The sequence below is a fragment of the Cinclus cinclus genome, chromosome 7, assembly GCF_963662255.1.
Source record: "Cinclus cinclus chromosome 7, bCinCin1.1, whole genome shotgun sequence".
Lineage (NCBI taxonomy): Eukaryota > Metazoa > Chordata > Aves > Passeriformes > Cinclidae > Cinclus > Cinclus cinclus.
Window position 1 is genome coordinate 4,239,909 of NC_085052.1, and position 72,089 is coordinate 4,311,997.

General features: G+C 42.1%; 2 protein-coding genes across 13 annotated transcripts; both read right to left on the reverse strand.

Annotated features, from left to right (window-relative positions):
* Positions 1-866: 866 nt before the first annotated feature.
* HTRA1 (HtrA serine peptidase 1) lies at positions 867-31,620 on the reverse strand. Its single transcript, XM_062496177.1, has 9 exons — positions 31,042-31,620; positions 16,521-16,620; positions 15,979-16,183; positions 7,191-7,385; positions 6,463-6,495; positions 5,192-5,306; positions 4,910-4,967; positions 3,421-3,516; positions 867-1,035 (listed from the first exon to the last, which is right to left on the reverse strand). Exons 1-9 carry the CDS (start codon positions 31,484-31,486, stop codon positions 867-869), a joined length of 1,416 nt encoding a protein of 471 aa, XP_062352161.1. The 5' UTR covers positions 31,487-31,620.
* A 5,428-nt stretch (positions 31,621-37,048) lies between these two features.
* Positions 37,049-54,578, reverse strand: PLEKHA1 (pleckstrin homology domain containing A1). 12 transcript variants are annotated; one of them, XM_062496466.1, is made up of 12 exons: positions 54,437-54,578; positions 53,010-53,066; positions 52,256-52,301; positions 50,733-50,830; positions 48,242-48,373; positions 47,267-47,410; positions 46,316-46,384; positions 44,124-44,188; positions 43,229-43,292; positions 42,830-42,919; positions 41,654-41,728; positions 37,049-39,509 (listed from the first exon to the last, which is right to left on the reverse strand). In XM_062496466.1, the coding sequence occupies exons 1-12, from the start codon at positions 54,575-54,577 to the stop codon at positions 39,180-39,182; spliced, it is 1,311 nt and encodes a 436-aa protein (XP_062352450.1). In that variant the 5' UTR covers position 54,578; the 3' UTR covers positions 37,049-39,179. The 12 variants fall into 12 exon arrangements, with proteins under 12 accessions (XP_062352450.1, XP_062352452.1, XP_062352451.1 ...); XM_062496474.1 differs by having other exon boundaries at positions 39,162-39,509; positions 41,654-41,694; positions 50,766-50,830; XM_062496473.1 differs by having other exon boundaries at positions 39,162-39,509; positions 41,654-41,694; positions 48,242-48,364.
* Positions 54,579-72,089: the final 17,511 nt, after the last annotated feature.

Consider the following 72,089-nt stretch of genomic DNA (forward strand, 5'->3'; position numbering starts at 1 on the left):
TGGGAGCTGTGATCCACCATGTGGCAGTTTCTAGAGGGCAAACAGATTCCAGGCATTGGTGAAGTTGTAATTAAAACAGTAAGGAAAATGCATGAACATCTGGGAGACATAGGCAGGCAGTATGACAAATTCAACCCAGCCTTGCTGAGGAGAACTGATGCACAAAAGCACAAATATAAGGCATATACTGAAAAATAAGTCATGTGATTAAATGATGATTAAGAAGATATCATCAGGACATCCTCCCAGGCAGATGTGCCACTCAAAGAAAACCATTCCACAAGGGGAAGCAAAATGAGTCACTCACAAGAAGTACTGTTGAATTCTTTTAATAACACTAGGAAAATATCATAGTATTAAAGTCCTGCACGGGATCCTCGGGAGGTTATTTGGGTTGGGATTCCTTTTGTGTTTATAAACCAAACTTTATTTCCCAATTGTGTTTTCTTTTAAGCTGACTACTCCTTTACAATGGCATTTCCAGTTAAAACACAGCTAACCTATAAATACCTGAATGCCACAACACACATTGTGTGCGTGGGTTTTGTTTTGTTTAAGTCTTAGCAGAAATGACGGGAAATCTACACGGGGAAGCAAACATTGATTCGTTAAGCGGGGGATGTAAAAGCCAGTAAAGAATACATTGCATACATAATACAGAAGGAAAAAAATTATCATCTGGAGTATGTGAAATTACACTGATTTTGCACCTTAAACCTAGTAGAAGTTACTCTGTTGGCCAATACTAATCCACTGAACAAGCAGAATGTTGGTCAGAAGTCTAACGTTTCCTGTACCAGCACAGAGAGAATATAAGCAGTCCATTGCTGTTAAAAGAAAACATGAAATCCAGCTCATGTTTCTGGTTAGGGATCGATTTCCTCGGGAACTATTGTTAACATAACATCTTCGTTGCCCCTGCGCACAACCATGTGCAACGTACTGTCCTTTTTAATAATGTCACTGACATCACTGGCTGAGCTTATCGACTGTCCATTGATGCTTATAATCACATCGTTGTCCTTCAGGCCACCACTGAAAATACAAAGCAGTAATGTGTTATTATAATTGCAGTTTTATTTTTAGGGAGGAAAAAAAAATAAAAGATCGCTGGGTTATTTCTATCTCCCAACCACAACAGCAGTTGTGCAGACATGGCAGGAATGAGTAAAGCAATCAGGATTTATGAAGCAGTGAAGATTACAATAAAGTGCAGAAACCTCAGGGTCTGATGGATGTACAAGTTTGATGAATCCCATATTTCACTGTCTTCAAAGGAATCTGCTATTGCAAATAGCAATTAATTCTGCAATAAAGATCCTAGGTGTTGAATCCGTCTTCTGAAATAATTACAACAAAGCAGATTCATTTCAGAGGAGACATTTCCCAAGCTTTTGTTCCTGAATACACAGAGAAGCAACCTCAGTGGCAATGTGTGCTAACAAAGAATTTCAGTCCCTGTTCTCCATACAGAGCTTACTGGCAGCCACTTCACCCACCCTTCATGTTTTAAACCTGAGCAGAATAATGCAGCTGTCTAGTTTGGTCACCAAAAATCAAGCGTGTCCTTCCTCTGCTGCCCATAGCAGCCAAAATCCCTTTTTCTGACCTCAAAATCTGAACCTTCCTGACTCAAAGCAAGATGGGGCAGACCCAGGGCTGTGTCTATCCCCAGGCTGGCTGGAGCTGCTGCCAGCACCCAGAAATGGCTGGTGAGGGATGCCACAGACCACAACATCTTGCCCAGTCTTGCACAACGATCTGGCTCCAAGTTATGGAAAAATTAACCAAGACAGATCAGACATGATTCAACCCTTCACAAGCATAATCCTTCACAAAACCACAGACCACTCATCGGCCTCTTCCACCCACAAAAGGCGCCTGACAAGAGTGTCTCCTGCAAGCAGGATGCCCTTGGCCAATGTTTGCATTAAATTTGGTCACCTTCAGAAGGCATGGCTCAAAACATGATCATGGAGGAAGTCATTGCATGGTTTTTCATGCAGCCTCTCCATGTGACTCAGAGCCAGGATGGGTTGCTCCAGCTCTGCTCCAGTGCCCCACCAGCACATCTACACAACACCGTGCTGGAGAGCAGCAGAAGAAGGAAACCCCTGGGCAAGGGAGGACAGAGCCAACATGGGCTGTATTTTAACTGCCAGGCCAACCTTTGGATGAACAATCTTGTTTTGGGTCTGCCCAAATTAGAAGGTTACATTGTCCCACATTTCTTCTCCCTCTCTGAAGCCCCTCTCCTACTCTCTGCTATTGCCCACACTCCTAAAATTGCTTTTCTGCAGCTTCAGACTGAACCTGAACACCAAGGCAGCAACTCCAGCCCCACACTGAAGCAGCCAAATCATTCCCACACATCCCCTCATATTACAGACACTCACCAGTGCTCTGCCTGACCAGCACTGCCCACAAGGATCATCTACAAACACAGCAGTTCAGAGAGCACACTGGACAGCTATCCCTGTTTATCTCACAGCCAAACTGCCAAAAAGACACCATCCAACCACCCCTGCAGTCTTCCTAAGAGGTAATGCACGCCTGCCCCAAGCAGCTTTCTGCCTATGTCTTTGGTGCCACATAAGCCTCTTTGTTGCCACAAAGATTTACTCCTCTCTTAAATGATGGCTAGTTTCAGAAAATGGATAAGGTTTCCAATTTCCTGCCCTGGATTACTGAGCAGATTCCTATCAAACAAACCCCGAGAGGAAAGTGTCTCCAGCAAAAGGCAGCCAGACCAGTGCCAGTGACCACAGCCCAGCTGCCAGGCTTCAGCCAGACGTGGCACCAACCAGCAGGGCAGTTTCTGAGCAAATACTGACTAATAGGAAGAAGAAAAAAAAAATCAGTTGTCCCAAACTCAAAAGCTCTTCCAGTAATGTGAGTGCTGACAAAGCTCTCCCATGAAGAGTGTCTGCTGCCAAGAGAGGCTTTCAGCCCCGGGGTGTGCCAGGGGAGCTGCTGGGTTTGGCCAGTGCTGAGGTGGACAATTCTTCCAAGGTGCACCCAAAACTTCCCGCTCACTTTCCTGCAGAGTGACCACCGGGGCCGTGGGGAGTGTGCAGGAACAAAAGTCTTTATTCAGCACTGGCACTGGTACAACAGATGCCTTGGAAGCAGTTGCTGAGAAAAACGAAAAAGGAGTTTTCACACCCCCTGAATCCCTGCCTTTGGGCCTGGAAGGCTGACAGGGCTTCCCTGCAATACCCTGATACAGTTACAATATTGCCCATCAGGGACCAGACTGAAACCACAAACCCATTTCCAGCAGGCAACCTAATAGCAATCAGATGGTCATAACCCTGTTAATTTAGCATAATGAAGAAAGCCAGTTAAGCAGGGAGCAGTCTCCAATCGTTACCCCCTTGTCAGTGGCAGTGGTTTTGAGAAAAAAGTACTTCAACCTACGCTTCAGCTGGTGTTTCTGGAATAACTTCAATGACATAGGCCCCAGAGACAACATCAGGGAAGTCTTTATGGCGATCCTTCAACTCTCTAGCTTTGCTGAAAAATGAAGAAATAGCAAAAAAAAAAATAAAAAAATTGTCAAGACAGGAAAAAACCCCCCCACGCATTTTACTGAAGTCACTTAATAACCATGAGTTGAGGTGTTTTACACACATTGGCAATGTCACTTCAGCATTCATTTTAACCCTTAGATGTATATTTCAGGAAGTATTACACTTTTTGCATGCATGCTGCTTTTGAATGTCTATTTCTGGTAAAGGCAATAATTTCAGTAGATACATACAATTAAGAGTTCAAGCATTCCAAAGCTTCAGAACTAGCAGATTGTAGAATCACGGAATGGTTTGGGTCAGAAGGGACCTTAAATCCCATCCATTCCCACCCCTGCCATGGCAGGGACACCTCCCACTGTCCCAGGTGCTCCATCCCCAGTGTCCAACCTGGCCTTGGGCACTGCCAGGGATCCAGGGGATCCACAGCTGCTCTGGGAATTCCACCCTGTCCCAGGGCCTGCCCACCCTCACAGGGAAGATTTTTTTCCCTAATATCTCATCTAAACCCACTCTATCAGTTTGAAGCCATTCCCCCTTGCCCTTTTGGAAATAGTCCCTCTCCATCTTTCTTGCAGTTTCCTTTCAGGTACAGGAAGGTCACAATTTGGTCAAGCCCAAAGCTTCTCTTTTCCAGGCTGAACAATCCCAGTTCTCTCAGCCTTTCCTGATGGGAGAGGTGCTCAACCCCTCTGATCATCCTTGGGGCCTCCTCTGGACTGGCTCCAAAAGGTCCATGACCTTCCTGTGCTGGGGACACCAGAGCTGGATACACAACTCCAGGTGGGCTCTCCCCAGAGCTGATTAGAGGGAATCACCTCCTTCAGTCCTGAACACCTAAAAAACCCCAACCCCATGCATTACAATGCTTTGTTCTACTTGTGGATCCTGAACAGGGGAAAACCTCTGGTTATTTTTACAGGACGTGGCATTACCTGCTCATGAGTCTCTTATAGTCTGAGCATGAATAAGCAAGTCCACACAAAAGCTTCATTTGACATTAAGTGAATTGTTTAATGAAAATAATTTTATAGGAATGGAAGTAACCACATAGCTGACGTAAGCCATGAAAACATACAACATGGATATCACCCCAGGACAAAGTCACAGCCACTAGCTATTCTCTTCTGAAGCATTAAGGAGAAGAAAAAGCCAGGAGTTGTTTAGAACTAGCTCATAAGAGAGTCTAGAGGAGAGTCCCACCAAGTGGCAGACGCAGAGGAGAAGGTGACAAGGACTGGCTGCGAGTTGTCACCAGCACACACAGTGACACAAGGTGCTGGCTCAAACATCCCAGGTGCTGCTGCACATCGTGAGCTTGATCCAAATGCATGCAGAGACCAGCTCCAGAAAGGTGAGGAGCCACGTGGGTTACTTACCTGGGAGTTAGGGACATCATTCTTATGCCAATGTATTTCTTTTTGGTTACAGCTTTTCCTACAAAAAGGAAAATGGGTTGTGATTAGTTGCCCTGACCAAAAGAGCCTCGCAGGCTGTTGAGTTTCTGGTTTATCACTGTTTTCACAGAATCCAGAATGGTTTGGGTTGGAAGGGACGTTAAAGGTCACCTATTTCCACCCCCTTGCCAATGGGCACTAATGCCCCCCACTGGACCAGATTATTTCCATGTTTTCCTCTTTCAAAGCAGTGAAGTGCAGTACCTTTAGCTTGTCTGTCATGGGATTCAGTTAGGAACTTCTTTATTTTATCAGATGGGATAGCAAACGAGATGCCTGCTGTAACTTTTAATGTGTTAATTCCAATGACTTCACCATCCTGGAGAAATAAAAACAGCCATAATTAACAAAAATGGAACACCTCAAAGAGAAATGCATCATTTCTTCCAAGTAGTCACTAGGACAAATCCGCACTTTGTAGCTGGCCTTCAATTTTCTCTAAGTTTTAAGTGTAATTTTTTGAGTCTATTGATAAAACGCTACTTAGGAATTTTAGAAAATCAATGTGATTATTCATCTTGCTACAGAAGATAGCAAAACTGGGCAATTCTCATGATTGCAGATGAGCAACACATTCTGCAGGTAATCTGTGTTTATTTCAGCAAGCACCACATAAAGCATGGCACCGACTGCTCCTGAGCCACTATTACATAATAACATAAAGACAAATACAGTTTGCCAAAATCAAAAGTTTTCCTGGCAATATAACTCCAAGAGCTTTGGATGAAACATGATGTCATCTCTCGTGAAACCTCAGCAGTTTCTTTCTCTAGTTCATCCCAGATAAAAGCTGTCCAACTACAGGTTTTTCTAAAGTGAAGATTGATTAAGTGTGACTGAATGTGTGCTATGAATTGGGTGGGGGAAAAAATTGCCAGATCTCCTCCAAGGCAGAAACTCTGAGTAGTTCTGAGTTTCAGTCTGTGCCGTGCCTCCTGAGGACTCAACCCCACATACCCCCAGGAGACCTCAGAGCTCTCACACAATTTTGCAACCTGCTGCAGTTCATTCTACAGTATTGGCTAATAAACCCTAATATACTGAAAATACGTGGAATTTTTTGGTGTGATTCAAAATGAAAGGGTAGATAAATTTTAGAAATATTTAGCAGAGTTGGAGTGTGCAAAAGAAAAGAACTGCGAGCTGCAGGATAAACAGCAAGGGCAAACACCTCACTGCAAAATGTGCTTTTCCCTTTTTGCAAGGCTTGAGCAAAAAAACACATTACACTTGTTTGAAACTATGCAAACCATAAACATCCTAAATATTGAAATCCAAATGCAGCCTTTAGCCAACATAAACACAGACAACTGATTAGCAAGAACCATGTGAATTTTGTGTAGTCAGCCAGATTATCAAAAACTCCCAATCACATATCTGGTGGAGGGAGTTTGCTTTCTTCTTCATCTGGCTGGGGCATTTTTTAATTAAAAATCAATAAGCTCAACACCAAGAAAACTTAGAGAAACTCTTACCAGATTTACTAGGGGTCCTCCAGAGTTCCCATACTGAAAATAAACATAAGTTAAGAACACGTTTTAATATTTACCTCTTAAATTTGTTGCAAGCAAAATATAAAAGAAATTCTTGAAATATTTCTGTAGTACTGTTTCCATTGTCTAATAAATACACGCAATAGAACAGTCTTAAACAGTCAAACCCATAAACTTCACTTCAACATCACCCATTTTAGCTGAGCTTTGCAAATACTTAGTTTTTCTTCTCCTGCCAGAATAAGTTAAGAAAGCCAAGGTTTTCCTTTTGTTTTCTTAGTGCCACACTAGAAACTGAGAGGATTTTAGGACAGCTCTGGGAGCCGTTAGGGAAGATTTTTTATGAGGCCAAGATGTGAAGTACAAAAACTATTGTTTTGCCTTAATGCAGGAACAAAGTGGAATCCTTAAACTAAGCTTGGCTTCTTTTTCAGAAAACAAGATGGATTTCGAGAAGATGTTTATTTGCCAGAGAATATCGCCTCCTCCCTTGCAATCTGCAAGGATTTTGAAGTGAAGGCAGATATTGTGCCTGGTGTGGTTCCTTGGGGGGTTTCTAAGTAACAACCAAGTGCTGCTGCGGTGCTGATGTCCAGATTTACACAGAGAGAAATGCTCCCTGCTCCTGAGAAGGGCATCACAGGAGGAATTTTCAGAGGATCTGCTGGAGAAGCGCAAGGGCTGAATGCAGCAGCTCAGAGGGGACGTACATTGATGATGGCATCAGTCTGGATATAGTCCATGTCGGAATTGCGGAGCCCCAGCTCCTTGCCCCCGCGCTGCGTGGTGCTGACAATGCCCGTGGTCACCGTGTTCTGCAGGGAAAAGGGACTCCCAATGGCCACCACAAACTCCCCTGGCCTCAGGTCTGCAGACTGACCTAGCAGAAGAACTGGCAATTTACCCTGCAAATAAAAATAGACCAAAAAGAAAAAAAGTAAATTCAAATGTTAAGGCGCTGCTCTGCTGGCAGAACAAATGTTTCAGAGGGATGAATACCTTCACAGGGTAGAGAAAAAAGAGAGGCTTTTATCCCTCAGGGGTTTGGCTTGTTCTTTTCTTTGTGTATTTTGTGTGGGTTGGTACAGAAACATCCCAATGAGCTTCTGCACTGCAGTGTGGGCTCTTTACACTGGAGAATTTTTCCATAACAGGTAGCCATTAAATCAAGAACAATTCAAAGACCAAAGGAATATTTATGCTCTGTTGTGCAAGCAAACGTCTGATGATACTAGAAACGAGCCTCTTCTAACACTTATCACATAGTTGAAGACATTCCCACTAAAACATTCTTTAAATCCAGCAAACAGTGTGTTGTACAGCAATTAAAAATAAAAAAAGGGAGAGAAGGTTGGATCCACGCACTCTTGCCAATGAATCAAGGGTGCTCTGAAACAGATCATACTTCAAATAAATACTTTTGTTTGGATTCATCACCTGCCTGTACAAAGGACACTGAGTGCAATTTCTCCCTTTCTTCACACTTTTAAAAGTCAATCTCTACACTAACAATAATGCAACAAGTTTTTAAATATTTTTTATTTTATCTGTTGCCTAAACGATCCTGACCCTCCCCAGGTAATTTAACCATGTATTTAATCATGTGACTAGACTATTTCTATTAGCATCAATGAACCTGGGCCGGTATAAATACAGATTTAGATTTAGAGATTTGGAGGATTAGGTTACTGAATCCAAAAATCAAAACAGAATTCTGGAGGCATTTATCTTTTGCTTGGCAATGCTAACTTGAACCTAGCTTTCCTCCAAGCTTGACCTACTTTACAAAATTTTAAGTTTTGGCAAAAAGGGAAAATACTGCATGTTTAATTTGGAAGCCCATTACTGGCTCCTAAGGGGTTTTGTTACCAGCAGTTTGAAAGCCTGACTCAATAAGTCATCCATAGGGACAAAAAGTCAGTACTGTCAACTAACCCAAATTCCCATCACTTGGTATTTTTCACCAACAGTTTATTCCAAATATCCTAAGAGACAGACAATGCCTGCAAAGTAGAAAGCAAAAAAATAATGCCATCAGTTATCACTATATGCTGCTGCAAATACAGAAGTCATGGTTTTAATGTTTAACAAGACTGGCCTTGTGCATCTTTTATCTAGCTTTGTTAAAATCCCATCAGGGAAGGTTTGCTCAGATGAGCAGATTGTTTCAATAAAATTCATTGCCAGCTCCCAGAGAGAGTGCTTCATGGAAACTTATTTTTCAATCTCCAGACAGCAAGAAAATAATTAAACCAACTTCTTGTTCAACAGATTGAGCTGGAAGAGCAACAGAATAAGCAGCACAAAAAAAGAGAAACCACTTCCATGTCTAGTTACATTTCAGAGAAAAGTTATCACAACAGCAGTGCCCTACTAATTAATAATAATGATAGAATACAGCCCTTATCAGTGCCCCGGGCACAGATAAACCCAGCCAGGGCCGTGGCTGAGCTCAGGATCCAGCTCTGCCTGGTTTCCCCATAGCTTAAGCAGCACTGCAGAGGAGCAGCAGCAGCATCCCAGGGCAGTCCCTGATCCCAGGCACAGCCCTGGCTCCCAGGGATGTGTCCAGGCCAGGGGAACAGGCAGTTGTGATGAGCTGTGCTGTGTGCAGCACAAACAGCCCCATATGGATATTGTTTGGATACTGGGAGCACCCTGGCCCTTCCTCCTCTGACCAGATGCTATTGAGCTTACGTAGCACGTGTTTGCAAGCTGTCATTGCTCAAAACCAGCATCTTTTTTTGGCACTGCTTTTCCTTCTTAAAAAAAAAAAAGAAGAAAGAAAAAAACCCACACAGAAGACAAGAAGTGGCTTTTGTTTGTATCTCAGTGCACTGAGCAGGGATACTTTGTAGAGAAGGAAGACATTTATCAGCAAATGAAACATAGACAACCAAAAGAAAACCGAATACTTTTTATATTTCATTTACAGAAAACAAACAAATAAAAAGGTGGGTATACAAAGCTAAAGATGCATACAGAGTTCCAGAGTTGCAACAACAGTCACAAAGCCAAAATTGCATCTGGCAGCATAGAGAAAGTACAGGAACGATCTGTGACTAATACAATTCTGATTGTGCTGAGTTTTCAGGGCTGTGCCTGTACTAGCCAGGCTTCAGTTCAAACTCTGATGCTGTATGGATTGGCTGCAGGTCACCCCTGTGATTCAAGACGCCTTCTGGAAAGCCTGGCTAACCGTTCCCTTGCTACAAACAAAAATCCATTGCAAAAACCTCCTTGTCCTGCACATATTATGAAAACATGTGCTCTATTCCTTGTGATTTCATGGTGTGGGGCAGAACTGACAGCACTGCATATAAATATATTAGTGCCCCTACTAAACAATGCCATGAACAACTGGTTATGATGAATATATGTGTTGTCATGGCTTTAAATTTGGGAGGTTCTCTCTAAAATAGCTTAAAACATGGCTATATTCAGTATTAAATTTTCCATTATTTAAAAAAAAAAAAAAACAACCCAAAAGAAACTCAAGTATTTATTTACATTATACACGTGGTTTTGAAATGAAACTACTGTAAAACCTATCAAAATCCCATGATGGAGTGGGAGAAACATCCTTCTGCAGCCCCCAGGAGCAGCCCTGGCAGTGGCAGGCAGGCACTTGTGGCAGTGCTGTAACCAGGATGGTGCCAGAACAGCCTCTCTGTGCCCTCACACCCTTCTACTGGCAAGCTCATCCCAAGGAAGTTGAGGAATCCTGGTAAACTGAGCGTGAGTTTCTAGCCCTTAATAACTATATTTAATAAATGTGCATTCTTCAATTTTTACATAATGTCTGATGGCCTTCAGGATGACATAAGCACCAATCCAACTCGTGATTCTCCTGCTTTAACTACAGATATGCCACAGCAGCTAATTAAAAGTGCCAGGCAAAGGACCATGCCTTGCAGCACAACCAGCAGGGAGCCAGGAACACCCAGCACCCAAACCCAGCTCTCCCAGTGACTCACTGCATGGCCTTGGGCAACATATATCTTTTCTGCCCCTGTCTTTTCTAACTCTTCCTTTGATGAAGCCTTGGGGCTCTGCTGGATCTGTATTTACTCCATAAAACAAATCTGCAGGCAGGCATTCTGCAAGCACACAGAAATAGGACTAAACATGCAAACCCCTAAATGGCACATGACTCACTGTTTACACCCAGCCAGAGAAGGAGCCATTAATTAGGGTTAATATTTTAAGCCTTTCCCATCCCAAAGGGCTTCAGACGTTTTTATACATGGATTTGACTCAAACCCTAGATAAACACAACTCCCACAATGTGGAGAGCTGCACACCACCACAAGAAGTGGCTCCATCCAACAATAGGACACAGCTATTGTGGCACTGGAGGAGAGGTAGAGATCAGCATCAACAGCCAGAGTGGCTCAGAGAAACGTGAAATCATTTAGATAAAGACCTCTGAAATTATCAAATCCAACCACTAACTCAGCACTGCCAAGGCCACCACTAACCCATATCCCCAGGTGCTGCATCCACATGGATTTTAAATCCCTCCAGGGATGGGGATTCCAACACTGCCCTTCTGTGAAGGAATTCGTCCCAATATCCACCCTGAGCATCCCCTGGCCCAGCCTGAGGCTGTTCCCTCTCCTTTCCCTACTCCCTGGGAGGAGATCCCAAATTTCCCCCCACTGTCCCCTCCTGTCAGGGAGCTGTGCAGAGCCACAAGGTCCCCCCTGAGCCTCCAGACCCTTCCTCAGCTCCATTCCCTTCCCTGGACCAGTTCCAGCCCCTCAACGTCCCTCTTGTCATGAAGGACCCAGAACTGGACACAGGATTCAAGGTGCAGCCCCATCAGGTCCAGCACAGATGTTCACCTGATGTCCTTTAACAGCATAGCTTGAGTCAGGTAAAATAGGTGAAATCTGGACAAAACGGGTCCAAAACTAAAAGAGGAGGAAGCACAAAGCCACCACCAGGCACAGCCACTGCCACAGAGAAATGGGAACCAAGAGACAGACAGCCACAAGCAGGAGGTGTTTTGGTTTGAACCTTTTCATCCATTAAATAAGTGAATGTGCCCCTGTGCTGGCACAGAAAGCAAGCAAATCCCTCCTCTGTTCTGTAATCCCCTTCATTTGTGGATGCAAAGTCAGGAATTTGCAGGAAGCACTTTGCAGTTCAATAAACGGATGAAGAGGAGACAAAAGTTCTGAGTTCAATTTGTGTTAACCAGCGACAGATCTCCTTCATGCTTTTTATTTTTAGGTGGGAAAGGCACAGATGCTGGTATGGAACACTAATCCAGCTGTAAGTGTAACTCTGGCAAAACATGGAACTGTCCTGGGAATTGCATTCCTGTTCTGACTAATGAAACTATTCAACTTTCAGAATATGTTACGGCAAAATAAAACACCAGTCGTGAGCATATAAAAATATGGAATATCATCTACAATCTAGAAACTGCTTGACAGAGAGCCAAAGAAAACAAAAAAAAAACCAGGCTGAACACATTACAAGCCTCCAAAAGTATTTCATCTATAGTTAGAAAAGCAAAACTGAGTCTCCTTATCTAAATACGGAGCATGGGAAGCTTGCAGAAAAAAAAAAAAAAAAGCAGGATGAAGTGTTGTTTTGATGCATCACCAGGTTTTCAATTGCCTGGCAAGATACTGCTGTTATCCCTTAAAAATAAAATACAAATGAAATTACAATTAAATTCACTGCTGCCTAAATTGATGAATAAACAGGAGTTAAGATCCAAGCTTTTCACAAGCTATTTCATATCCATGGGTCCTGAAGACTTCTGGAAGCAATATGTGGGCTCCCTCAGGCTCTCCAGAGGAAGCAACGTATTACCCAGTGGCAGATTTCAAAGTGAAAGAGCATTTTAGAAAAGCCACTTACATCTGGTGCCCAAGTAGTTTGTTTTTTCAGAATGTGGGCTATTAAAATATTGATGCATAAGCAGGGATGTTTGCTTTCCTGCCTCCTCCAGTTTGTACACACAGGGGGGAAAAAAGCAAATCCCCTCTGACCACAAAGATACAGACACTTATTGCCTCAGGAAACCACCAGGGGAACGAGGGCAGAAGGTCTTGTTGATTCAAAAGTGTCAAACTAAGTGTTTATTAGTAAGATGCAGGAGAAACCTTGAGCTGAAGGTTTCAGCTGGAGGGCTGAAATGTCACCACAAATTAGAGATGGGTCACAACCCCACTGCTGCTGCACCATGCAGATGCCAAATCCTGTCTGGGATAAAGAACCAGGAACTGGCCACACTGAGGAGCAAAGATCTACAGGACCTGGCACGTGTGTTCCACGTGTGATTTCAGAGTCATCGTCTTGTGGCTGGTTTTTAAGCACATAGGAAAGAAACCCCTCAAAATGAAGCCATCCACCACGCTCCTCCCTTCAGTGCCAAACCACAGACATCATTTTTGTGGACACAGCTCCATTGCCAGGGCTGACAAGGATCTCCAGGCAAAAGCCACCTCTACCTTCCACTACTTTGGGCTTCCAGTTTCAGTTTGGGTTGGGATTTCTTATAATTCTGCCCCCTGTTAACCCTGACATTGTTCATTAAGCCACCCGGAAATTTCCTCCCCTCCTGCTGGTGTTTATTTTCCAGCAGCTGTATCACACATTCTGATTTAACAAGGTAGTTATTTGCCTTGAGATGAATCCCACAATCCAGCTCTGCCAGCAAAAGAGCATCTGCTCCCTTTGGAGTGTTGTGCAATAGTTGTGATAGGTTTCACATTCACTGCAGTATCACACGTGCCACAAAGGACAGATTTATTTTATTTCACCAGTCCCTGCCTATGCTGCCAAAATCCAATCTTTTTCCTAGGGAAGTCTTATAAATTTTGCATTTTCATATCCAAATTGTCTGCAACTTCACTGTTCCTTTCTAGTGATGTGGTCTCCTCCTTGCATTTTGGAAGGATATTTAGATTGGATTCATGGCTACCACATTGATTCCAATCTTACTTCCTGCTTTCAACACTCCAGCAAACTGCTCTGTATCACCACAGACATGAGAAACACTCTTGCTCTCTTTTATAGACTGTAAAAACAAGCACATTTTAGGACTGGAACAACTGCTCCAAGGTTTCTGTTCCTCATTGACTGCAAGATGTTTTTCCACAGAGAAGAGTTTAATCAGGGAAACTGTTCATCCTTGCTGGTGCCCAGATTTTACCACCCCCTTTCATTTCCTATTGCACTCAGGAAAACAAAATTAGTTCTAGTATTATCTTTGACCAGATGTTCACACCTTAGAGGAAAACAGCATCCAGGCTGCTGCAAAATCTGAACAGCTTTAGGAATACCAGCTGATAGCCTGATGCCATGCTTCAAGCCCAGCTCTGTTCCTAACCACAAAGCATTCTTCACCCTTCAGATCCTGCCCTAATATGCCACACACACACACACACACACAAAAAAAAAAAGAAAAAGGAAAAAAAAAAACTCTTCTGCATCTATGATGTCACCTTCAAATAATTTATTCCAATTTAAGAACTTCACCTCTTACTTCAGAAAAATTCTGAAAAATGGTTTTCATGCCTTATCCAGATTTTTAAGGGGTCATTTTTACCATCCCATTGACTTCTTGAGGCAGCAAATACATTTCAAATTCAACAAATTATTACCCCTGTGATTTTAAAAAGACTTGTATTCATCTGAACGACTGCAAGGCATTCCAGTAGAAAAATGAAAGCTCAAACACTGAACTTGAAAGGATATATAAAAATGACCCATAAAAGTTCAGTCTGAGAATCAATTTCTCAGCTGACCATGTTCCCGTCTTAATATTTTTTGTGAACACAAAAAATGTTGTTTTTAATTTTCAAATGCAAAATAACACCTGTGAACAGAGGTGCCTCAGGCCTTGCCTTGGACTGGGATTTCCCAGTGCCATTTTACTAGAGCTGGCTGGAAATCTGGGTCTCTCACATCCCACTAAATTTTCCCCCAGTCTTCTCAAAATTATCCTGAGCTGCAATGGGAGAGGCCAGGAGGAGAACACCACCCAAGGTACAGGGTTGTACAGCTGATAAGATGCTTCCAAGGGCAGGTCAGACCAATTCCAGCCCTGCTGAGCACTGGTTTCCACCACAAGCTCATCTGGATGCATTCCCCTTTTTTTCCAAGCTGCTTCCAGAGTCTCCCTTCCCACAGGCAGCTTCCCAGGGCAACTAGGAGCCATTTCCTCAGGGTGTCAAATAATAATATTCAAGCCCATGCCTGCTCCTTTCCTAAATCCTCAAACTGATCCATCCATCACATCAGCTCAGTGTCTCCTCTCTGACTGCCACCTCTCTTCTCTGCAGTTCAGCTTCCTGCTGCTCCAAATCCTCTCCTTCTCACCACATCTGCTCTCCCCACCGCGTTGTGCTTCCAATTTTAAAGCTGCCCTTCACTCCCTGCTCCATCCTGCTCATCCTTATGTACCAGTGCTCATGCTGGGGATGTTTCCCTTTGCTTCCTATTGCTTTTGCTTATTTTAAAATAAAAATGAGAAAATAAGAAGAGACAGCATGAAAACAGAGAAAAAAACAACATGGCAAAAATGTTGGTGCTGTTCAATTTTTCTGCCTGGTTGCTGTTCAGAAGCTTTTAAAAAAGAAAAAAAACTTTTAAAATGATAAAGGTGGCAAGGGAGCAGCAGGAGCACTTTGTACCTCGGGTCGTCCAAGAGTTCTGCTTTAGGCATCTGACTTAGTCATGAACTCTGGCACAAACACTTCTGACCTCACTGGGGAATAGGTCTGAACTAAAACAGCACTGCAAGATCTACACATTTTTGAGCCACGTGTTTCAAATGGAGCATTCTTGCCTTAACTGACAGACCAAAGGAGGGGAGCCAACATGAGCAGCACCCCAAACAGCCACGTTCAGCTCATCACATCTCCATTTCCTCCCAGTATTCCACTCCTGACAGCTTTTCTGCTGTGGCAGGAGGCACAGTTACGCTGACAGAGGAACATTTGATATAGAGGAAGATCGTAGATGGGAAGCTGCTCAGAAAACCGCTTGCAGTGTAAGAGCATCTTTCCATGCTGGCTTTAATTTCTGCATTCAAGATGTTCCACAAGATATTTTCCATTTTAGTATCTACATCAGTGAGGGACAAACGCATCCTCTAAAAGCCATTTGTGACTCCAATATAGGCACTCAAGATAGAGTAGCACAGACAAAACACTCCCATTTCTTTTCTGAGACAGAGTTATGTCAGATAAAGTGTTTTTCAAAACAGTCAGCAAACTGGAGTGCTGTTTTTTTAGTTTGAGGATGCATAAAAAGTGCTATGTAATACTTTCACTGCATTGAGGTGACAAAATTAACCATTGCCACCCACAAACCTGGCTTTTAAAAACATGTATTCACCTAGTTCATATATTCTCAACAACAGAGTTCAGTAAACCTCTTGTTTTTTTCCTTCAAACCTGAAAACCAGCAACAGTTTTTGGAAAGGAGAAAGTTAAATTACGGGAATAGAATGTCCTTCTTTTAATCACTCACCTGAGAATCTATTTTAATTAGTGCAATGTCAGATTTTTCATCAACATCTTTAATTTTGGCTTCGTAAGTCTCCCCGTTCTTCAGCTCCACCTTCACCCTGTTCTTGTTGGTGACCACGTGGGCATTGGTCACTATCAGCCCATCTTCAGAGACAATGAACCCCGAGCCACTGGCCACAGGAACCTCCCTCTTGGAAAAAGGAAGTCTAAAAGACAAGGGAAATAAAACTTTTATTGCTGCAAAAAAGATGAAAGGTTACAAATCAGTTATTCCAGATAACAGAGGCAAAAGTAGTTTGGTGAGTTTTAATATTTTAAGATATCTGCTGTTACTCTCATGAAGAAGACAAAGCACATCCATTAGTTTAACTCTTTTTTTTCCCATGCCCCTTAAATTATCCTTCATTCTTAAGCATGAAAAATATTTATTGACTCAAAACCTCTTTGCTATTTCATATCATCAATCAACATTTCTGTCACATGGGCAGCTGTTTTCAGGAATTAAAAAAAAAAATAATAATCAAGACTGGGCATCTTGTTTACTTGCGAAATAATTCAATGTGAACCACAGCAGGAGCGATCTTCTCCACCACATCTGCTATAAAGTTGTATTTGTGCCTCAGGCTGTTCGGATGTTCTTGGCCTGAAATAGAAACAGAGGACATGTCATGAGTTCTTCAAGTGACTGCAGGAGGGTCATTGCAAAACACCTGAATTTAAAAAAGCTCCAAGTGGGTATCTTTCCCTTCCTTAAAAGTCATCTGCAGCATGACCCTTGGCCCGAGATTTCCTCCCTGCTTCTCTGCACAGAGGTGGAGTGCTTTGTCCTTAGGAAAAGTGATCCAAGAACCTCCTGGTGTGGAGTGCACCCCACTGGGCCATGGGGCAGCGTGGATGAGTTCATCCCACTGTGGTGCCCAGGGATGAGGCGCTGGAGGAGCACGGGGTTTATTCCCTGTCTGCACCACCCACTCTCCTTTCTGAAAGGGATTTTGTTCTCAGATGCCTCCATTGCTGCTCTCCTTTTCTGGATGGTCTGCTTAGCCTGCATGGTCTTCTCAAATTAAACAAATGAGCTCTGTTCCTCTGCCAAAATACGCCTTCTTGGAGGTTTGTGAAGTCTCAGGCTGCTGCATTTGTAAAATGCTCAGGACACTGAGGTCCTGACCCCAGTGCAAGCCCTCAGCAGCTGCTGAGAAAGCTTAACTTGGGTACAAAGTTGGGTTTCCTTTCCCACCAGTGTCCCCACACAGCCTGACCCATCAACCCCTGCCTGGCACCTCCAGGTGGAAGCACCTTCCACACAACCACACTCAAGGCATCCTTCCCACCAGTTCCCTTGATGTCCATCAGCTCCATGGAGGGGTGGATCCCACCCTGCCTTAGAGTCGCATATATAAAAATATCCCATAAAAGTTCAGTCTGAGAATCAATTTCTCAGCTGACCATGTTTCCATTTTAATTTTTTTTGTGAACACAAAATGACCCACCCCCAGGACTATAAAATAGATATAACAGTACAATGGGACCACAAAGCTCTGCATTCCTGGGCAGTGTGGTAACAAAAGCTCATGGTCACTGAGTATTCAGCAGGGGCCAGTGGGATTTTCAAAAGCCACTGGATACCCAACTCCCATTGTGGACAACAGAAAACCTGTCTGCACCAAGAGACGTCTAAAAATCTCTGGGAAAAACTCACAATTCGGACACAGCTTCTCTTTCTCAAGCAGTTCAGAGGCAAAACATTCCTTTTTGAAATTGGGAGCAGCTATGCAAATTGGAAATACCCCCAGAGTCATTCTGTATTTCTTCAGAGGTGACAAACACCCTTGGTTTTCATTTCAGTTTTATCTGGTGCATCCATCTCATACAGGCACAAGCCAAGCCTGTAACAGACTTTCAGAGGAGCATTAATGTGTTGTGCTGCTCCCATCCATCTTTGCTGTTTGGCTTCTAAATCCATGCAGAGATTAAAGCAATAAGCAGATTGCGGATGCTGTAAATGCCTTTGATGGTGTAAGAGGACAATTTATTTGCAGACTCACAGGACACCCAGGACTATCCCGTAAAACCATCCCAATACTGAAACCCTGATTGCCCTTTGCTATTGGAAAAACCAGAGAGAAAAACCATGCAAATTTTTAAGTACACACTGGAGGCAATGATTTGGGAACAAAATGCCACTGCTTTTAACACTAACCAGACACTGGTTTGATTCAGGGGCAAACATGTTCCAGGTGATTCCCAATGCCAGGCAGCACACACTGCCCTCATGAGAGGGGTACATGCTCCACCCAAACACCATCTGTCACTCAGGAACAAGTATTTTTCTTATTTATACCTTTTGAAACGCCTCAAGGGCTTTTAAATGCAGCCTGCCACAAGCAGGAGTAACCACAAAATCCACTGTGCTGTTTCAGAAATGTTTATCTGCTTTATGAAGCAGCAACATCGATCAGGAAAGTTTTGTCCATACCTAACAAGTTTTCCTCAAGAGCAGTCAGTGCTTTCTGAGTTATACATGAGCTGTTGCCCTTGGGCTTTCACTCCACAGAGGCATAAAGGCTTGCTGATTGAGAAATATCCATTTACCGAGCAATTTATATTCCCTATCAGAAATAATCAGTATCAAACAAGTCATGTCATTGCTGCAAAGCTGGCAATTATAACAGAAATAGTTTTTGGAAACTGTTACAATAAGAAATGCAGTTTGGAACTATTCACTTGCATTAAATAGGTGCTTGGATGGATTATTAGATGGGATTAATATGGTGCTGGGCTAAAACACCACAGGGCACTGCTGCAGCCATCGATATGCTTTTTGATCACTGCTTATAAAATGATTTCATCTCAGCTGCAATGCTGCAGACATCCAAAGGTCACGTCTTGCCCTTGGGAAAAAAAAAAAAAAAGCTCCACGGATGAGGAAACTACACAGGCAAAGCTCAGCTTTTTTTCATGCCTTCAATCTTCTTTGCTTTTAGCTATTGAAGAAGAAAAAGGATGCCCAGGCTGTACATGGTGAGACTGCTAATCCTTCACCTCAGAGCTGCCTTCCCTTGGAACTGCAGCCTACAAAAGCCAGGATTTCAGAGGCAACAATATTTTTTCCATAATCCACCCTTCATGCAGTCCCAAATTAAACTGCAGAGTAAAAAAAAAAAAAAAAAAAGTTCAGAATTTCCTACTTTGAAAATGTTAGATAATGAATACTAATTCATGGCATACTGACCCAAAAAAGTTCTCAGCAGCTGGCCACACCTGCCTATTGCTTATGTATTAGGAATTCCTGCATTGTGTAACGCAGTTTTGCAACTGGTCTTGAACCAGTGCCCATTTAAATGGAAAACATAACTTTTTAAATCAAATAAACAACAGCCAATAAAGCTTGACGCAATTAATTGATGAATGTTAATGAAAAAAATCCTGTGATCTTTACCATCAACATAAAATCTGAAGGCTGTAGTAGAAGAATTGATACATTGAAAATTTCTTTCATCAGTGAGATAAAGAATAATGGAGGGCAAAAAAAAAAAATCAAGCTAATTGTTCTTTGGGATTACTGAGCTACATATAGGGAGCTGAGAGCTGCACTGATCTGTCCTACAAGAAAGCACCCCTGTGCAAAATTTTATCTAAGGTTTGAACCTAGGCACAAACTACCACTGGGAAGCCTAAATGGCCATAAAAACACCAACATTACAAATTTAATATGGGCAGATTCTCATTCCTCAACCACCACAGACAGTTTTCAGCCATCACCAGCCCCTGCAGAATGCAGCAGTGGATCTGAGAACTTCACCAGGTATACTTTCCTCTTCTCTCTTACACACCTATTTTCCAGCTGTACCAACAGCTCAGGGCCTTAGTAGCAAATAAATGTTTTTTGTTTTGGTTTGGGGAAGATTATTTTTTTTTTGTGGGGGCGGTATTGTTTCGGTTTGTTTCTAAATCATCGAGAGTTGGGCTTGAATAAAGCTCTAGTTCCTAAATACCTTCAGGCTCTGATGTTCAGATCTTCCCAGACTGCTCCTCTTTCTATTTATATGCTGTGATTATTGTGTTTTGTAATGTTTTATTGAACTATTGCACAATGCCCTAAATGCCCACGAGCGTGGCTAAGAAACCTTTATTAATGACATTATAAAGATGATTGTTGTGAATTCAGTTAATGACAAAAAAAAAATGGGTTATAGAATGAAGAACTCCCAAGGCAACTAATTCTTCAAGGACTTCAAAGGTGTGCTGGCTGCCATCCCTGAAATGAGAAGGCAAATCTCTGCCAACTGGCATCAACAGGGCTAATAAATCAGTAAACAGACTGCTGGGAGAGCAAGACAGAGTACCAAGCCATGAAAAAAAGCACACCCAGCTGTAAACAACTGAAGTAATTTGGTTTCACAAAGAGGAGCCAAAAAGCAAATTAAGATCTGGGTTCTGGTTAGGTCATTACTCAAAGTGGCATCGATGCAGAGATGCTCACAGCTCACATATGCTGCTTATGGTGGTTATTTTGAGCTAACCTGAAGAGATGCTTTGGAGATAGAAATCTCACCAAAGCAACCTCTCCCCTTCTGCTGGGAGAGCTGTGTCTGCTGCTCTGGAAGGGCTTCTCTTGGCATAGAGCAGAGAGCAGGTCTCCAAGCAAAGCTTTGGACACGTCTCAGGCATGGGGCTTTTCCCCACCCAGTTTTCTCCTGTTTTCCCCTTTTCAAAAAGGAGGCTCTGCTCCTCATCAGGACCTTCCCACCGACTTCAGTAAGGAGTAATTTTCCCATTTAATGGGACTTATTGTCTTAGACATGATGAAAGGGGGGGGAAAAAGGCATATCCCAGCAACTGTCTCTGTGCCACCCTCACTGAAGGGCTGCAGTCTATGGGGTAACTAAAGATATTAAACAGCCCAGGCTGCTGAAAATAGGTGATCATGCTCCTGCACTCACCACCTGTTTAGACACACACAAGAGTTTGAAAGCATGGCTTGGGTTTGGGATTCTCTGCAGAACGAAACCAAAAGAGCCCCAGCACTCAGGAAACCTCTGGGCTGCCAGAACCGGTGACTACTCACACAAACCACAAACCAAGTTTTGCTTGGAGAGCTTCCACCCTCCCAAATAAAACTCCAGCCTCTGGTGTTTGTACAAACTTCCATTCATACCATACGAAAACCTTCAAACCTCTGACTATGGAGACCAAAAACTCCAGCAAAGGTGCTCAGCTCACTGAAAACAAGGGGATCAGCAAGCCCTGCTGGAGAGAGGCAAGGAAAAAGTGTGGGAATCTGCTGCCACACTTTCTTTTTTTAAATTACGGAATACTGCAAGCCTAAATATTCCACTTCCTATTCAAGGATAAATTGTGTAATTCACCAAAAAAAGGGTATTATGCAATGCAAACACTAAGAAAATAAGGAACGACATTCTACGTGTCACAGGCAATTTGCTCAAGAGCAGCTCTTAGGTCATTGGAGGGAATTTTGAGAGGTCTAAACCACAGCACCTTGTTAATGCAGATGCTATTATTGCATCAGTTATTTTCCCCCCTTTACAATCCATGCAGAAACTCAAGATACTTCACAGATTTCTGGGAGGAAAGTCTGCATTACTGCGACATCCCTAAAAGCAAAAATATTTTCATAGCCCTAAATAATGGTAGAATAAAACGCTTGAAATCTCTCCAAAGAGTAAACTGCACCAATTTGGTCTTCACTTAAAATATTTCCTTGCAGTAAGAACCACTGAAAGATCGAAGTGAAGATTTTAAGTGAAATTGCTATCTGGCATAAACGCACACGTGCAAAGAGAAACTAAAGTCCATTTTCATCATCATAATATTTAGATGATCAATCCTTTCTTGGCAGTCTTCAACAAGGACTTTGTATTCTCCGTGCTATTCCAAAAGCAGAAACTCGTTCATTTTAATCACCGATTTTAAACAAACCCAAAAGAGCTGCCAAGCTAAACAAAACAGGGAATCTACACAAAGTTCATAGAACAGAACAGCTCTCAAATTAATGGAAACGCAGGACACTTTTCAGAACAATGTGTGGTTGCTCACAGAACAAAAGCACATATAAGTAACAAAATAAAGGTGAAAAATTTCATGTTTTATTTGGTGTTCCACTCATTCACTACTGGCCACAAATTAATTCTTGCCCTGAGAAGAGCTTGAAAGGGAAAGTTACTGAGAACCCAGTTGTAGGAATAAGTAAAAGCAGATACTGGCAACACAAGAATGTTGCCAATGTCTGACATCCCATCCCTGGAAGTGTCCAAGAACAGGTTGGACAGGGCTTGGAGTGCCCTGGGGAAGTGGAAGGTGGCCCTGCCCATGGCAGGGGTTGGAATGAGATGGGTTTTAAGGTCCCTTCCAAGCCAGATCACTCTGTGAAATTATTAAGTTTTCTGGAGATAATGACGTAAAGAATTTTTGTGCATTTATAAAACAACAACAAAAAGTATTTGAAGATAATTAAATAGCAAAGCAAAACCTTCAGAGAACTTTGTCCAGCTTCTTTCTTAATGGGAAATCAGATCTCTTTGGCATCCAGCACTAAGGCCATTCAGGATGTTCTTGTTACTGAAAATGGTCAGTGGGCAAATTCCTCATGTAACCTGCCCACAGCTTTTCTCTAGGAAGTTCCTATATAATTTCAGATTTACACTTACATTTTTAGCAAAGCAGGAACCCTTTCTACAAGGCAGAATAAGTTGGAAGTTAATCAGATACAGAATGTCTTTTCTACAACTCAGTTGCTGAATTACTATAGATCACAGGATTGGAAGGTTCTGCTAAGAAGGAATGCCCTGGATGGATGCATCTTGGCCCAAGCTGTGTTACTCAAGTCTCCACACAACTTGTGAAAAGCAATTTCTGCTTTACTGCCTTAGATTTAGCTCTAAAATGGGCGTAAGTCCCTATTTTATCAGACTGGAACAATCTTGGGCTTTAGCAACCCTTACAGAATCTCACAGGGAGAAAATATGTATATAAAAACTTTCAGGAATGCCAGAAATTCCTTTATAAACCAAATACACTGGCTGCCCCTGCAAAAGAGACTCACAGTCACAGCAGCAAGGAGAAAAAACTATCAGACCTTCGAGTTGATGAGGCACAAAAGCAACTGGGTGTCAGCAAGGAGGGCAGGAATCCAGAGAGGAGTGACAGCTCTGTCTAAAACAACAGGAAACTGCAATTCCTTCTGTAAACAGCAGCGGTGAGGTGGGAGGAAACTCAGCTTGTGAATAAACAGACAAGCCTGGAGCCCAGGGGAGGGGAGGGGAAGGGAAGGGAAGGGAAGGGAAGGGAAGGGAAGGGAAGGGAAGGGAAGGGAAGGGAAGGGAAGGGAAGGGAAGGGAAGGGAAGGGAAGGGAAGGGAAGGGAAGGGAAGGGAAGGGAAGGGAAGGGAAGGGAAGGGAAGGGAAGGGAAGGGAAGGGAAGGGAAGGGAAGGGAAGGGAAGGGAAGGGAAGGGAAGGGAAGGGAAGGGAAGGGAAGGGAAAGGAAGGGAAGGAACCTGCTGTTCCCTGGGAGCAGGAACACTCTGTCCCTGCAGCAGCATTGCCATATTAATACAATGCTATGGGGGGCAAATTAATTGGGAGCCAGAAGCCCTGAGACAAAGGCACAGAGCTGTGGTGGCAGTGCCCTGCACAGGCACCAGGAGCAGCACGAGCAGGGGAGGCAGCGTGCTGGGAGATGCTCAGGCACACGGGATAGAGGTGAAGAGCAATTCAGGACAAGGACACAGAGTGCTGAACTCGGAAATACCAGCAGCAGCAGCCCTGTCTGAGCTGTAAACACTAAGAAATGTAAGTCAGGTAGTTATGGAAAAGAGTCTGCCCCATTTCCTGCAGACAGAGGAACAGAATATTTCAGACAACAGGTTAAAGCGGACAATTCTCTGCAGAAGGCTGAAAATACAACAGAGGAGTCAGGAACAATTTCTCCTCTCCTTTTTTTCCAGCCGTGCTCAGTTTGTGTCCCTTCCAAGTCAGGTCATCACCCTGCATTACCTCCCAGCTCCAACTCACTACAGGCACAGAAGCAACAGAATAACTTCCAAACACCCATGAGGTACCAACGACGTGGTAATTCCTATATCCCATGTGCAACCAGCAGCTGTCTGACCTTGAGAATTCCTCTTAAAATTATAAACCCATCAAGATCTCATTTTAAGTATGTGAGAAACTTTCATACTGCATCTTCAGAAGAAATCGCTGCTTAAGAGAGACTTAGCTTCAACTTCCAGGAACCCTGGTATGAAGACACCAGGGAATAAAAACAAGTTCTTGTTTTCATGCTTCCTTAAACTTCTCTCTAGTCTAAAAAAAAAAAAATAAATAAAACTCTCAAGGGGAAAGCCAATAAAAAGCTTCCTAAGATGCTTCTTTTCTGCAGCTGAAGAAGGCTTTGATTTCACCACTTTGCTGTGGCAGGGCTTAGGAGTGACATAGAGTTGATACAAATAAGGATCAAATCTATAGGAAAAAAGGCAGAAAACCCTCAGAACAGTAATAAAACACACCACTCCTAATCTGGGGTGTTGTAATTGTACAACACATGAACCCAGCATAACTACATTGCAAAACCTGAACAGCCTGAAAAATCTGTCAGCCTTTGGCAGTATTTTCTACATCTGACTCAAGAAACACTCCAAGACCACCCAGATTTGTTTTAATGTAGACATCAGAAATCAGTGAGCAGCTGGGAAATGAACCTGGAGTAATGTGGATGTTCCTTCTGCCACCCCACCTGGAGAGCTGCAGGAAGGGGCTGGCACTGCCACTGGTGAGGCAGCCACTGTCACACAGCTCCCTGTTGCTCCTGCAGCTCCTCATGAAAGGTTTAAAGGACAGCAAGTTTCAATTTCACTCTCTCAAATATGCATTTTTCAAAGATATTTAGAGTTCTAATTATTATACGCACTGCTCCCCTATTAACAGTAGCTATTTAAATATTGATATTTTTATCTACACACCTATCCTGCTTTATTTGATGAACCCTCCAATTATTTTTCATATTTATAGGTGGCTTCTGCTTGCCCACTTTTGGTGTCTGAATACAGAAGCAAACAAGGGTTAGCCAAGTTTACCTTCATAGACTGAGGTCTATACAGAAATAAAGGGCAGACATTCCAAACAGTGCCTGTGCTGCCCTGGAAAAGGAGTGAATCATCCCTTTACCATCACAAATGTTGAAGCATGAGATTCCTGGGGGGTTGTGTTTATTTTGGGGGTGGGATGGTGGGAGGGGAGAGACTTGTTTGGGTTTCTCTTCCTTCCCAGTGCTTGGTCCACCTACTCCTTCCCTCCTCCAAGAGGACTTTCTGCAGATGAAGATCGACAGATCATCGATGCTTTTAGCAGGGCAAAGCCAAAACTGCAGCCTGAAAGTTTGAGAAATAGAGTAATGGAAAAAGAAAAGTCATGGAAAATGGAGCAGCAATGCTGGCAAGGGGCAGAAAACTGAGCAGGGACTCATGAAAGCTCAGTTTGCTCTCAGCTCTGCTGCTGGCTGACCCTGAGCAAATCTCTTTATCTTTCCCTGTCCTAGATTCACTGTCTGTGAAATGGGACAGTGACAGTGGTCTCTGGAAAAATATTGAGAGCTCCTCCTAATGTCACCCTCTGCTATAGAAAATATTTCAAATTTTAGACCTCTGGATAACTTCTGTGTATGGCTATCAGATTTAATAAGCATTATTTTATCCAGCAGTTGTCTGGCAACAAAAATATGTGCAAATCCAAGTGCTACCAGAAACGTTTTAAGCACTGTAGCTGTCTCACTGGGATTTCCAGCAGCAGTTCTGCAAAAGAGGATGTAAGAACTCTTCATTGCACGTCCCTCTCCCACGTCTCACCAAAAAAGGCTTTACAAGAGCGAGGAGATGGAAAGACTGAGAAACCCTGATGGGGAAAAAATGTCAGAGACAAGAATGAGGTTTGGTTAACCAACATCACACAGAGTTTTAATGGCACTGCCACACCACTGCTGGCAGTGACAGGGCCAGGTACCAGCCTGCAGGAAAGGCAGAGGAAAATGCATCTGCTCACACGTGAAACACATATTTGCCTTGTTTTTCCACTTTTTTTTTTCCTCCAGAAACAAGCTCCTGGCACAGCACTTGTAACAAATTGCACAACCCAGCTGCCCTCCAGCCTTGTTCTTCACCTTATCAGTGCACCAGGGTTCCTGATACTAACCCAGAAATTCAAGAGCTGCTCCGCCTGCCTGCCTAATTCATGTCCAGCTGCTAAAATATGGTAACAAAGATCTTCTCAGCTCACTAAACTTTAAAATAACTTGTCACTTGTGTCCTGTCTCACAATCCTACAACGATATAACTCTCCTGTTACCTACAGATATAAGGTCGACATCCATTAATATAAGATCAATTATTTTATAGCCCTTTGACATAAGGAGGCTTATTTTTCAGTTATATTCTTCTCTTTGAAGCAGGACAATCAATTTGGGAATCACAGTGACCTTCATCCAGAAGACAAAATAAAGCATCTTATTCTACATCCTGATCACAGCCTCCAAAGTAATGTCCCGTATTCACTTGGGCCCAGTTACAAAGGCAGTAGGACTCACTGCCAAATCCAGACACAGATCCTAGAGGCCCCAGCATCTTTTGGGACTGAGGAATGGCTGTATTTACAACACAAGTTAAGTTCCACAGCACCCCAGTTTCTATTTCTGGCGTTGCTTTCTTTCACTCCAAGCACACGTAAATTCACATTTGAAAAATATTTTCCAGCTTCTCCTATTTCTTGGACGGCAGAGCCTGAGAGCTGCTGGGGATATGCTGCCTCCCTCACATCCAAACTGTGCTTAACAACACTCCTGCTGCTTACTCATGGCCTCAAGTATTCCTGCCCAGTCCACAGGTACCTTTAAATTTCAAAGCCAAGGAGATGAAAGGATTGAATCTTTCCTTGTTCCAAATCTGTATTTACTGACTTGCCTGTTTGAAGTCTGGAGACTTCAAAATTACTGCCTGCTCCCCAGGAAGGAAATCTAGATGTGGAGAGGGGAAAAGGTGAGCTTCTTCAGACAAACCACTTCTTACAGTTGCCTCCTCTCCAAGCTGAGAACTTGGCTTTGGAAAAGCTTTTTAATCCCACACTTGGGAATTGGTTCTCTTCTGGAAAGATGTTGTTATTTATTTCCATTGCCTTCAGCTGCCTCTTCTCTCCCTCTCTTCCTCTCTCCCTCCCTCCTCCTGCTGCTGCAAAATAAGACTGAGGAAAAGTTGGAAAAGAATGATGTTCAGACCACCCAAACAGCAGCTGAGGGAGGAGATGAAATTTAGCAGCACTGGAATGCTCATTTGTGCACTCAGACCCGAAAAACCTGGTCCTTTTGGGTCAATTTTAATAGACTTGGCACGTGTCAAGTAACCTGCCAAAGTCTCCCAACACTTCTTCAGCACACAAATAATAATAATAAAACCACCACCGTGTGCCTGTTGTTATCTTCGGGGAAACAGCTGAAAGCCTTGTTCATAACAACAGTATCAACTTCCCTCTTGATAAATATCTGGCTGGGTTCCCAACCTTCAGAGATTTCCCAGCTCTTTCTCTCCCTGCCCCAATTCCTCGTTCCTGGCAGGCTCAGCACTGCCAGCCCATCAGCACTATCAGGCTCAGGAATGCAGGCAGGTCCATCTCCTTCCCATCCTCTGCTGCACTGAGCTCACTCCAAGGCTGTTTCAGAAGGACTCAGTTAATGACAAATAGGTTATTGACCGCAGAGATCCTTTTCTCCTGCCAGATAATTACACAGAGACACTTGGATGCAGTTTTGCCTGGTGCGTTTCAAAACACAAAGTCAGCCACTTCGCAATAAACCTGATTTTTTTTTTGTTTTGTTTTTGTTTTTGCTTCCCTCTCCCTGTCTCCAGAACTGTGAAATTGGGTGATGAAGTAGCAAAGTCTGTATCTCACTGATACCCAGCTTTCTAAACTGAGTTACCCCTCACCTCTGCCTCCTCCCCAGGCAATCAAGCTGCACTGACCTGATTAATCTAAGCCATAAGAGCTCCCATCAAACCCCAGATGTGACATCATGGTGTGAGCATGCCTGGGACAAGTGTGAGCCACCTGTGACAGATGCCAGCAAACTGAAGACTGCTGAGCTCACTGAGATACCACATTAGACATAGTAAACCTAACACAAATATGAAAACATGTAAAACCAGCTCAGAACCAGGCAGAAAATAGTCAGTAATGGAGAGCAACCACAAGGAATGTTCTTCTTTCTGGACAAATCCAGGTTAGTTTATATTTTACAGTGTGAAGAAGGGGAGAAGGGCACACTGTCCTAAAACACCTGTCAACATTTGTGGGAAAAATGAGGAAGGGAATAAAGCCTCGTTTAAGTTGTGTGCTGGGCGTTCTTCCCTTGGTCAGCAGGAGGGATTCAAGGATACCAAAAACATATTTGCAGAAGAAAAAGAAAACCTCCTCCCACCATGCTGAACCTCACCACTGAATATTGAGGTCTCGTGGCACTGACCTCACTCCTGGGTGTGGGATGCTCTTACACAGCCACAGTTTCTGCCCAGAGGAAATCTACCTTCTCTCTGTGCATTTGTATTTTCAGTGGTATCAACACACAGAGCTGCACCAGCACGGGCCCTGAACGTCCTCTGGCAATGTCTCCCATGCTCTGATGGAAAGGGAAAATGTTTTTAGTGGCAGCTGCAGCTCAGGAGCCCTGTCCAGGCTGGTGCAGGAAGGGCACAGCAGGACTGGTGGCACTGGTCATGCTGCCTGTGGCCACAGCACAGCTGGACACTGCTGGGAAGGGATTGAGTTTTTTAAGGCTCATTTTGCAGAGGGAATCATCCCCCTTATGCACACACACCCAGAGCACCCTGCTCCTGCCTCTACTGCAGCCTCTCAAACACAGCAGGTATTGGAAGAGATTCCCTGGGAATCACTGATGGACAAAAAAGCAGCACTGAGAGCAGACTGTAGTAGATGAAAATTGAAAATGGCGAAGTTTTAATTTATTTTTGACAATATACACATCATTGTACTTGACCAACTGCTGAAATAGTGCAAAGTTTAAAAATAACAACAAAGTCCAAACACTTTCTCTATGTTCCCATCCCTTTGTTACCCTGTCCTGTTGCATTGTATTGACCAAATTATTTACATGGGTATGTTACTATGAAAAAAATGTCTGGAGATAACTCAATCTTTAGGTAGAAAAAGCACTCCTAGTGATGAACTCAAAATAACATTCAAAACTAACGAATTTAAGGACCCAAATATTAGGCCAAATGTTTTTCAAAACATTGATTCAATTGCTTTACAGCCTACTCTCCATCCCTTTTTATTTCAGGTCCTTTACATATGAAAAAAAAGCTTTGTTGGTAGCTATGTTTGCTCTCATCCAGGGGTAAACATGTGCTACTGGTTGGTTTCTCCAGCGCTTTCTTTTTGTTCCAGAGGTGCAACAGGGCAAAATGATTGTCTGGAATTACTCCTGATAGATCTACAACAGCAGAGCTTTCCCAGACAGGGACTCTGTACAGCCTGTGCATTTTCTGTACCTCCCACCAGAGGCACGTACTGCTCCTAGCTCAAAACACAGCCCTAGTTCTGCAAATGTTCAGCAGAAAAGGCTGAGAAAACAATATTGGTTTCATGAATCGAGAATAAAAATCACAAGGCATTGTCTTACGCTGGGCATCAGGAAACTGTGGAGTGAAAGGTTTGATTGTCTCCAGTGTCAGCAAATGCCAGCAACGTGCCATGGAGCACAACACAGCTTTGACACTGAGGGGACAACCAGGAGTACAAAAAATGGATTGTGTTGACACCAAAGCTGTGAGCTTGATCTGTAGGCTGAGCACACAGCCACTATACATTAGAACGTTTTTCTGCTGGAGAGATGATGGCTAAGTGTAGAAAAAGATGTGTTTTAAACAAAACTAAGTCCAGAAATTATATAATTTATACCAAAGGAATTAATCCTCACTAAAACTGCACTGACTTACTAGAAAGTGACTACCACTTCAGAAATAAAGGCTTAATTCATGCTATTTTTTACACATTAGCCCCTAATGGCTTGGAAGGGATACACGGCCTCAGTTTGAGAGGTTTAATCCAGCCGGCATTAGGGGCTGCATCTTGTGACGATCATCCCCCGCTCATCCCAGCACGGCTTTGCCCCGCTTTGTGTCACATCCTGCACTCACCGTTCCTACCGCTGCAAACACTTCTCCGGGCTGCTCAGCCCAGCCTCTCCAGCTGCTGAGCCACCGTTTCGTAACCCAGCAATGCCCTTTTACACCGTTTACCAATACTCTGCATGCGTCCTGCAGCTCTGAGTACTCGCATTACACTCGGTTTGACTAAACTGACAGCTAAAGAATGCCGAAGGGAGAAATGCCACGCATCGTTACTTATCGGCCGCCATCTCCATCCTCAAAAAACCCAACAAAAACAAACACAAAACTCTAGACGGAGCTTAACACGCTGTTAACAGGCTTCTCCCTTTCCAGTAAGGCTTTTATTAATCAGAGCGCATTTGCTGAGCCGGGCCAAGGCAAGCAGCAGCCTGCTCTGCCCACCCCTTTGCTCCATCGCATCTGAACGGCTCCTGCATTCCTGGCTTTACTCCTCGGGGCATTTCCCTGTGACAAAGCGCCGGGACAGGAACGCGCTCGAGTTATTTCTCCAAATTTTGCTGGAGCCGCTCAGCCGGCCCCGGCTCCGCAGCAGTACTCGCTGCTGAGGCTTTGCACCAGTTTTCCCCAGTTTCGACCCCGGCATCACCCCTCGGGGGGTGGAAGATAAGTTTAAGTCGGGTACAGGGATTTCCCCCCCCGCCCCCCACCCCTGCACTTGGCAGCCGCTGCCAAACCTCACTCCTGCGCCGCTTTCTCGCTGAGCCGGAGCGCCCAGGTTGTGCCAAGGCTCATCCCCCGGCTCCTCTCCGCGGTTCCCTCCTCCCCGGGACACCGCATCCCGACCCGGCATGAGAATGATGGGGCCGAACCTCCGCGCTCTCCCCCGCACCCCGGCGCATCCCCCGGCGCATCCTCACCCTGCCCGCAGGCTCCGCGCTGGATAGCGATGATGGGCGGCTGCCGGAGGCGCTCCGCCCGGCGGCTGGCGGCCCGCAGCTGGCAGTGGCTGGCGTAGGTGACCGCATCGCTGCCGCACACGGGCTCGGTGCTGGAGCACTGGCAGCGCCCCGCCGCCGCCCGCTTGCGCACCGTGGCCGAGGCGGGGACGGCCCCGGGCGGCACCGCGCACTGCAGCCCCTCTCCGCAGGGCGGCCCCGCGCCCCCGCACGCCTCGCCCTCCTCCGCCCCGCACACGCGGCAGCAGCCGCAGGCGTCCAGCACGGGCCCGCCGGGACAGGCTGCGGGCAGCGCCGGGCAGCGGGACCGATCGCAGCGCTCGGGGCAGGCGGGGGGCGGAGGAGCGGCCAGCAGCACGGAGGGCAGCAGAGCCGCCAGCAGCAGCGTCCGGCCCCGCAGCGGCATCGCGGCGGCGGCTCCGGGGCGGCGAGAGCGGTGAGCGCGACGGGGGCCGGGCGGGAGCTTTAAGGAGAGACGCGGCGGGGCGGGACCGGACCGCGGGCACGGCCCCCCGGGCTGGGACACCCCCACGCCGCCCCCCCGGGACCGAGACATCCCCCTCGGGACCGAGACACCCCTCCTGGGACAGTGACACTTCTCCGGCACAGTGACACCCCTCCTGGCACAGTGACACCCCTCCTGGCACAGTGACACCCCTCCTGGCACAGTGACACCCCTCCCGGGACAGTGACACCCCTCCCGGGACAGTGACACCCCTCCGGGACAGTGACACCCCCCCGGGACAGTGACACCCCTCCTGGCACAGTGACACCCCTCCGGGACAGTGACACCCCTCCGGGACAGTGACACCCCCCCGGGACAGTGACACCCCTCCTGGCACAGTGACACCCCTCCGGGACAGTGACACCCCCCCCGGGACAGTGACACCCCTCCCGGGACAGTGACACCCCTCCCGGGACAGTGACACCCCTCCCGGCACAGTGACACCCCTCCCGGGACAGTGACACCCCTCCTGGCACAGTGACACCCCTCCTGGCACAGTGACACCCCCCCGGGACAGTGACACCCCTCCTGGCACAGTGACACCCCCTCCCCGCCGGAGGTCCGGCGCTCCGGGGAATCTTGGCGGTGAAAACACCGAAATCGCGACAGGCGATTAAGATCGGAGGAAAGGCTGATAACGCGCTGGTGCAAACAGGGGGAGGGAGGTGTGAATGCTTCCCCATCTCAGGAATTACGGGAAAGCAACTCAAAGTAAGCGCTGATAAGGTTTCCAGCTGATAAGGGGACGGGGGGAGCGCGGCGCCTGTCCCGTGGTGGAAGGAGTGAAGCGGTACATCCATTGTGTGTAAGTTATGCAAACATCGACAGCCCACCGGGAATGCCCGGTGTTCCCGTGAGATTCCCAGCTCGGGAGGCGCTGGCCGGTACCCGAGGGACGGGAGGAAGGATGCTCCCAGCCCTCTGCTCTGCCCCGCGCTTCGCCCGAGACGCTCAGAGCCGCGGGCTGAGGTGGATACCAGCAATTAGCAGAAGGTTAATCAACCGAAATAATAATAGGGAAAAAAAAAAAAAAGTAGTTTTCCACCATCCCACAGGCAGGCTGATCCCATTTATCCGGCAGCTGGGCACCGGCCAGAACCTATGGACAGCGGCCTCTCTGCCATCTGCTCTTTGGGCACATACAAGGTGCTCTGAAAGGAGATTTAATTACAACCAAGTGCCCTCCGAGGGACAGGGCATCCCTGCCAAAGCTGAGAAAGAACGCTTTAGCAGAGCTGGAAAAATGCAAAGCCAATTTTTTTAATTACAAGCCGATTAAACTTCTGAACTCACTCCCAATCTATAATTATTCAAGTGTACCTTTATCAGGCTCCGATAACCAAGAAGCTAATGAACTTTACAACCCATTAGGCGAGAGGAAATGCTGTTAACTGCTAGATGAGCTGAGACCAAGGAGTTGAACTTGTCAGCAACTACGTTAATACAAAATAGTTCCAAGTATTTTCCTCTAAGCAGCGTCCCAAGCACCAGAATTAAAATTGATCCAGGGAACAACACAAAAATCTATCAAACTGTGTGAAAAACTTACTAAACTGTTTGTTAGTACCTGAAGCTTGGAAACCGTGTCTATTCCAACGTTCCCAGTTAAAGTTCAAGCATGAACTCTTTACATCTGCAGTTTTCCAGTAACTTCTACGCTCTGTAAGAAAAGAGATTTCAGGAGAAATCACCAGATTTCAGAAGAAACTCAAGAAGTAAAATTGAACAATATGCAGAAAATTGTCTTAATATTAAAAGAATTTGTCTTAAACAGTATAAGAAAAAGCAAATAAAATATTTACAAGTTAAAAATATTTTAAATGCATGTGTATATACACATACATATATATACACCTCCCTATATATATATACTTATATATACAGATAGATACCATGGCAAAATGTTTCCAAGTAATTAATTATCCATTGCTAATTGACTACTCTTAATAGGCTTTGGGGTTTTATAAGCTTGGCTTTTTTGTTGTTGTTGTTGTTGTTTTGGTTTTGCCCCTTTTTAAATAAAGACAAGTCTTTAAGGAAAGGTGTTGACCTTTTAGCAAGAAACAACCCCCACCAAACAAAAACAAACAAACAAACAAACAAACAAACAAAAAACAACAAACCAAACCCATAGAAAAACAAAACAAAACAAGCCCACAAAAAAATGTTCAGGAAAGATCTCATAAACTCCTGTTTGGAAGCAGGAACAAAATATTCGAAGATAGGCGAATTACTGTGGGGTTTCATCCTCCCCAGCCCAGAAGGGCTCTCTGCTCTCCTCTCACATTGCTGTGGTCAGATAAATTACAGCTGGAAGCCGCTGGAGCCTTATCTCCACAGGCAGGAAAAAATTACACGCAGTGGGAAAGCTCCAGGTTCTGTCATCCTCTCTCCATGTGGATGGTTGTGTCTCTTTTTATCTTTACCTTTCATAGCGGTTGTGCTAGAGAGCAAAGGTGTACAATTGTTGTATTTTTTTTTTTTTAACACATCAGCCAGCACTATCAGCTTCAAACTCTCTTTGGTAAGAATGTATATCTTCTACTGAGTATTCACAATATAGTATTTTATTATATTAATTTTATAGTTGTCATGTAGGTACACAAAATCTGAATATAAACGTCTTGCTTTCCAGAATAACTGAGCTAAACCTTTGGGAGGGTTAATAAATTAGCTCACTGAAAAATAGATTTGCTAATTGTCTATCTGATGTGTGCACAAGCGCCTTAGATCTGAGAGGCGCTGCACACCCCACGATTATTATTTCTCCTTCACCTGACACAGAACAGCTCCCCAAGCCAGCAGACATTAACCACCAAAAAGGCCAAAAACGTGGTCTGAAAAACACACTCCAGAGTCTCTGTGCTAAAATACCTCATCCCCTGCTTTTCAAAAGGAACTGGGTGATAGGAGGCTCCACCTAGAGATCACAAGCTAGAAATTCTGCTGGAGGCACGGAAGTCTGGACGCTGCTGTCAGGGATCCAGGGATGCTGCGCCACCCCGCCCTGCCCTGCAATGTGACCTCGGAGCACCTGGGCACACACGGAGCGGGGAGAAGAAAGTAAAGGATGAAAACAGGGCACACATGGCCAGAGAAAAAAGGGTACAGTCTGAGTCTAGAAGGGTCCTGGTCAGAAACGAGGGTGAAGGAGGTTTGGGAAGGTTGGAATGCTCACAGTCGGAGTAAACTCCAACATCTTGGACTTGGCAGAAAGCTTTTCTAGCTTTATTCTGTCTGTTTGCTTCATTATTATCATAATTCTGCTTCATGCCTTAATGGCTTCCTCTCAGATTTTCTGGGGAAAATGTGTAACATCCCCAACTCCCACCTCCCAAAATCCCAGAACTTCTCCACTTTAACAGAACAAAACAATTACAAAAAACTTAAAGAAATAACACACCTTAAAAAAATAACTAAATCCATTGCGACATACAGAAAAAAAAAAATGCCACTACTTTGAATGAGAATGGCTTCATACCAGGGAATTTAAAACTCCACGTTCTTTTCCTGATATAATCTAGACCCCGGTGCTTGAGAGGCATTAACTGCTGACATAATTTACAAACTAAATGAGCCATCAGGGTGTCTTTTGTAAAGGCTGACACGAATCCAAGCGACCTGCCCCAAGAAACAATCGCTAATCTGCACCGAGTGTGTCTTTGCGGTCAGGTGGCATTTCCTTCCTGTCGGAGGGCAAAGCTACCAGCAGGAGCGCACGTAGCACACTGCGGACTGTAAAACAAGCGCCGAAACTTCATAATTTACGGGAAAACAAACCCACTGCCCTGCGAGCTCGCAGCTGCCACCCCTCTGTTGAGAGAAGGTGACTCGGGTGTCCCGAGCGCCCATCAGGAGAGCGCAGAGCGACACAGTGGTTGGAATTCTTGCAAGATGCGCTCGCAACGCATCCCGATATGCAAAATTCCACTCGTTTGAAATGCAAATCCATAATTACAGCGTCAAAAGCGACACTTTGAAGGGCAGTGTTCAACAGCTACTACGCCATTAGTAGTGCCTTCACAAATGAGTGCCAGTTTCTTTTCCTCAGAGTTTGCACCTTAAAATCTCAAGTGAAAAATCCAGGCAGACGCAACTCCCAGGGCAGGATTGAGGTTTGAGTTTTCCAGAGAACCGCCTTCAGTATTTCACTAGTTCATCTCAGAAGGGCTTCAGCAGCTCACTGGTCTGGAGCATCAATTAATCTATAGGCAGTTCTAAAAAGTTCAGATGATTATTAAGAGTTAGAAGGCAAAACAACACATAGCAGAGGGCTTCACTGTTTTAATTTCAACTTCTAGACTAAAATTCCCTACCCAGTATTTCCCCTTCTTTCATTTCTTCCCTCTTTCAACTTCTAGATTAAAATTCCCGACCCAATGTTTCCCCTTCTTTCATTTCTTCCCTCTTTCAACTTCTAGATTAAAATTCCCTACCCAATGTTTCCCCTTCTTTCATTTCTTCCCTCTCTCACCTCTATTTAAAATGGAATTGTTAAAACGACAATATTTCTGTTCCACACCTTCAGAGCGTAAATATTAGGTGCGCTCTGCAGTTTCTCCATCCATTACAATACTTACTATAAAACCTAAAAAAAAAAGCCTAAAAAAGAGCAAAAATTTAAGAAAACCCCAAAAACCACCAACAAAAAACCACCCAGCCCATCTAGAACAGTCCAGTGACTTAACAACTAGTGTCTCCAGATCAGTTTTTAAGTATGAAATACACTTTAAACGCAAATTAGTTCCACACTTGATTGATTTTTCGAGCTGGAGTGTGACCCCTAGGTGGTGCTGACATCCTGATATTCCACTAGGTTAAGGACTATTCTACTTTGTTAAATTGTATCTTGAAGCATCACCCCTCAGCAGGTGCCCCCAGGAATGTGCACTGCAGTAAGCAGCTCCATTTTCTGTAAATATTAGATTTTAACACGGTGAGTTTGAATCTTTAGCCACAGAGAATAATTTGATTTCTCCCTCAGTGAAGGGCAGAGTGCACAGCCAGGTGGTGGCAGTGGAATCTGGGTAATTGTGTCCAGTCTGTAATTCAGGAAAGCATCTCTGAGAGAACCCTTCTGATCCATCAGTATAAAGACAGAAAAATCCACGTTACATTTAATTCCCCGGAGACATTTTTTTTTTTAATCAATATCCCTTGCATAACATGTAAAACTTCCAGAGAAGAAACTGAGAACAGCACAAGAAAATCAGCTCGGTCTGTTCAATTTCATTCCCAGGCTACACAACCTGATTAGATTTGAAGAATTAGAGATGCCACGGCTGGATAAAGGACAATCTGACCTCTTACACGCTGAAAAAAGAATATAATGATTTGTCATGGTGCAAAGAAACTCAACCAGATGTTATTTTAAGTTACCCAAACTGATTTATTGACAATTTAAATGTGACATATTTACAGCACTCTTTCTAAAATAATTTAACAATTTTCATAGATTTAAAAAAGTACTGATAAATAGGAGACCCTGACAGTGACCAACCACAAATATTTCCCTACGCTACTGAACTACAACAGTAGTTCATTTCTTTTTTTTTGTTTTTCTCTTTTTCCCTCTTTTTGTAAGTCCCACAATGGAGCTGCTTTACCTCCACCCAATGTGTAAATTTGCCAATACCAAAATATAATAAAATGACCATGCAGTGTGAAAGCTGTACCAGAGCAAGTGATTTCAGATGTTAGACTACAGTAAAAATATTACAATGCAAAGTGTCTTCCACACAGAATGTACTTGTGAAAAAATAAGCTTTTAGAGAGCTAATGGTTTATTTTTATAGAAATTAAAACCTACAATACTAGTACAGACATTTACAGTAATTTCCAATTCTGTGCTAGTTTTCACATATATCTAAAGTCAAACAAAACCAGTAATTTACAGACACCACTGCCTTGAGGCAGTGGTTAAGTTAGCTTATGGATAAAAAAAAAAAAAAAAAAAAAACAAAACCAAAAGAAGGTGCTGATATAATTTAAGGTTCTGAAATTAATTATATTCCATTCTTATATGACACCAATTAGTCTGTCCTGGGATCAACAAATTGCTGTGGTAAAGCCATCCACATCTCTCAAGCAGGAAGCCAGTTTGGAAGTTGGAGAGAAGATGGACTTGCCTGATATGCATCTTAGGTTCCAGTAGATAAAAATTGTCACCAAGCTGGACAATCAGGATCACAGTAAGCAGCAGCATGAGATATTTGTGGGGCTGGGATTAAAGCAAACTTTTTTTTTTTTTTCCCAAAAACGATGAAAAGTACACACCATCTAATCCAACACTTGAAATGTAAAGGCTCCCCTCGCTGGCATCACTGATGCCCCATAACACAGTGTACACAAACAACAAATACTCACTTCTTAAGGACACATATTGCACAGCAGTGGGTGCAACACCAGAACACTGGTACCCCTGGCACAAATCTTGTTTTAAAGAGCTGTTTCAAACTATGCTATCCAGAGCAACTCCAAGCCAACGCTCAAACCCAGTAAGATTGGTCTGTGTACATCACTAACCCAGAAGTGTTTCAACAATGTGAGAGAAAACAGGCACTTCAGATTCTTAGTGCACCAAAAGTTATAGGCCACGATTGCAGGACTAGGAACAGTTCAGTACCAATAACATCACAACTAAAGGAGCTCTTTCACTGGTCAATACAGGAACAAGAACTGTTCACAAAGCACTGGGAAGGAAATCATTCTCAAAACATTAACCAAACAATTAACACTTAAACATTTAAGAAAACATCATTGCTGCAAAGCCTAATGTAACACAACATAAACCCTACTTAGTTAAAAAGATCTAAAGTGTCCAAATTCTCTTCTCCCCCCTCCAAAACACCACTGCATGCAGTCCATGGATATCCAAATGTGCAAAAAGTTATAACCCATCTTTAGGAGTGCATCAAAAATAGGCTGACTATTCAAAATATTATTTTAGTGGAAATTTTACAGCACCATAACTAGAATTCCAAGGGAGTTCAGAATTCTTGTTCTGATAACAAATCAGTTGACACTGTTGATCCTAAAGAACAGAATAAACATTTTGTGCATTTCCTGGTATCTGAAAGTCACGGAGAGAAAAAATTCTCAAATATGCCTAAAATCTTACTGTAGTTTAAGATGAAATTAAATAATCACATTTGTTGGCAACAAGTTCTCCAGAATAGAGCATTAGTTGCAAATTTTGTAAATCTGCCAGATCAGGAATTAGAAGTTGCTGGTACCTTGCTTACTTGCAGAAGTACTTTTTTTTTTTTTTTAAATGCATTTTGGGTTGGGTTTTTTTTTTCCTAAACTGTGCAGTTTGGCCCCACCCTAGTAAGTGATTTACTATCAGGCTTTGAGAAAACGCCTAAGGTCCATCTCTGACCCTCAGCTGAAAGGCAACACACAAACACATTATATATACCCATGTGTGCACAGGAACACACACGTACATATATATAACAGCAGTGCTCCAGTTGGTTTTTTCTTTTCTTTTTCATTTTTTTGTTCTCATTTCCTGGAATTTTCTTTGGTTCAAAGTCCGAGCAAGGAAATTAAAGGACCGAACAAATGGATCATTCTCCAAACACTTCCATCCCTACACATCACTGACTGGAAGGCTTGCATCATCCAGATCCACAAGGCCAGGATCCTGTTCCTGAGTGCCATTTTTGCTCCGGGGTTCCCAGGGGCCCCGTTCAGTCACTTTGGAAGTTGATTCTCTTGGAGCGACAGCCTGGATCTTGTAGCTCCTTGGCTTGGCCTTGGTAAAAGACTCGTGAAATCCTCGCTTCTCCAAGGCAGGGGGTTTGGGGTGAGGGGCTGGGACCAGAGGGCTGCCGTGAGGGGCTGTGGAATGTGAGCTGCCTGCGACTGCGCCGGCAGCACGGACAGCATGGCCGGGGTCGGAAGAAGACTCGGGATGCTCCTGGAAAAAGAAGGGAACGTGTCAGGTGAAGTCGCTGATGTCACGGTGGAAAGATGCAGGTTCAGATTTCACACTCACAACAACAAAAAAAAAACAAACAAACAAACAAAAAAAACAAAAATGAAAAAAAAATCGAGACAGAAAATACACAAAGCGAAGCATCAGCCACGGCAGCAGGAGGCAGGTGCTTTCTCGAGGCACTGCTTTACTGAGAGTGAGCTCACAGCAGGATGTGACAGCCACATCAGCTGATGCATTTAATGAAATTAAATTCTTCAATCAAGCACAGCAGCTCTGTAGACTTTTTAATATAGTCCAGCAAACTGAGACTTCTACTAAGATGTTAAATAACCTCTTCGAGATGCACACTTTAAAGGCCACTGAAAGTCACATCTTTCCAAAAGAAAAATGTATTTAGACCTGTTCATATAAATCAAGCACTTGTATCCTGAATCCTGAAGTAATGCATAGTTTACTGTTCCCTCTTCTTGGGTTACCAATCTCTCCCATTTCTCCCAAGGACCAAAAAAAACTTTTAAACCATCAAGACTATAAAAAATTTCCAAAGCAATGACCTAGAAAATAAACTGATACTTAAACTGTTACTTTCATTCAAGTTATTGCTGTGTGTTTATTATCATCACTCTGCTGACCTTTGCATAACTATTTAATTTAATCTTCCACCATTTACTCATTGACAGAAACAAGTCCCCAGAATACCCAGGAATGATTTAGTTGTCTGAAGCACAGGCATGGAATGCCATTTGGATATCCTGGGATAGCCTGACCTCCTGAACAGGAACAAGAAGTTCCTTGGATTCTACACTGCTTCCATCAGTTCTGTCAGCATGTCTCAAATCCCTGAGCAGTGCTGGGTTTGAAATGCTCTGATCCAAATGCTGTGTGGTGTTGCAGTGAACTGTGTGTGCATTAGGAGCTGCAGCTGCTGCCAGTTCTGCCACCACCAGTGTTAGTCCAGGAACTAAAGGAATCTGCCAACCCATGTGCACACACAAATCAAGGCATTCCTCAAGCACATTTGTTAGCCAAAAACATCCCCAAACGCATCACAGATGTGTGTCCAAGATGCAAATATACATCCTAAATTAAATACTTTTTTTTTTTCAAGTTTCTTTTAGGATGCTATGACATTCTCATGACATGTGAACTAATAAATTTAACCAAAATGGATTCTGCCAAGTACTACCATATTTCTTTTTATAAACGAGCTTAATGTTATTGGATGAACCTGTGCAACTTTTTTTTGGACTTGAGTTTGGTGTTCAATTTCACTGAAGTATTTCACATCATTTACGCTGCCTTATTTCATACCTCACTTGATACTCCACTTAAGGAAAAAAAGTTTGCTTTAGGAGAACTTCTGATTCACTGCTTTACCTCCTGTTCTTATTATTAATAACTTTACTTCACCAAATAGGACAAAAGGGATATTAGGACCAGATCTCTGAATTTTTGCTAAGCTGCCCTGAAGGATACTCAGATTTTACTACCACACTGGTTGCAATTTCACAGTTAGGAGACTGCTGCTGCACTACTCCTGAGGTGCCCTGCTTTGAACAGTGTACTGATTATACAATATTATATAATGCTTCTACGTCTGAACTAATCATTTCATGCAGAGACCTCTCAAGCCATGCAAATCAGGCTACTATAGATCCTTCCAAATCCTAGAGTTACAACGTGCATGTTCTGTGTGCACTCATCTGAATTAGTTTGTGGGCAGCTGCAATTTAATCTTGCTTTTGCGCAGTTTCAAGGCAAATGTAAAGTAAAATGGAAGTATGAACTCTCATGCAAATTAGCTTTAGTACCTTCCTATTAAAAGTGACATCTCATCACTTAAGTTTAAATAAGTACTGTGCTTTGATGTACAAGCAGTGGTTCTGGTGTTTTTCATTTCCAATCATTTTAAAAGCAAGGAAAAAAAAAAAACAGTGCAAACCTGTGAGTGAACAATATTATTGATGAGTTAGTTTTCAGTAATGGTAATGACAACAGGTAGCATTATTTTTTTTAGTTTGTTTTATAGTGCAAATTAGTGTCTAGTGCTAGCCCTCTGTTAAGAAGGCGAGTTTCCATGAGAGCCCACATACGTGCTGCATTCACCAGTTCTTGATGTATACCTCTGTATACAAGGATTCGACAGCCTTCTGGCCTGCCGCATCTGGAACACAGTGCAAAGCTAAGATTAGAGTCACCTGGACTTGGGAGAGAGGACAACAGAGGGAACAAGTAGTGATGCAGACAGTCATAGCTACATTGCTCAGTTAGCCCCGCACGAAAAAAAAAAACAAAAGAAAAAAAAAACAAAGGGAAAAAAGCATACAGAAAGAAAAGTTACCTGAGTGGTTTTTATTGCCCCCACAAAGAGAAAATTTGTAATACGAAGTTTTATTTAAAAGCATGAAGCAGCTACCAAAAAATTGTTTGAGAGCTTAGGCTGATTGACCAGAAACACGGTACCAATGTAAATTTGTAGTCAAAAGCCAGGCTTGAACTACTAGATTTCAGATTATGGGGGTAATGATATATCCAGTTTATTACAAAACATCCCAGAGACAGAAAATGAAAAACACAGCATGCAATACCTGAACTGTGAAATATTCCTGATGCTACACCTGGACATACTTGGAGACACTGTGACACCAGAGTAACTCCCACTACTTTCCACAAGTTAATGATGTTTGTGCTAGCTAAACAACTGATACAGTTTAAATGCTAGTAGGTATGAAATGCTGGCATCCATGTGGCTTCAGAAATATTAACACTTGTCACAGTGTCCCAGTTCAGTACTTAAAGATGCTGTTCTCACCGCATTTCCAACAGCAAACACTAATTCATGTGAGCACAATCTCTTAGGTGAAATTTTCATCTGTATCTGAATATACAGTAAACTACCAGCAACAAAGAATCACAATTTTGTAGTGAGAGTTGTTACAAAGAAATTAGGATATTGTCATTTGACTGCAAAACACAGCAATGAGCAGAAACACCTCACAGGAATTAGAAAGTTTTAATTTAACTCCCAAACTAGTAATAGCGACAGACCACATTGGACTTCTCTAGGTTAGCACTGCATTATCTACGTGTTCACGACAAACAACGCACAGAAAAGTCACAGGTAGGACTAAAAAAAGTGCTCCATTAAAAACACCAAGTGTTTGACACCGGTCTGGTTGAAAGCTCATGCAAAGAGGCCACGTTACTACAGGACAGGAGAGAGGAAAGGCCAGAGGAAAAAACCAGGAACAAGTGAACAGGAGCTAATGGCATCTCCTGGGAGGTGCAGGGTGACGTACGGAAGCCGCCGATCTCCCGGGTCCCCGCTGTGCTACGATGGCCCCAGAAATGGCCTTGATCCAGCTGTGCATGTCCTCGGGGCTGTCTGCCTGCAGCCAACAGCAACACCATGGTCAGCAGCAGCTCCCAGCCTGCCCACCCCACCGGCCCACCACCTGCAGCAGCACAACCACCTAACCCCTCATTGCTTCACCCACGCGTTTCTTAAGGTCTCACTCTGAATTTGCTATCAGATGCATACAGCTACACAAAGCAGTAAATAAAATATCCTGAAGATAACATTCCCTCTGAAAATCATGGTATGGTCAAAGTGAAGAAGTGCTGTCATTTCACTTTTAAAGTGTATTTAACTCTGGCAGTCTCTTGGGTTTGCCCAAAGTTTAAAAAAGAGAAATTACCTGCACATAAAAGGTTCGAGAAGTTGTTACAATTTCAAAGAGATTGTCTCTCATCATTATATCACTGAAAATGAAACACAAAAGCAGTTCAAAAGCAAGTACAACTTTTCCACTGTATTTTAACAAGACCGTAGAACTGGCAGAGAATCAGAGCATTTGCTGTCTGACTTTTGCATTTCTTTATCACTTTATCATTGTTATTTTACTAATTTTAGCCCTATGATTTTAGTTTACCAGCGGCACATGTGCTACTACATGTATTTTCAATATGAACATTTAAAATCATATAATGTTAAGTCTAAAAATATTTAACATACATTTTTAATTGGAACATTCTAAATCATCCGTTAAGTTAAAAATATTTTTCATTCTAGTCAAACTTCTGTAAGTAGCCTGCTAAAGAAAAAAACAGAAAAATCAGCACCTCTCAAGTGCTAAAAAACCAATTATTCTTTAGTATATTGCTATTTGGTAGGAGGGAAACAGCAGGGTGAAGAGTGTTCTCAGCCAGATTCATCCTACTCATTCTAACATGAGTGAATTAATCCAACTCATTCTAACATAATTTAATGTCCTCTAATGGATTAGACATTATGTAAGCAGAATAGAGACTCCTGAAATTGCTACCTCAGATCAGACAGCACCCACACATCTCTAACTCTTGGCTCCATGATATTCCTTTGCTCTTGTCCAAATTTGCAAGTTTGAAACACACATTAATACAGACCCCTCAAAACCCATTTAATGCACACAACAGTGTGCTGTCCCATAGAGAAAGAACACCCCACATGCACATGTCAAGTGAGGTTATTGAATAGCTCTCCAAGGAGCAGCCTGGCCATGACCACGCAGGGAACTGCACTCCATGGAATGACATCAGTGCTTCCCTCCTCACCTCTGTTTGCACTCCTGAACTTTATGGACCTCCTTAAGTGGTATAACCCTGAGAGGTTCCTTCTCCTGAAAAAAGAAACATGTTTTACTACAGTGTATCTAACAACTTGAACAGAAAGCCAGAGGTCAGGACAGCAGCAGCCATATAAATGAGACTTTCAAGGCAGTCACTTATAAAAAAAGTGGTGTCAACCGAAATTTCATTTGCTTTTTTAAGTATTAAACCAACCATGGCATTTGCAAAGAAGAGGAGGCCAAATCAAGAAGTAAAACCTCCCAAAACATTAATTCCATACTATAATGAAGACAACCACCCTGTCCTCTTCCTCTAACCAGATCAGACAACTGACCCTGGCCTCAAGCAGCTCATTTCATTAAAATTTTGATTACATTAATTTGCTATGAAATGCTACCACAGAAGATGCTTTGTTCATTGGACTGCATGACACTGCCTTAAGTAAGATTCACAGTATCCTACACTTAATGCAACTAAAAGTACTACAAAGAAACTAGTCCTTAACACCTGCAAAAGAGCAAGTACCCTCAAAGCATTTAGAAATTCTGTTACCATAACAAAAATAAGTGCTAAAGTTTCACACAACAGGAAAAAAGCGAGAACATTCAAACAGAAACACTTTCACTTTTCCCATGACAACATAATGTCACACATACTATTATTTTCCAGTGGCTGTTGCAGCAAACCAGAAACAAACAACAACTTATTTCACCTCCTACTGTGTTTTCTTTAAGCCAAGTTACAACAGATTGCTTCAGTTGGCTACAACTTCCAGAGGAAACAAAAAGCTTTCAGCTCTGGAATGACTTCCCCTACTATTTCCACAACAGGTACTCAGGAGATTCATGCTGAGCAAGCAGCAAATGTCACCAATCCTCCACGAGCATTTTTCATTAGACCATTTTGATCTGTAGCAGATCAAATGTAGAAAGTTTAAAACCCAACGTTTTCAATTGTGGTGCTCTCTTTCCTCTGTTGTCCTTAGATTCAATCACCCATTAAAATGTATTTTCAAAGTAATACACTAACTGTGAACTGCAAGATCATCTCTGGAGTGCACACACCTCTTGGAGGGAAAGCCCCAGCTCAGAAATGAGCATCTTCTGAGTCTCATATTGCTTGCATTCCACTATGCTCCTGTGGACTGACACAGGCTCAAGAGCATGATGAAAACACTGAAAGTGCAAGTATTTCTACCATCCTTCTATTATACACTCCCACAGTACAATTCTTCACTAGGTTAGAACTTGTTTGTGAGCAATCTGAGCTCAGATTTGTTTTTTAAATAAAAATAGAGGGTTTCTTACAGGCAATGAGTCAGAATTGCTCTGCTGACAGCTTAACAAAGATAATGATGCAAGATCAAACCCCTGCTACTGTAGCAGATGCCCTCATTAGAAATGAAATCAAAGTTAACTTCAGAAACAACCTGAAATTTGGATTCTTGACATTTTGCATCTTATGTTTGGCTTGAAAGCTCAATTCTCCTTAATTTATAATACTCTGTAACTCAAGTTTCATTCCTTAGGTACAGATTTTGTTAAATTTAGTCTGTTTTCCCAAAAAAGCAAAGAATCCCACACTTAACTGTATTCAGAACCAGCCATTTAATTTCTTAAATGAAACCTGACAGCACTTCTGACCAAAATCAACCAAAAACTCGGAGTGACAAGAGAAGAAGAAAGGTATATGAAATTAAAAGAAACTCTGCAAATGTTGCTGTTGAACAAAAAATCAACAGCTTTTTGTCCATCTTGGCTGCCCTGGTGAAACAAATGTGTGAGAGAAGATCCCATCATCTGGATGATAAAGCATAATTCTAACTTTAAGTGAAGAAGTTTAAGATTACAGTTTTGTCTTTCCCACAGTGATCAGCTGTTTCAACAACACAATTAATTATATGAAAGTGAAAAATGTAAAAGTACTAATACAAAAATCAGGGTGACTTTAGAGGAGACTTCATTACTGTTCTTCAAGTGCCCTACAAGCAGGTTCCCAGATAGAACAGCATAGAACAGCAGCCCTATTAATGTTTTTTTTTTTTGTTCTTCCCACTCATGAAAAGTTATTACAGTAGACTAAAGAGCTGCAGGAACAGCAGAGCACATTTCTCAAGCATATTCCTTCAGATTTTCTTCCAACTATCACTGGAAGATAACACAGAATTGGAAACTTACCAGTTCAGACTTGAAATATCCTATTGTGTTTTCATCTAGTTGAAAGTATCTTCTCTTCCAGTTCTTCATCTGTTAAGGGAAAAGAAATAAATATATATTTTATATATAAAATAAAATATACTTACATGTCATATCTTATGAATATATTGAATTGTAGTTACCATTCTAGTTTTTATTTATAGTATATGATATTGTATAACTTCCATTTATTCATAACTCTTAATTTTGAATAATGTCTTCATTGCAGTTTATTATAATTACAAATTTTGTATCTTCAGTGTCCCCAAGATAAATATGCATGGCTTTGTACAACTTCAAAATTCTTTAAGCTACTATTTTCTAGAATTTATTCAAACTGTAGAGACTCAGCAGCAGAACTGTTCTGTAGGAAAAACTGAAAGACAACACATCACAGGTTTCTAGTTTATTTTTAACTAAAAAAGGGATGTCACAAAAAGAAGCTTCATAATCCAAGATAAAAAGAGTGTGAGAACTCAAAGATGTGTATCGTGCTTAATCTGAACTATCTGTTCCTTCTTCTAGCAAGGCATCACATGAATAGCTCCACTTGTGTTAATCAGTCTGATAAGCTGTACAATTCTTCCTCTGAACTGAAAAATCAGCCTTTTCTAAACATTTTACTGATTTAAAAAGCAGGCACTGAACTTCTGTCCCAATTCAGATGCTTTTAATAAGCAAAAGAAAGATCTCTACAGAATGTAGAGCAGGAGAATTCTCAGCTGCATGCACTAACCATCACATGAAGTCTGTGCACACACTTGGCCTCTCTAAAATCTTCAACAACACAACAGTAAAGAAAGTCATGGAAAGAAGTAATGCAGACAAAAATTTAGTGCTACTGGAGGATAAATTTTATATTTAGTTAATCCTTATTACTGTCAGTAGTTATAAAATCAGTGTCAAATGTCTTTTGTTTTTAATAATACTCACCACTGCTCCTTGTTTGACACAGTAACCAGCTTTGATAATGGCATTATCTGGGGGGTGCTTAGCAGCAAAATAAGGAAGGTGACTTTGTGACCGCTTCAAATAATTCCTGTCAGCCCCTTCACTGCCCTCACTGACTTCTTCTTTCTAGAAGAACAAAAAAGCAGGAAAGTTCAGAATACTCTCAGTTTTGTTTTTTTTATTTTTCTAAAGCTCAAGGAATAACTATACTAATTACAGTAGGAAATAACTTCATCATCCCATGCTCACAAATCCCATTTCCAATTTGAAAGAAAAAATATTTTAACTGATTTCCAGAGACAACTTAGACTCTCCAAGGGCTGAGTCCTTGAAAGCTGCTCTTGGAAACTAAACTAAGAAAGTGCTGAGTACTTTCAAATAATATTGACAAAACCAGTGAAAAAATGGTACAGATTTAAATTCATGCATGTATTTGGTGCAAACCTGTGACATGGGCAAAACATTAGAGGTGACTACAGCAAACAAAGTTATTTCTAGGACTACAAGACATCAGAATTCACCAAGTTTTTAAATGCATTTTGGGAGCACACATGTCATTTACATGATATTCATCTAATCTGTAACTATTTTCAGCTCAGCAAACTTTCAGCAACAGATTCAGTTCTATCTTTAGCACTGCACAGATTCTACTTCCATAAGCTTGTCCAGCCCCTCAAACTTTTTTTCCCACTTTTCCTTACAACTTTTTTCCCCCCTTTTTCCTGTTATAGGGGCAGAACTGTTAACACCAACAACTCATTTCACACAGACAAAAATACTGTTCTTCTACTAACAGGTACATGTGAGCAAAAAAAAATTGGTACCCCAGCAATTATTTAAAATCTTGTATAAAGGGAAAAAAATCCTCAGAACCTGCACTCAGTATGAACAAAAGATGCATTTAGAAGTACAGCTCTGTGTGTCAAATAATAACCCATTTGTTTGGGGGGGTATTACCTGGGTGGGTGTAATGATGGGAACACCACCAACAATTTCTGTCCTGTAAGAGACTTGCTTCTTTCCACCTGGGCTTTCAGCTTGACGATTTGCATTATCCATTTGGCAGAGAGGATCAGACTGCTTTGGTACCTGCAGTTGCAACGTGAGAACTGACATCAGTTTAATGAAAAAAAGCCCTAAGCATTACTCAAGAATTTTGAAGTATTTTTAGCAGGATTTAACAAATGGACACCGACTGTAAAAGATTAAAAATGGTTTACACAAAAATTTGTTGCAATGACTGTGCTTTAGTGCTCAAGAAAAAAGTGAATGAAGATGAAGATATTGCAGTGGATGAAACCAGTTGCAAGCTCTGCTATAAAGTGCTTCATTTAACCTTCAAGAAGCACTGCTAATTTGAAGAGCTAGTTCTTTATTTTTCGGCTGCTTTCAGTTTTAGTAAGAAAATGGAGACGCCCCAGTGCCTGCAGAGCAAGCACAGCAAGGCCATAAACTGGGACTTTGGTCACACAGGGTGTCTAACCAGTGTGACATTTGTCCTCACATGTACTTGGCATGAAGATTGTGTTACTGTCCCTATTAATCATACATATATTGCTAAATTCTGTCCAAAATGACCCTGCCTACCTAACTATCAGTAACTACTGGATAGTTTTCTCAATTGTGGAACTAAAGCCATCAAAACTCCACAGGAATTTGATTTCCCTGTGTTTTGATATAAAGTATTTACTCTGTTTTCTGAGTAAACTTCTTTAATCTAAGAAATGCACCGACTATAAGGCCTTTTTCATTTCTAATCTCCTTCTCCTCTAATATTAATATAGCAAGTCTGAAGTGACTTCAGCAAGAAGAGATCAAGTCTCACACCCAAATACCCCACCCAGCAACCTACTGGGTATTTACAGAAGACATCCAAACTCCTTCAAAAGGAAGGACACACAGATTCTCCATCCAAGACTGTGACACATTCAAAACTTGGATTTGAACTGATCTAGACAAGAAACCAAAGCTACTTCATATTTGTGATTCAAGTTCCTGTGCCCAGGACTGCTTGTTTTACAAAATGCAGCCTGCAGAGAAGTACAGGCAGTGCTGAGAGCAGGTGTCAGCCTAGGACAGTGTCCTGCTGGCCACAGTGACTCCATCCCCAGCCAAGTCCAGCACTGAAGGGTAAGACACTCGTGAGCCTCAGCCTTACAAAAGCAGAGGCTTGTAGCTACAGCTCTGTGGGCAAGTGTTCCAGCTGTCACAAACTCCTACTGAAAATGCTGCAGACCAAGCCCACAACCACCTCCTCACAGGAAGGCATTTTCAAACAGCACTCAAACGGGTACACAGTGTGCTAGGCTGCAGAGGTTCACAGTCATTCTGACATTATCAGCACTCAAGAGGACTAAAACATGCAATGAATCTTGGAGGATTACAATCTGCAGCAAGTAAAGCTCATATTAAAATTAATAATTGAGTGATCTTAATTATTTGATTCAATAATTGGCCGTACTTAATACCATACTCAAGCTGTGAACAGATGAATGGTTCAAAGGCTTGTCCCTTCAAAGACAAAATACTAATTTCACCAGCCATTTAAAATGCAAGTTAAACAGATGATAAACAGCATTCCCTCTAAACTGATGCAATTATTTATTTTTTTATTCCCTTTATTTTTTCAATTGGAAACAGCTCAGGTCTTGTTGCGGTGAAAAACTCCTTACGAAAAACCCAAGTGAGAAGGCTTTGTATTTCTGGCTCTTGAAAATTTATTATTAGCAGTTGCATTTTCTTAACTCCAAAGAACGGGCTATATTAAAACAATGGAAAGAACTCACAATCATCCTTAGAAAACCCAAGAATGAGAAAATCACTGACACAAACACAGATGCATGCACCCATGCTCAGAAGCCCTTCTTTGCCAGGCTGTGCTCTCAGAAGTGTTCACTGTCATCACTTCCCCAAAACTGGAGAAAACAAAACCATAACTTCTGCCTCCTGAAAAGACTGAGATAACACGTGGGGGTTTCTCTCATGAGATAACAACTTGTCCTGGCACAACCCAGAAAAGCAATTTAATGTTTACCAGAAGAACCATCAATGTTTCTTTGCTACTCAAAATCAAGAGAGAGCCTTTGGAGCTTGATCAATATTGTAGTGATAATTTAAGAAATACCAACTTTTGACAGCAGGTAAAAGGATGTGTATCTTTTCACTGCTTGCTTGTGTCTTCTGGATATTTCAAATAATATTAAATATGCACAGTTAATTTTACATTATTAGAAAAAATCCTATGCTGCAATTAAAAATGTTATATTTTTGTTCAACTTCCAAAAAGTACGTTGAACTCAAATTTAGGGAGATTTCTGTACAGTATCCCCAAGTACTGGAAAGTCAAGCCAAGACTTGTTTGTGGTGATGGAAACTGGAGGCAAAGGTTACATTTAAGCACCTTGAGACAGTCACCATTTGAAAGCACTGCTAAATATCAACCACTTACTGTGATTTTGGTAGCTTTGTTCAGAACATTTACCCATTCAACTAGGTCCTGCTGATCATTGGCTTGTAGAAAGTATTTTCTCATCCCTGCATTCATAACTGTTGAAAACCATTATGAAAAGTTAACAACACCGAAATTCAAGAGCAAACTTAATATCATTATGTAAAGATTTGATTTCAGATGAAAATTCCATTTAAAGTCTTTAAGTGCTCTGCTGTGTTTCATTTTAGAAAGTAATCTTAAGACACATAAATCCACTTGATTGCTTTACTCTAAAAAAATAGTAATTTAAGCTCTCCACCTAAATGGCATCATACAAACTTTGAAAAATTATTTTTTTGACATAAAGACTTGAATTTTATCAAAATATGTTACAATTCCATTTCCTCTTTCTCAATTTCCCAGGCAACAAGTACCTGGGGACTTCTATAACTTCTCCTTTTCTCCTTTTAAACCTCTGACCAGAATCTGTTATCCTTTGTGACACTATGAACATGACATTGGTCACTGATTTACTTTTTTAAACGTTTTTTTAATTGCTGGAAAAATCAGTATTAATTACTAAGTATATGATGCACAAGACCAAACAACTTTAAGACAGCTACAACACAAATTTTATTTTACTTTAGTGACTTGGCAGAGGAACATATTTAATGAGCTTATATCTCTACCTCACAACACCTGGTAACCTTTATCCAAAAAGGACAAACAAATTTAAGTGTAACAGCAAAAAAAAAAAAATAAAAATCATGTCTGCTTCTTGAAATAAAGGTTTTAAGGTGAACAGTCATTATAACCATTTGAATAGAAAGACAATAAATTTATATTTTTCCTCTACAAAGCATGAAAAACTCCTTAACAAATTAGAGATATTTAACCCATCATCTTGGATCATTAAGGTGTTCTAGAGCTGGCCCACTAACAGCAGAAACTTTACAAATGCTGAGGACAAAGCCCTCCACAGACGTGCAGAAGAATCTGTAGATGGCACTGAACTGACACACCAGGTACTTGCCTAAAACCAGGAGGAGCTTTGGGATTATCAAAAGCTTTAGCAAATTTTAAACAAATTTAAACATAGAAGGCACCTCAAGATTTATTTATTTTTTTTTTGTGCAGCAACAGAAGCTGAAATTTGACTTAAGAGCATTGGCTGACAGTATTTTTAGATCAATTAAATCAACTTTCATCAGTACAATAAATTTCAATAGTTAAATTTCTTATCTTCCCAGCTGACAAGCAGGCCACATTTCTGAAAGCGACTCTCATTGCTTATTAATGCTTCAAAAAGTTCAGACATCTGAAAAAACAGCTCTCACCTAGTCCTCATTAAGCTGCAATACGAAAAAACACAAAAATACCTTATGAGGAAGCCAACATTTCCATCATACTAAAGAAGAAAGTGAATACAAGCTATTTTTTAAACACTACCAGCTGTAGCTGGTACCAGAACTGCAGAATATTATCTTTGTCCCAAATTTCTGAAGAAGGCACTCAAAGCACACAGCACATGCCAAACTTACCAAAACAGAACTCTGCCTTTGGCCTCAGCTTAGTTGCATCGCTAACCTAGAAGGGAAATTAAGATTATAAATGTCACAAAATATCAGATATCACAAGTTTCATTCTCTTCCAAGTGGGTAAATTCAAAGATTAGCAGCACAGCAGGATGGTCAGGCACAATGATAAAGAGAATTCAAACAAAAATGAAAGGCAAACAAGGAAGTGGGAAGATGCAGTACTGACAACAGAAAAGAATGAGAAATGAGCAGAAAGACAAGAAAAGGTGAACTATTTTTTCTCCATTTATTTGTTAACGCACTATCTGCTGCAAATTTAACCACAGAAACTTTCTTAGTTCACAGTTCCCTTTCAGACATATTTAGAACTAACCGTATACACAGTGTAAAGAACTAAATATTTTTTAGAAATTTTTCTGGCCTCTCCACTAAAAGTCATCATTACTTGCAAGGTATCACACCCAAAGTTATCTTCCCCTTCATAAATGGCCTCTCTTTTCTCCAAGACTAGTGGGAATTCAAATACTCATAAAGAACTGAAATGTCAATTTTATGAGCACAAAGAACTGCTATTTGAAATCACTAAACAAACTTAGACAACACAGTAATTAATCTGTTCTTATTTTAACCTGAACCTATTGGAGTGTTTTAACACTTCTCTAATTCAGGAGTATCACAGAAGCAAAAGGAGTAAGTGGCATTTAAATTTGTCTGAAGCTGAGAATTTAATGGGTGTCTCACATATTAATTATCTTACCTTTGAAATATAGGTAAGTTTAATGACCCCAACAGGTGGAGATCCAGAGGGAAGATTCTGAAACAAATCATACATGTTACAAAGTGATACTAGTTTATTCTCATGCCACAGTCAGTGTTTATGCATAAAAAGCAAGTAATTCCACCAACAAAAAGAAAATCCTACATAATTTTATAGACAATGCACAATGTATGCTTGAAATGGGATCTAAACTACTTGTTTATTATACACACATCTGCTAACTAAAAACAGAAAGACTGCTAGAAACAATACAAACAGTAATTGTTTCAAAGGTTTATGTATTTTACTAGAGGAAAAAGGATTCTTGTGGGTCTGCATCCAGGAAATCCGGAAAGAATACTTTTTCCTTAACAGATGTTGGAATCTCATGTACTTTGACCAGGGCAGGCGGAAGGGACAAGAAGTGACACTCATCTATTATGTCAGATATTTCAAAGGCCATCTCACATGTTTTCCAGTCGCTTCAGGGATTTAGAAAGGCCTTCACAGTTATAAAAACTCTGCAGTTCTTCAAAATTACAGCAGTGGAAGAAAAATCAAGAAGTTTCAATTAGCCTCTTGCAAGAAACCCTTTCATTTGTGCATGTGAAATAGAAGGCTGAACCTAGGCCTGGGTGTGCACTGCAAATATCATTAAGTCTTAAAACTCCTGAGGAACTGCAATTTCTACAGCACTTCAAGATTTTGTCCACATGCCCTGGGTTGCTTCTTTTCACTCATTGAGATCAAATGCTTGAAGTCTCTGTTATTTGCAGAAATTCTTTCTCTCCTCGGTGAGAACTTTTAAATGCTTCAGTCACAAGTCACATCCATCGATCTGCACTTCATTTCCAGTTTGTTTTTGCTGGTTCCTTTGAACAGCAGACTCATGCTTTTTAACTCTGCTGCTCCTGGCACAAAGGTACATGGATATTCTTCTGGCAGGCAGCTGTCAGCTGACCCGGATCATACGTTCTCACTGTCTGTGCCCAAACCTTGAGCAATCATCTGTTCTTCCCTCTGCTAGAAAACACAGGGATGCAGGTACATTGTACAAGTAGCTTTTATCCAAAGGCTGCTCGCCATCACAATGGAGCCAAGCTGTCCTCAGTGATACACCATCCATGCTGGACTGCAATTGCAGGTTTCATTAAAAATTGCTGCTCAATGACTGATTCTGTTGAGGGAAAGGAATCTATAACGCAAGGAAAACCACGCACTGCCACATAAGGTTAGAGGTGAATTAAACCCTGGGGTGTGATTTGGCTCATCTGGTTATATTAAACCGATTTACAATTATTTCACCAACACCAATGATTTTTTTCCCCCTGGCTTCCAGATCCATAACACTGAACCCCACTTCTGTGAATTCGTTAGAAAATCCAGAACTGAGACAAACCAGGCAACTCCTGCCAGGAGCACCTCACCTGTGGGTTATCCATGTACCACACCAGGCTGTCCTCCCGCGTGTCCAGGATGAAGTACCTCCGCAGGAATTTCCCACTGTTCTCATTTTCCTCAATGTCTAGGAAACCACAGATGCGATTCTGGCGATCTACATAAGGCATTTCTGACCCTGGACATCACACTGCACGACAAGAAGCACAGGAGGTAAGCAAAGTTCCTTGTTGCTAATTTTAAGACTGCTCTGTGCCTACCCGTGACATTTTGAACAGTTTCAATCAGTGGCTCAAAAGAAGCTTCTGCGGAAGGGTAAGTGAAGCGTAGCTGCTCCCCACACCACCAGCACTGAATTTTTTAGACAGGAATTTCATACTTCTTTGAAGCATGTACTCAAGATTTAATAGCTTAAGTGTAAAGTTACAAGTGGTAAGCAGCAGATGAGCATCAAGACTACCTTTTACAAGATCACTAAAAAATAAAGGTTCTCCTTCACAACATGCACAAAATTGAGACAGCAGTGGGGTTACACTTCCTCCTCTGACATTGCCTCTCGTGATCAAGAAAGAATCTTTGTCAGGAGCTCGACTGCCCAACACAACTTTACATATCTTGCTTAGGCAAATGCAATAAAAAAAGGTTTTAGAAACATTGTTCACATTTCTCTCCCACAAGAAGCAGTTCATGTCTGTGTCTAAGAAGGCATATTTTCATTTTTACACATGAAATAGGAAACTGAAGCTATATGTGCACCAACAGAGATGTGAACACCCTCTGCTCATGGTACTGAGGTCTGAATGTGCCAGGCGTTTGTTCTGGGGAGTTTTTTGGCTTTTAGCTTGTTTTGCTTCAAAAAATTAAATTAAAAGCTCCGCTGTGCCCACCTATTACCATTCTACCATTCACCTTTTACGGCTCTGCCTTTTGCATCACGGGTTTTGCTTCCTTTTATTTTATGGGACAGTCATTTTACTTTAGGAGTCAGCCTTGTAAGGCCAAAGATAAATTTGCATGCTCATCTAAAAAAGATAAAAATCACATTGATGCCAATCTTTCCCAGGGCAGGAAAAAAATGATTCAGTCTTCACGTTTTGTTACAAAATTCAGAATTAGCACAGATCCAAAAACACTAATGTAAGACATAGAAGGTTGAAGCACTTCACATTTTTCATAATTTTCCAACTTCTTCAGCTTTAACCGTGTAATAATATGGAAGTTTCATTTTAGTATTTCTTTAAATTCTTTAATACTTTTTTAAGGTTACTTGATTTAAATGCATTTACCTACACATACAGTATGACAGACAGCTGATAATTATTTGTAGTTAGGTACTGATACACCACACCAGAACTGAGACAGTTTTTCAAGTGCTGTTTTGGGGAGCGAACCAGTGTTTATTTTAGGGACTCAGATATCCACATTTTTGGGGAGGGGATCAATATACAAGCAGGTAAATGTGTAATTGTATTTACAGCTGTCATTTTATATGACTAATTAGAACACAAGCAAATTTTTTACTCAATCACTTTGAGAAACAGTTTCATAAAAGCCAATCACCAATCATAATGCTTTAAATATGCAAAGGTTTATTCTTCAATGAAGTAAGAAAACTTGCTAAGGTAAACTAAATTTTCTTGGTGTGTTCCTCACAATTTAAATATCACAGATCTAAGTGAAGTTCTGTAACCAAGTTACAGTTATAAGGACCACAAAAAAAACACTTGAGCTGTCAGGACAATATCATTATTTCAACAAACATTCATCAGTAATTTAATTGAGGCTCTTGGGATCACTTCATGCTGAAGCAACATCTCCCTATAAACAACACATCTGAGAGCAAGCTCAAGTGTAGCTGTTCTCTAAATTACAGCTCAAATCTGGCAGAACTTGGCATCCTACCTTGTTTGCATTTAAATGAATATAAAAATTGCCATTTATCAATATTGCCTCAATTTGTGCCAGGTGGTTCCCTCAACAAAATCATCCAGCATTTCCAGGACACCCTTTAGGCTTCATATCAACAGTTTATGAAGCCCAGAAAAGCCCTGTGCCTAAAAAGAAGCAAATATTGGTGGCTGGTTTCCTGTCTGAGCAGACTTAAAGCTGTGTTCTCTGCAGATGTGAAGAAAACGAAACAAGGAAAACTTGTTTTTGAAACAAGATACGGATTGATTAAGAATCCTTGAATAAAACCAACTGAATTTTCAAAGAACTTTCCCCCTATAAGAGAATCTATGTTTCAGAAAACCTTTCAAGGAAAATGAAAGGAGGATGCTCATAATGCTCCATTATGAACATACAATTAGCTAAAGCTGAACTACTCCAATACTTGAATTTTTTTTTCTACGGCAAAAGACAAAACTCAGAAGCTTTTTCTTATTTGTCAGTAAACCAATTCTCACAGAAGGAAAAAATCCCCAAATCTAAATGAATAAAGATTTTTTATTTCAAAGTTCTACTAGCTAATTTCTAGCCTACAAAATGATACTATTTACATCTACTCTGTGCTCTAATGAAAATACAGCATAAACTAACACTAATGTAAAAATGTAAACTGTGTAACTGCTGTTTACTTCAAAATAGTTAAAAATTCCTCACTGGATTACAGACCTCTAGCAGACTGATGGTCTTAAAGAATAAGAGACAAAAGAAACCAAAAAAACCTTTAACTTTATTATAATAAATTGAAATCTAACACAGTATCATACAACTGTTTTCCATTTTTAAAAGCCTGCTTCCACACATTACACCTTGACAAGATTCCCCTGCAAATCAATAGCACTTCTATTCAACCTTCATTAATGAAGCATAATTTACAGTAAGCATTTTTAACAAAATCCGTTTGTGCCTTTCTACCATTATTAAAGGGACTGAACACACGACAAAGCCACCACCATGATCCCCTTCCTGACAACTCTAGACAGACCTAAAAAGCATTGATTGAATTGCCATGATCCATACGAGGAATTGCAGAATAATTCCTCAGCACAGGAAATCTGGCTGGAAGACCACCAGCCTAAGAATCCATCAGAACTTCAACTTAAAATTGTCTTCAGAATACAGATCATGTCTTGCATAGATGAGATTTTTCATTAGATTATTTGAAGCAATTATGAAACAAAAACCTCCGAGTCTGAACATTTTACAGCATTGTTACATGCACCCTTAGTTATTTCCTGCAGCAGAGAACAGTGTATTAACTCTTCTAGAATCAAGCATTATAAAAAGATTGAGTTCTCAGAAAGGCTGAAGGCACTAAACCTGCTACAGACCACATAAAATCATTTTATTTTGCCTTCCCTCCCTGCAGTGGAGATGTGGGTCAATGACATAGTGCTGCTTCAGGAAAAACATCCCCGTGGCCCATTTCCTCCTGGTTCTTTCCACAATCCTCCAGAAACAAAGATGTTCTTGAAAAGCCATTTTGTGGTGTATAGTAACACTCTGTAAGAACTCCTAGCTCCTTAAAATTCTTTCCTGGAGGGCTGTGTTATAATCCAAACAGGAGGTGTCACTTATTTTTGAAGCCTTACATCCCTCCTTCCAGCAGCAGGGTACTAATTTAGGAGGTCCATACCTCATCAGCCCAGCTTCTCTCAGATTTCCCTGCTCTTTTCCTCTGAGTTACAACACACACCGACATTCCCCAACATTTATATCCCATACTGAGAGCTGCCTGGGCACCACTATAAATAAAAATCCCAGATCACCTTCCCCAGCCTCGCTGCAAATGCATGACTGCACAAGTAGGACCTGCAGAGGCACACAAGCATCTCCTTTTCACCATTTATAACACATGGTTTAAACTCTCCCACATTAATTCCTATTTTTAGTTTCCTACCAGCACCTGTTCTTGAGTTCACCTCCATTACAGACTGGTTGCAGTCTTTTTATTTTCAAGTACAAAGTCTAGACAAGACTCAAGTGAGGTGCCAGATAACATTTCTATGGCCCAATCTCTCCTTTGACTTGATTTTCACAGGTAGGTACAAACCATGGACCACTGGCTGACTAAAGCAAGTCAAATTTTGTCTTCATAAAAAAGACCATGAAATAGGCTTTGCACTGTGACAGGAGAGCTTGATTAAGAAATACAAGAAAGGCACTTAATATCTCTTTTGTTTTACATTTATTTTCCCCAAGCTTCAGGTATATTTTATTACTTTTATTTCTTTAATTTAGAGGAACAGTTCTATTTCCTGCTCTTCAACATTTGGAGCTTTGGATTTAACTCACCCCAGGAGATGACTTTGGGGTTCTTTTTCTATCAGCTAGGAAGATTAAGAAACAACCATTACCTACTTACTCATCCCTATGAAATGAAGAACAACATTCATACACCTCCACTTGATAAATATAAAATGATGCCATGAGTCATGCCCATCCCTCCTCCCCACCTCCCTTTTTAAGCTCTGCTGTTTACAGCAGCTCCAGCACCACAAAGGGAAGGTAAAGCAGCATCCCCAGCGATCTCCAGTCTTTCCTGCACTTCCAGGGACAGCTTAATTAGTGAGGGCTCCTGGCTTTTGCCTAGGCAATTACCCTCAGCTTCCTGCTGTAAATCAGCTGCTCCCCAGCTGGTCATCTCCTTTAGTGACCATTTAGTGCCTCCCGAGGGAAGGGATGAGTTCAGGCTGTCCTGCTTATCCCCTGAAGAACACAGCAATAGAAGCTTTCCTTCTTGTGCACATCCAGGACAAGGAAAGGGAGTGGGGAGGGGGGAAATTCCAACCCTAAGACAAGCAGCTCAGAGCAACCTCCGAAAACGAGTCACATAAATCTACCAGAGACAGTAGTTCAAACCTCTTTTTATTTCCTTGAAAACCTTCCAGCACAGGCAGCCCACCAGAGAGATAGCTTACACTAGGAGACAATATTATAAATCCCTGCTCACCTTTCAGACAACTTCCAAAGTACCAAAAGCATAACAAAAATCCCCACAAACAACTAATCCAGGAGCTGGGGAGGTGACTTGGCTACAATTATTTTGGCAACAAAAAATAATTCAGAACTGATGGATTAAAAATACAAGCCCAGCTTTTCAATTTCCCAAAGATCCTCCACTACCTTATTTTTGTTCTGGAGGGCACAGCAGGCATTGGATACTTCTGTTAACAGGGAATACATGACTTTGATTTGCCAGCAGCCTATGACACTATGATCTACTTTTTAATTACATCTAAAAATGAGAACTGGAAGTATCCAGGATATACTGTTCCTTAAATTCAGATTCCCTTTCTAAAGTAGTCAAAAAGAAGGAAAAACCAGCTGCCACAGGCCAGTATTCACCTGGAAAAAAATCCTAAGCAAAAATCAATTTTCCAAATTAAAAAAAAACTTTAGTACAAGTGGCACTAACCTCTCCTACCCCTGACCAAACTACAGGGAATGCCACAAGATACATCCCTCCTCCAGTACCTCATCCAACTTCCAAGCAGACCACAATACAGAAAAATCATTGTTGCAGTGATGAATCACCTAACAAAAACAGCAGCCTTATCTTGAATTTCAGTCTTATCCAGCGGTGATTCTGTGTTCAAAATGCTGATCTGCTGTTTTCCAGGAACACTTGTTAAACCAGGGTAAGCCAACCACTCCCATCTTTTCCAGGGTACCTCAGCAAGTCAAATGATTGAATTTTATTCAATACTATCCCGTAATGTTACTGGTTTTTTTTTTTTCTGTGGTGAAAGTATGTTGTAAGGGAAATCTGGAGTTCTGTGGAAAATGTTCTGAAGTTACCTGAATCTATCATCCCCTGGCCCTTCTCAAATACTGATCTCCAAGTTCCATGATGGAACAGACTGGTACTTCCTCAAAAACTTCTGCAGAAATTTCTCTAAGTGATGTTTCCTGTTCTTAACTGAGCTATTTTCCTCCATTTTAAGGTATTTGCAAAGGCAGCCAAAGGCTTTGGGATATGATGGAATGAGGAAATGCACTACACAGGATGCAGAACTCTCTATCACTGATCTTTTAAGTCAAAACAAAACAAAAAAACCCAACAAAAAACCCTCACCTATTAATGGTTTTCGCCCAGCTGAAACAATTATTTTATTTGTCCCTCTAGATGCACTGAGCTAAGACAAATAAAAGGAAACATCCTGTACAATGAGGCCATTACAAAAAAACATTCTTGAAATTAATCCATTAATAACTCATGAGTGATGACCATCTTACAAGGCAATGAAGTAAAATAAGAAAGCTAAGAGACAGTGATAGAATATGTTCAATAACACCAAATCTTTACAACAGTCAGATGTAATGTTCATCACTTTATATTAAGCCCCTAGATAACATAGTTACTCAAAATGAAATATAACCAGAGATAAATACAATAAAACAAAATATAGTTACTCTAATTCACTTTGACTTATATCTCACACAAGCTGCAAAACAAGTTTTTAAATGCTTATTAATTTCAGTTACATAATAGCTAAAATCCTTTAAAATGCAAGTTCAGATTTATATTTACAATTACTTTAATTTTTTTTTAATTGGCCTTTCCAAAATTTTGAGTAAGTGCAACCTACAAAACTCCAAAGATGACAAATTAGGTCCTTGCTCTTGAAGATGCTTACATGCTTGGTCTATAGAAAGTGTGCATTCATGACAACCAAAGCAAATTAAAAATTAAGCAGGAAGTGACCACATTACTTATTAGGATTACTTATTACTACTAGTTAGTCACTAGAAAAAACCTGTTTAATTTCAGTAATAAACTAATAACTGCTTCATCTACGCCAACCACTCCAAGCACTTGAATTCCACACACTCCCAGCTATTTCAAATTTCCATCTGAATCAAACTACCAGTCTTGGTGAAGCTTATTTGACTTTAGGAAGTCCAATAGAAAAAGAAGGTGAGGCTGGTTAAATAATGAAATCTGCCATTCTTGAGCCAGTCTTGCTGATTTTCACTCTGAATCCTGGGTATAAACTCAGCAGTACAAATAAACACAGACCTTCCTCCTGGGAAGTATGTAAGAAATGGAAAGGCCAGCTGCTTAGAAAATTAGCAATATCTTCAGTTTTCACAGGATACTCTTAAGTTGTTTAAAAAAGGGCTGCAAATAACTGATTTTTCAGTTCATTTAAATAGCAAATGAAAAGAACATTATCAGGTGAATATTTGGTTTGACTCCTTTTACAGGTATAAAAGGATTGAATGAAGTCGAAGTACAGAAAACAAATAACTGACTATCAATTTTGATTTTATAGATCTAATTTAGCAAATTCAGTGCAGAATAAAGGAAAAAGTAATGGTTCACCTACATTAAAACTTCGGAAAGGGAAAAATCGTTGTTGTTCAGTTTTCACCTCATTTATTTTAATATTTACAGTACAGACCGTGTCCATTTTGTTGTATAATCCACTACGTGAGCCAAAATTCCCTCCACCTCAAAGACTTGATATTTCCTCCAGAATCCAGCTCACTTATCAGTTATATCAGTGCTGTGCAAGGATTCCCAGAGATTAGCACTAATCTCAGAGCTCTGCAGTAAGTGCAAGTGTAGTGAAAGCTCTTTAGGAAGAACAGGGCTTTGTCTGTCTCATGCAAGAGAACCAATGTGCATTTACAGAACACACCAGCTTCTGTTTACCAAGGTGGGAAGGTAAAATTAGGCTTCCATCAAATGGCATAGTTTTTGGGACATTCACTCCCCCTCCCTTTTTTAACACCTTAATTTAAGAAAATCAAACTCCACTCTGGCATACTTAACAGAACTCTCACCCAACACAGAGATAAACCCCAGAAAGTGAAAGCTGCTTTGCAGTGCCAGGTTTTGTAGCACAGTGCCAGCTCACTAACACTTCACTCGAAGCACATCACTCACTGTAACTTCTCCCAGGATTCATTTCCAGCAGCATTCCTCCTTGGAACCAAGCCATGAGCACAGGGAATTGTCCTCATGTCAGGTACAGCCCATGCCTAGTTGTGGCCTTCTGCCTCACCTTCCTCCTCATTTATGGGATGACAAAAACAGTTACTGTCCAGCTGCTGCTCTGCACTGACAAAGGTGTTTCTCAAAACCTCAGTTATGGTGTGCAGGGAGAAATAACATCCCTCCACCCACAGAATAATCCCAAAAGTATCAAGCAGGCTCCTGGCATTTTGTGGGACTGCTGTCTGACCTACACACAGCAAGGCAGAAACACTCCAGAAGTGTGGGCATTCAGCAAGCCTGGAAATCCTGGATGTACCATGAGCATGTAACAGGCTGGTTTTCAACACTCTGTACTGCTGCCTCCCACAAAAAGGCAGCAAATGAATCTCCTGAAGGAATCATGTTCCTCCACCCAAAAAATCAGGGCACCAGCACAATGTAGGAAGACAGTATAGATAAATCACAGCATCTACAGTGAACTAGATTTAAGGAAGAAACAAAGAAAAAGGTTAATGATTAAAAAAAAAAAAAAATCAAGATAACCAAACCCTGAAGTCCTGAATGAGCAGACACACTTTTAACATCCTTTCATCCTTTAAGTTACCCAACCTTCCAGGACTGCTGCACACATAGGATACTCTACCAGATATAGGAACAACTTGCCAAGCCCAGCCTAAGTTCCCATTTGTCATTCTCAGCCTCCCTAAAGAGTTAACCAACATACTGAACAACATCTTTTGAAGTGCAGTTTTAAGAGGACTGCTCACTCTTATAACAAACCTGGCATGTAACTGTTTTAGTGCTTAACAGAACACCACTTAATTAAGTCACTAGTCTGAACAAGTTCCAACACATTTTCTTGGACATGGGATGTAAACGTGGTGGGTACCAAAGCACCCAGGCTGAGCATACACATCAAAACAATTACATATTAAATGAATTAATTTATCACCTATCTGTCAGCATACAGAGACTGTTCCTGGGAGTGTTGACTCTCAACAATGAAAACATGCTTGCAAAGCTTGATAATTGCTGTCTAGTCTACATTTTCAATTTATAGCAATGACAGTGCCCTATTTTCCCCAGAAATATTTTAAATCCAAAATACGTTTAACTCTATAACTTTACTAAAGACACTGCTCATTAGAGGTGGCTGCAATTTTTTTTTTCCTTTGGGAGAGTGGAGAGGTAGACAAGCTCAACCTCTTTCACATGAAAAGTCAGTAAATCAGGCCCAATTTCAGAGATTCTGCTTACCATGCCAGCAGAACAAATGAGCTAAATTGATATGTAAAACATCTGGATGCAATGGTTAGCTAGTATTAAAAGCATCTTCCAAAGAAGCCAACAAAGGAATGGAGAGAGCTTTGCTACTGTCCCCTGTGTGGCAGAACCATGACATAAAAGATTTACATGTTTGTGTGGGTATTTTAAGCATTGTTTTAAAGTTCTGTTAAACAAACAAGGCCATGCAGCACTACTTAAAGTTTTAAGTACTTGCCTTCCCTAAGTGACACCAGAGATTTCCAATCAAAACCTTTTTGCTACTGTATCTTCCTGCTCTTCCTCCTCCTGCCTGGAGCTTACCCCTATTTTTTAACTTGGGCAGTGTCTTCAGCCTCTCCCAGCACTAGGGAGCTCTGTGCCCCACACCAGCACCTCCCTGGCCACATCCAACCTGACATATCCTGAACATCCCTGTGATGCAGAGCTGCTGCTGCTGCTCAGCACTCTCAGTATGAGAATGGAGGGACACAGAAGCAGCTTGTCCCAGGCCACACAGGAAGCTTTTTGGCAACACAGTGAGCTGAACCTGTTTCCCAAGTCCCAGAGCAGCAACCTCACTATTGAACCACCTTTCTTCTACATAAAATACCTGAAACTATTCAGATTTTAAGGCAAAGGCATATGTTCAAACCTGAAAACTGTTTAAACTGTTGAATGCCACAAATGTCTACCAGACCTGCAACTCCCTACTTGTGCAGATAACATCTGCTAAGAGTAAGTGGCTCATACAGTTCTGCACCAGAAAGCTTAATAAGTTCCTTCTCCAAGATTAAAGAAACACCTACACATTCCAGATGCTTCTGCGAGTCCCTGGAGGGAGAAAATGCTGCTTAGTGCTGAGACAATGAACCAGCTTCCTTCCTCAATAGCAACAAAACCCAGCTACTTTACCTAGCACTGAGAGGAAAGTGTTATATATAGAATTGAGCCCTATACGAACACCTAACTAAACATTTCTCACAGTTAGGGGACAGCATGTATCAAGATGACCCTAGATCTATACATTTGCAAAGTCCTAATCTGAAAGACCAGTGTAAGAGCAGAAAAAAAAAATGAAGCAGCTCAGCTATATCCCCCCATTCCAATTTCAGTGATTCTCTGCATTGAAGTATAACTTCAAAACCTGAACCATTCTTGTCACTCAGACCTCTTCCACAGGTGACTTTTTAAAAGCAGTTACATTATTTTCCTATGCCAAATAAGCTCACTAGGATTATATTTAGGTTTCCTATATCATTTTATAAATCATTGACAGCAATGCTTCTAGCCATGTCCCATTGCATTTAGCTTCCAAACCAAAAGAATACATGTACTGACTGTTGTGTTTCTCTATATAATTTCCTGGTGACTTCTGAAGCACCTGTTCCATGCTGCAGAAATGTTTTATGCTAAAGCCAGTTGCCTAAATTCCCATTTTAGCACTGAAATAACTTACTATCCTTTATTTTCATGGAATTATACAACTGCACAAAGGTTCACTTGGCTCCAAAACCCAGTAAATATTTTCTAAGAGTGTTCCTATTGTTCATAATTATCAATGAAAAAAAGAAAAAGAAACTCTGACAAAACCCATCTTGCAAGACATGCTCTCATATCACAAGCTATTGTTTGTCTAAACACTGATGTAGAGCTGGATACATCCAAAAGCACAGCAGGGCATGCAAGGAAAATTGTCATTAGAACATGTACTCACTACCCAACACTGCTGGTTTGCTGCACGTTAGAGGAACTGCATTTACTATGATAACTGTCAGCTTAAATAACCAGGAACAGTCAGTAATAAAGACATCGATGGAATTCTAAATCTACTAAAATAGATTAAGAATTTTGCAGGCCTGGCAGTTTGGGCTACATCCAACACTGCACTGGAGACTGTGTTACAAGCAGAGATCTGTTCTCATTTCAGTAATGTCCTCAAGTTCTTTCTAATCTGCTAGAGTCAATAAAAACTGTCTTCTGCACTTCCCTTCTTCTACACCAACTCTCTGACATGCAGTCAGGCTTTATTTGAGCTGAGATAGCTCTGCTGCCTTCTGGAACAAGCCCCAGCTACCTGGAAAAAACAAGGCCTTTTCCTGCATTCAGATCTCTTCCTTGTGCACATGCCTTCTGTATTCCCCATATGTGTGTCTGTATTCTGTCACTCAGCTACTACTCCTGAGGGAAAAATAAATATGGGAGGAGAGAAGGAGGAAGAAGAAAAGCATGAAGATGCTGCTTATTTTCTTTTCACAGTGATTCTTCTCTGCCTGTTCTCTAATCTGTATGAAACATGTGCTCCTCTGAAACATCTTGGCACTGCACTACACCTGCCAGTGACCCACTGTGCATCTTTTGCTTTCATTTCACCCTTCAAATCCACAGCTATGCAGTGGAACATGGGTCCAAATGTGGTTTTAAAGCCGAGAAATAGCTCAAGAAAATAGATGTTGTTAGAATTTATGAACTTGGAATTAAATCTTCTACACTCACAAAACCAAATCACAACATTTGATAACTGCAAACAGAACTCAATGAGTCACACAAAGGTTTATGTTTTATGTAAAGCTGAGCCCAGCGTTGTAGCACTCAGTGATATCCAGGACACATAAAACCCCCATGTTCTATTTCCTGAATTATCACTTTCTGCATCAGTGCTTATCTATCCCTGAATTAAAAAGCTCTCCTCCAAATATCAGCATCTCTCCCTACCACAAAGAGATTTCAGCCCACTTCTAACACTTCCTCACGTGACAAACGGGAAAACTGCACTTCTACACCTCTGTGCTACACGAACCTGACAGCTTCATGTATTGTTACTGCTGTGACTCTCTCAACTAAAAATAACAAGTAGGAGGAAACAAGACTGAACGGACATAATATGCAAGTTCACTGTTCCATAAGACAGAGTAACTCATGAGAGAAACCAGTCTAAGCTACCACACACACTTCCAGCTCAGTTAGAATTGCGTTTGTGCTGCATCAAGACCAATGCAGCCCAAATAGAAAAAAAAAACAACCAAAAGACAAACACCAAAACACAAACCCCAACAAATCCTGTTGATTTGGTTTCAATGGCAAGAAGCAGCTCCTCACACATCACAGGCCCCTAAAAGGTATGAGCAAATACAGCTCTGTCCTGCAGGGTCATGGATGGGATTGGGTAAGGAGGAAAGAAAATTTATCTTTATAGACATTACAGCCTCTGTCAGGAAAGCAAGGAATTTGTCAGAAGGCATCAAAGAAGCTGATACTGTTCAGCTTGCTCTATGCCTAGTAGCCTCTTTAAAAGTACTCTGCTTTGAGAAGAAGGTGAAGCACGGAGAGAGGTAGCTCTTAAGAATCTAAAAATAAATAAATAAATAAATAAATAAAATATTCTACCTCTCAGCTATGCTCAGGTAACATCACTGCTGATGCCTAATTCAGGTGCCCAGTGTAATAAAGTAATAACTGCTTCCCCACTTGAAGACTGTTCATTGTGTTTGATTATAAACACAATACAGTGCTAAGTGAAAATTGGACATTTTTCTTACAGAAGGCCTCAAAGTAGCGGCCTGCCAAAGAGAAAACTGCCATCCTTTTGATGTCAGTTTGCAAACATTTGATGCAATAACAACATAATGCCTTTTATGAAGGTCATGCATTAGTTCCTTCCAAGGGAGCCGCACAACACATAGAGAATTTAAGTCTGTGTTAAGTTCAGCAGCATGTCAAATGCCTACCCGGAATTTTACAGGTGATAAAAACTGTGCCTATAACAACAGTGGTTACAGTTTAACATTCATTTATAGCCAAGTTATCCATTTAAAGACACTTTGGTTCAGCAAATAACCAGCCCCGCTTGCAGCTAACCCAGAACACGGCTCAGAGCGTGCCAGCAGCCTCCCCACACATCCCTCTCCAAAACTTGTCCCTTCCAAAGCCAGAAACAAGCCCGGCACTACAGGCTGGCAGTCCCAGCCGCGCTGAGCTCTCCTCGGGGCGGCAGCTGGGACGGGGATCCCAAAGAAGAGCCGAGCCCAGGGAGGCTGCTGGGGAAGCCCATAGCCTCGCAGCACCATCCATCCATCCATCCATCCATGCCCGCGGGCTCTGCCCGGATAACATCGCTCCGTCCCGCCGTGCTCCCGCAGCGGAGCGGCCGCGGCAGCGCGGGGAGAACGGAGCGTGACGAGCAATGAGATCACCTCTGCTCTTACCTCTGGGGCCGGGACAGCGCCCTGACACCGCCACCGGACCACCCCACACCGCGCCGGCCCCACGGGCACAGCCCCCGCGCCGCCGAGCGCCTTCCAGGGAAAACGGAAAGGAGAAAAAGGAGGGACAGGGAGCAGGACACTGCCTTGCGCGGTCACACACCGGGCAGGCGCGGAAGGAAGGGCATCGCCCAGGGCGGGCCGAGCCCCGCCCCGGGCCGAGGCACTTACTGGAGTGCTGGCAGTGCGGGAGCCCCGTGAGGAGAGCCGGGCGCTCCCCGGGCCCGCTCCCGAGCCCCGCACCGGGAACGGGCTGGTCCCGCCGCCGCCTCCGTCCGCACCGCCGGCACCCGCACTGCGCACGCGCGGCCGCGCACCAGGCACAACGCCCCGCGGCCTGTCGGGACATGTAGTGCGGTGTGGGGGGCGGGGGAACGCGGGGCATGATGGGAATTGTAGTCCCATTGCTGGGGATTTCATCTCGTATTTAATGGGGAGGCCACAGCAGGGAAGGAAATGTTGCATCTTGTGAATAAATTCTTCCCTATGAGCGTGGGGAGGCCCTGGCCCAGAGAAGCTGTGGCTGCCCCGTCCCTGGAAGTGTCCGAGGACAAGTTGGACAGGGCTTGGAGCAACCTGGGACAGCAGAAGGCGTCCCTGCAATGGCAGGGGATGGCGCTGGAATGGGCTTTGACTCCCTTCCAACCCAAACTGGTTTGTGATCCATGATTCTATGAACTGGAATGCACCAGCCGCATGGTGTTCAACGGGCCGAGCGCCACATTCTGCACCTGGCACAGATCAGCCCTTGTTGTATGGACAGATTGTGGAATGACGCTGGAGAGCAGCGCCCTGGAAGGGGACTGGGGGCCCTGGCTGATGGTAAATTGAATATGAATATGAGTCAGCAGTGCCCTTAGAACACGTAGCACAGTTGGCTTCCCTTACTCAAGGACATCCTGGAGCTAACAAGCTTTAAGGATGTAGTAAATCAAGATGTTGATATATGTCTGTGTATACTTTGGTAACAAGGCAAAAAAAAAAATCAAGGTCTGTGTATCCCACAGCTGGACTGGGATGCCTGAGCCTCCTTCACCTGGAGGCTCAGGTGCTGCCACACAGCCTTTTGCCATCGGTCCTGGTAGTAAATGACAATTTCCCTTAATGGTGTTTAACCAGTTTTGCCAGGAAGTTTCTTCTTTTCTAAGCAGATTTGAAATTTATACTGAAAAACTTTGTGTTTTCTGAAATAGCAACACAGAAATTTCTTTCTCTCGCTTGAAGCAGTGATATCTCTAATTATGGAAATCATTTGAACTCCACGTTGCCTGTAAATGCATCTTTGTTTCAAGCTGGCATGTAACAACCATACTTCACAGTGAAACAAAAGCTGTAATCAGAGGACAACAATAAAAGCTGAAGTCAACCGCAAACAATGCCACACCATTCCCATGGCAACTTTTCCCTATCAAACCCCAGAGAGGTCACACACTCTGCAGCTGCAGCAGCCAGAAGCTTTTCAGCTTGGACTTCATTCACAATTATTCCTACTTTTTTTTTTACTTTTTTTTTAATTTTTTTTTTCCACTTAACAGCATTTTTCTGGAGTCAATGCAAGTCAATTAACAGTGGGCAGCACCACGTCTCCTCCCCACTGAAGTTCCAAAGTGACATTTCTCACCCTGGCAGAACTATGGGGAGTGTGGCAGCTATAAAATGACTGCAGGATGTGTCCTGCTATCACACTGCACGTGGGAGAGCCTTTTACAAGGTTATGCAGCCTTTTTGCCCTCAAAAAGCCATACAATCAAAAGCCATTCCACAACACGTGGAAACTACAGCAGCCTACAGACTGATATGCCTTGACTTGCAAATATTTACTCCAGCCTCCCACACAGGGTTTGAAGAACCATATATTCTGACAGCAGGACTCAGGAAAGGCTAAAAAGATGATTACGTTTAAAAGAAGGTGTATATTTTATTGGAATTTGGTAGTAAAGTTCATATTGTACTTTACATGGAATGTCTACTACAATTTTTTCTTTTAGGATGGCTTAATTCTACCAATTTAGTGAGGAGACCATCAGGTATATAAGGAACTATCTTTGCTTAAACTGAGACAGAAACACTTTAATACAGACATATTCTGTCATTTGTGTTGTTCATAGAAGTATTTTCATGAAATTCACGTGTGGGGAACCAAAAGTTGAAGAGCTGTGAATCTTTGATGTAAAGACATAAACACAGTTATCTCTAATGCCCCAATTTAAAGCAGAACTTGCTTTCAGTAGAAAGCTTCTCATAGTTCTAGTGTTATGAATTGTGGTGGTACAGAGGCCTCTTAAAGCTCAGCTGAGCTCCCTGACTTTGAAACAACTCAATATTTTCAGTATTCCTCTCTGTGGAATATGCAAATGCAAGAGTTGGAAGTGACTGTGATGACAAACAGGTGAATTTTGGGTGTGAAGTGACTGGGTGACCCAGGAACTTCCCTATTCTGCATGCAGAGTTCACAAAGGACTGAATCTATGTTTTATCTACCCTGCCATGTCTAAAAAATATTCAAGCACAAAGTCTGCACTGGCTTCTTCTCCATGCAATGCCACTGACTTCAGTGTAGGAATTGGTTCAGAGCCCAGTATATTCCAGCAGAATTATGAGACAGACACTTATTTCCTCTCCAGTTGTCTCTATTCATAGTTTTCAAGAGCTGGCAGGTATCCCCACAACAGTCTTCTTGTCTGGCAAAAAATGCTGGCAGGCCCCTGCCGTGCCAGTCCTTTACTCAGAACCTGCTTGTGATTCCTGTCACTGAAACAGGTAGGAGGGTTTGGACACCAATTCCTGCTGGGATTTCAGTTACTCAGAATACAAACTATAATAAATAGCATTTGGTGAGTGACCTGCAGTAATACGCACCCTTAAGAACAGGTGTTTATTTCACAAGGTGTAGAAACTCCCAGTGGAACAGTAGTACCAGAGGAGCAGCATGTATCTATCCATATAAATGCAAACATACAAATAGAAATATGTAAATCACATACATATCTTGTAAATATAAATACACAACTTGCATGTCTTGGCAAAGAAACAAGAAATATCCAAAAATTCTGAAATACAATTTTCTAATTGTATTTTCGTGATGCATAATTTAACCCAATGGAGGAAGTTCAGCAACTTTATAGACATGCAGAAATAAAGAGCTATGAACAAAACCTCACTTCATTGCTCTAAAGAAATTAATTCGGCCTGAGACAAAACGGTTTTGTTAAAACTAACAGTTATGTTGCCGTGGAAAACAGGATAAAAGCCTGGCCAGTGAATAACTGAGTGCAGAGCAAAATGCTGTCACTATATTCTGTTTTTTATGGGTTCAGTATTGCAAATTCCATCCACATGCAGTATGCCTCCTGTGCACTATTTTAAGAGGGGTGTTGCTGACCTCAGTGGGACTACTTTCCTTGGAGGCTGTGACCAGGCAAGGTCATTACTCTGCTGACACCTTCAGTGTTAGCAACCAAGGAAAGCTTTTCAGTCATTAAACTCCATCCCAAAGGATCAATGTCTGAGTTTACTGCGGTGGGATGGGGCTAATTAGGTAGTATTTATTACCTAATTAAATTATTTGCCATAACAGAGAGAGAGGGACCAAAAATTCTCCAAGGCTCCAGACAGTGTGACCTGGGGAAGACCAACCCTTGCTGTTGCAGGGTTTCCAGTTCTGTGACTAAAACACACGAGAGCAAGACAGACTCTGAGAAATGAGGTTGTCCTGTCCACCTCAGGAGCAGACCTTTGCTTATGGCCATTTCTGAAGCTGGAGAAGGTGACGCTGGTTCCTGAGCGAGCTAACAGGTAATGAAGGAAAAACATCCTCTCCATCCCTGCAGGTTATCAGCTAAAGCCCTGCAGAAGGTTTCCCTCCAGTCAGTGCCTTTCATGCAGCAGAGCTCTGCATGTGATGGGCACCTTGAGGGCAGCACAGACCAAACCTCTCTGTGCCTCCCACGGGGAGGAGAGGAGCAGGAGCATTAAAATCCCTGCACGTATGAGCAGATAGTTTAATTCAAAAGCTGCTTTAAAATGCATTTTAAAGCTAAAACTTCATCTCTTCTGATGAAATTATTTTGACAGAGCTTGGAAATTTAATCTCACGTGGAGGTTGAATTCGTTCAGCTTTAGCTGCCAGTCGCTGGATCTTGTTATTAGTTTGATATTGAAGCAGAAAAGCACCCTGATGTAACTGCTGTGGATAAGCACTGATACACAGTGATGAAGTAATTTCCCAGACTTTTAAATACTCTGTTTCCCTGAAAGCCATGTTTA

Coding starts and splice junctions, on each gene's coding strand:
- HTRA1 (XM_062496177.1), bottom strand. CDS start 31,486: ATGCCGCTGCGGGGCCGGACGCTGCTGCTGGCGGCTCTGCTGCCCTCC. Junction 16,184..16,520: donor CACATTGAATTATTTCGCAA/GTAAACAAGATG, acceptor CTTGTCTTTTAG/ACTTCCTTTTTCCAAGAGGG. Junction 4,968..5,191: donor CCATGACAGACAAGCTAAAG/GTACTGCACTTC, acceptor TCCTTTTTGTAG/GAAAAGCTGTAACCAAAAAG.
- PLEKHA1 (XM_062496466.1), bottom strand. CDS start 54,577: ATGCCTTATGTAGATCGCCAGAATCGCATCTGTGGTTTCCTAGACATT. Junction 41,729..42,829: donor CCGGGAGATCGGCGGCTTCC/GTACGTCACCCT, acceptor TCCCAAGTCCAG/GTGACTCTAATCTTAGCTTT. Junction 39,510..41,653: donor TCGAATCCTTGTATACAGAG/GTATACATCAAG, acceptor TTCTTTTTCCAG/GAGCATCCCGAGTCTTCTTC.